This window comes from Henckelia pumila, chromosome 4 (genome assembly GCF_033568475.1).
Source record: "Henckelia pumila isolate YLH828 chromosome 4, ASM3356847v2, whole genome shotgun sequence".
Taxonomy (NCBI): Eukaryota; Viridiplantae; Streptophyta; class Magnoliopsida; order Lamiales; family Gesneriaceae; genus Henckelia; species Henckelia pumila.
This window is the reverse complement of record NC_133123.1, coordinates 132078755-132150843: the sequence shown is the minus strand read 5'-3', so window position 1 is coordinate 132150843 and position 72089 is coordinate 132078755.

Genomic DNA, 72089 nt, shown 5'->3' with positions numbered 1-72089 from the left:
CCATAACATTTCATTAACTTCATGCTTTCATGCTCTTTGAATTCTTTCGTTCTTGAAAATCATGCATGCGAAATAAAATAAAGATAATCACGTCCATAACATTTCATTAACTTCATGCTTTCACAAAGAACATAACTTTCATGAGAACATACTAGCATATAATTAAATACATAGCTTCACCGATCCACACGAGTCGTCCTTTCCGTTCTTAACTGCAAAACTTTAAAATTTTTCAATAAAACATCGTAAAAATGTTCAAAATACATTAAAAGACCATAAAAATGAATTTATTAATTAAAAATCTTTTAAAAAGAGGCACGGGGCAAAACCTTGGGCACTTCGTGGCCAAACGGGGGTTCCTGCGCCTACGCAGGTAACGATGGAGGATGCCAAAAATCAATTTTTGTTTCCTTTTTTGGTCTTTTTCGATATGTTTTCAAACCTACTCACTCACCCATTTATACTTATGTTTAAACACATGAAGAACTTCAGAAAACGCAAAAAGGATTCAACCAAAAAACAACCATTTTCAAAGGGTTTTCATCAAAGCAGTCTTCTGGATAGGTTTTTCCTGTACCCTTCATATTGAATTGTGCATGCATGGTATATGTATATTTTTACTTCTATACTGAGTGTTTTATGCTCACGTTCATAGGGTTTTGTGTTGTACTCCCTATTCTGTGGGGCAGGAATTAGGTTGGACGGATCCGGAGGTAGCGGTCGGTGAGCTGTAGTGGTCCCGTGGGTTTTATCCTTTCTTTGTATTAGGTTGATGATTGTTTGGTTTAGAACTATGATTTCTCGATAGGGTTGTATTATATTATTTTATTTTAGCCTTGCTGTTCTGCCGGTGATGTTGTAATTATGAATTTAGTTTCTGCTGCTTTTATTTATTCTTTAAGATATTAATTGCATGCTTAAGATATTGTTGGTAGTTGATTCTGGTTTTGGTCACTACATTGACTATTTTTTTCTATTCACATAGTGTTGATCAACATGCGCAACACTTGAGGGTTGTACTGAAGATTCTCCGTGAAAATTAGTTATATGCCAAGTTGAGAAAGTGAAAGTTTTGGAATGACCGAGTAGTGTTTCTTAGTCATATCATTTCTCGGGAGGCATTTTTGGTGGACCCGATCAAGACTTAAGCTATATTGAACTGGTCGCGTTGCACAACAGCTTTAGAGATTCGTAGCTTCTTGAATTTAACAGGGTACTATCGATGGTTCATCTAGAATTTCTCACAGAATACTAGGCCATTGGCGTAGTTGACAAGGAAGGATGTTCCTTTTTTCTGGTTAGCCGAGTGTGAACAGAGCTTTGACGAGCTGAGGGTACTGACTATCGCTCCTATTATAGATTTACCATCCGGATCCAGAGGCTATGTGGTTTATACAGATGCTTTTGGGTTGTGTGTTGAAACAAAACGGGCATTTGATTGCCTATTCTTCCGGACAGTTGAAGACCCATGAAGGGACTACCAAGTGCACAATCTAGATCTTGGAGCGATCATGTTTGCACTGAAGATTTGACGTCATTATCTGTATGGCGAGCATTTTGAGATCTGTTCAGACCACAAGAGCTTGAAGTATTTGTTCACGTAGGGTGAGTTGAACATGAGGTTGTGTCGTTGTATGGATCTTCCCAAAGATTATGATTGTGAGAATAAGTACCATTTGAGTTCCGAAAATCCAGTTGCAAACGCACTTAGTCGTAAGGTGAATATTTGTACTCTTCGCTCAAGCGCAGTATATACTGCAGTTTAGGAATGTTGTTCTTTGGGGTTCATGTTCAGACAAAAGGAAGGGAAGTATGGGATCCTAGTATTTTCAGTGTCAGTTGAGCCAACATTGTTTGCCTATAACAGACAAATTAAATTTTCAGATCTGAAGATGCAGAAGCTAGCCAGGTTTGGTCAAGGAGACAACACATCCAGTTTTCATTTTCAGAGAGACAGATTGTTGTGTTTTTCTAGTAAAGTGGTAGCACCTGATGATTCCACCTTGCGAGATGAGATTTTATCCCAAGCTCACCGAAGTAGATTCACCGTGTACTCAGGTGGTGCCAAGATGTATAAGGATCTACGTGGAGGGTTCTGGTGAAAAGGTATGAAGCATAGCATTTAACAGTTTGTCTCTCAATGTCTTGTTTTCAGCAGCACAAGACTGAGTTTAGAAGATCGGGTGGTTTGATGGAGATCTTAGAGATTCCAAAATGGAAGTGGGAGCATGTGACGATGAATTTTTTCACCTACTTGCCAAGGTCTTCCTAGAATTGTGATGCCATTTGGGTGGTTGTGGACATCTTGTTCAAATCTGCACACTTTCTTCCGTATAACCGCGAGTTCACTTTTGATCACATGATGAGGTTATATATCCAGGATATCGTGCAATTGTATGGAGTCTCTTTGAGCATAGTCAGTGATAGAGATTCGAGGTTCACCTCATGATTTTTGGGTAGCTTTCATCGATCCTTGGGCACTACTTTGAGTTTGAGTACAACATATCAACCAGAAACTTATGGTCATTCCAAGAAGACTATTTGGACATTAGAGGATATGGTGAGGACTTCACTGATTGATTTTGGGTTATCCTAACAAGATAACTTGCTGATGATAGAGTTCGCGTACAACAAGAGCTATCATCGTAGTATTGACATGGCATCATTTGAGTCTTTATATGGTCGCCATAGTCGGACACCCTTACTCTGGGATGAGGTGGGGGAACAAAAGGTTGAATGGTTGGAACTGATCCAACAAATCATGGAAAATTTTGAGTTGATTTTGAAAAGGATCAAGACGGCATAGGACAAGCAGGTTAGTTATGCCAACACCAAGAGCAGACCATTGAATTTTGAGGCGGAAGAACAAGTTTTCCTGTGAGTATAACCTTTTTGAAAGGTGATGAGGTTTTGTCTGAAGGGCAAGTTAGCGCCTAGATTCATTAGTCCATTCGAGATAATATAGAAGGTTGGATATGTTGCTTACTGTTTGGAGTTACCACCATATCTCTCTAACATTCACAATGTGTTCCACATATCGCTATTCGTCAATATATTATAGATGAGTCGCACATTCTACATCTGATAGAGGTTCAGCTAGAACACGATTTGTCGTACGTGGAGAAACTGCTTAGGATTCTTGACAAGAAGGACAAAGTGCTTTAGAATAAGCACATTCATCTAGTTATAATTTAGTGGCAACGTCGAGGCACTGAAGAGATGACTTGGGAGTTAGAGAGTCATATGTGCTCGGAGCACCCATAGTTGTTTTGATTGTAATTTTCTTTGTGAATTCAGTGTATTTGTAACTGATTTTATTGAGGAATTGTTACAGTGTTGGTTTGTTCTGATCGTCCTAGTGTCGTTCGAGGACAAAATCTCCTAAGTTATGGAAAATATAGTAGCCCGAGTTCTAATTAAGTTGATCAACTGCCTAAACATGATTAAATGTTCCTAAATGAGTTCAAGGAGTTGAAATATGGATTCAGAATGATCGGAAATGGTTCCAAGGACTTCAAAATTAGTGGACAGTTTGGAAGATCCGAATAGCATTTTGGAAGCACCGAACTAGTTCGGAAGCAGCGTTGCACTTTGGAGGCAGAGGGTGAGTTTGGAAGCTCCTAACACAGGATTGGAAGGTCCGATGGTCTTTAGATAAGAAAGTATAGCTTTCTGATTAGTTACTTGACTGTACATAGATCGGAAGCTCTGAACCCCAGTTTAGAAGGTCCGAAATCCATCGGCAACATTGTGTTGTCCAATTAGGAACACACGTTTGGTTGATAGAGATCGGAAGCTCCGGTTGTCCAATCGGAAGGTTCGATAGTTTTTTGAAAATAGGGGCTTGAGCTAGCCATTTTCTCACACCTTCCTCAATTTGTCTCTCGACTTCTAGCTTGATTCTTGCAGTTTTAGGCATCGGTTTGAAGGTCGGACCACACCAATGTGCTACCGAGATCGTATCGAATTTGTGCCTAGTTTTTGAGGTCATTTCATCTAAGGACTAACGACGGACGCAAGTATAAGTCTAGACTATGATTAGCTTCTTTGAGTAGCTATTATTCTTGTTAAGTTTTTTAGTAGAAGATAAGTGATATGATGATATCAGCTTATAGGATTGGACCAGAGAGCCACTGTTGCTAGATTGTTTGAGTTGCTTAATAGTGGTACGGAGGTACTATCCGAGATATCCTAGTTGAGTACGCATGTTCTATGTTTGCATGATATATATGACATTACTTATGTGAATTTATTATGCCACAGTTATTATTGCAACACACATTATCATGTTGAGTCTATACCTTGATATTATTCATAGAGGGGTTGCTCAGCCACGAGTTATTTTTGGATGGATTCCGTGGATTCGGGTCCAGTTACTTTTGTTCACAAATTCTTATGTTATGGGAGTACCTCCTGATGCGACAACCTAGGTGCTAATATCATGGCTCTTATTCTTTGAGCTAGAGTTTCTACTATGATAGGTTTTTGGTACCATTTCATTTGCATTAGCATTCATACTTTCGTGCTAGGCGTTGTTAGCTCATTTCCTCTGTTTTTTGTTTTGGACGCCCCATTCTACCGGGGAAGGCTTAGGTTCAACGGACAAGGAGATAGCGCTCGATGAGATGCGGTAGGGTTGAATTTGTACTGTACCAGGTTTTCTATTAGTAGATATTTTAGTACTGTTATTCGATGGGGTTGTATAACATTTGCTACACTTGATTTCAGTACCATTTTAGTTTTCGCTGGTTTTGAATGATTACTGCTTTATGATTTTTATTACATGCTTAAGCTTTGATTAGTTAGTAATTCTGAAATGGGTCACTAAACCAAGGATAGTCAACCAAGTATTGTGAGACTATCATGCATAAAATTAGTTCAATCAAACTATTCAAAAATCTCATGAATCAAAAAACTTAAATAAAAAATCTCTTTGAACAAAATGAAAGTAAACAGGAACGCCCAAAATCCTCTCACATACAACTCGAAGTTATAAAATATGTTTTCTCAAAATAACGTATTTAAAACATGGTTTGATCTTAAAAATTACATTCTAAAACATGATTTCAAACAAAAAACATGCATAACAGTAATATAATGCATAAAACTTTCCTGAACATTCTTGACATAAGATTCTCGGACAGAGTGCTATGAAATTTTTTCTCACCTCCTCGACTACTCAGTTCAACGATCATCTTTTAAATCATGAACTTCTTCATTCTTATCTGCACCATTCAAGTATAGTGAGTCTAATGACTCAACAAGCACACTTATGCAAAAATGTATACAATAAAATCTTAAAACATGCATAGGACGTGTCTAACAACTTAATCATTCATAGCAATTAAAATCATCTGCTTCATTTTAGGATGATGAAATATGTTTAAATGTGACAACCATTAGAACCTTTAGGTCCCGTGATCACGGTCGTTGTACAACAATCATAAAATTTTGTACAGCCCATACCAGCCTTGTGCCAATATGCGTATCATCTCCGCCTTGTGCCATTTCAAATTTCATTCTTTTGGAAAGGCCCTCCTCGGAGCTCATCCTGGGGCACCAATCTCGAATTTTTCACCATAAGTCCACAGAAGATATCAAAATATTTACATGCATACATAATATCATTCATCATCATAACTTTGTAAACTTCATCATACTTTCTCATCATAAAATTTCTCATAACATCATCATTCTCATCATAAAAAATTTCCATCATAAAACTTCAGATCGTCCATAAAACGTACATAAAAATATCATAAAATCATCATGTCATCATGAACCTTGAAAATAACTTGAAACTTGATATGTCATGCTCTTTGAATTCTTTCTTGCTTGAAAATCAAGCATGCTAAATAAAATAAATATAAGCACGTTCATAACATTTCATAAGATTCATGCTTTCATAAGGAACATAACTTTCATGACAACATACTAGCATATAATTCAATACATAGCTTAACCGATCCACACGAGTCGTCCTTTCCGTTCTTGACTTAAAAACTTGTAAATTTTTAAATATAACATCATAAAAATGTTCAAAATAAATTAACATACTATAAAAATAATTTAGGAATTCAAAATCATTAAAAGAAAAGCCAGGGGGAAAACCCAGGGCGTTGGGGCCCAAAAAGCGGCGTCCTAGCACGACCCCAAGCACAGGGGCACCCTTGACGGGCGCCCCTACTCTCGGGAGGCTGCCTGCGTACATACGCAACGGTGCAGGATGTAGAAAACTCAATTTTTTGTGTCCTTTTTTGGTATTTTTCAATCCATTTTCAAACCTACTCACTCACCCATTGAAACTTATGATTAGACACATGAACTTAAAAAATACTCGAAAAGGATTCAACCAAAAAACAACCATCTTCAAAGGATTATCATCAAAATTTACATTTAAAATACACACAAAATAATAATCGGATTCTAATATCTTTCTCAAAAATCTTTAACATCTTCCTCAAAAATATTTACACTAAAATGTCAATAACAATTCATGCTTCACAGTTCTGCATCTTTCTCTTCAAAATATCTTAAAATTAATGCAATATACAATACATACACATCAAAATAAAAGTTTTTCAAATTAAAATACATATATTCTTGAATGGTTGTTTTAAAAGCGTTTAACACTTGACTTTCTTCAATGGTAGGGAGAAATCCGGACTCCGAGACGAAATCTAGCCTTCACACGAACGATCGAACGAGAAATATCTTCTCTTGGAGTGTGTAGATTTTTTTAAATAAGGGTAGGGGAGAAGGGTGGGAGGCAGCGTGGATGAGAGAAAAAAAGGGATAGAAAACTTGACGCTTATTTTGTGGTGAACTCTTGGGTCGAAAGTAAGCCCAAGAACTTAAAATACTCACAACTCTATCTAAACTTTTAAAATTAAATGTCAAGCCCCACATTAAAATAATAGCCGCACAAATAACATATTTGAAACTTTAAAATAAAAATATGTGTAGCTTAATGCACTTGACTTAAAATTACTTAAACTTCGTTCGTAGGCTAGTCTCGACTACCTTGGTCACCGAAATTAAACCCAAACCTAAAAAATATCAAAACTAATTTTTTTTATAAAATCTCATAATCTAACATTTAATCTCGTAACTTTCCATAAAAATTTACTAAAATACCAAGTGAGTGGATTTATGAATTTTTGGACATTACAATATTCATTAGCTCCTTAAAAGAATTTCATCCTCAAAAATCGAATGACAAAATCTAACAACTATAGATCTCATCCAATCTAATATATACAATCCTCACTCACATGATTTTATACTAAATTCTAGTATTCCATCAACCCCCGCTTCCGTTGCGCGCTATGATTATATATTCATATACATTTATTTTCCTTATCTTAACCGAGCTAAGATTTTATAAACTTTTATTTGCAAACCACACATTAAATCATATCAAAGTTCATCCAAATTCATTACCCAAACTAACTCCACAATTATTCTTCTTCCAAAAAATTCAAAAACATAACACAAAACACAATTATCATCATCTTATAAATCATATACTTAAAAGTATGCAATAGAACAATAAATTATCATACTACGATCCTTATGACACATGTGCGATCTCAAAAGAAAAAAAATGATCATGACGTCATTGCCAAAGGCAAATTCTTAATAATAAATCTATGCTAACATGATATCCTTGGAACCAAACTAATATAGTTTGAAACATGTTGGCTTAAATACCAAAATAAATAAACTAGTCTCCATAAGTAACATTTTAAATTCATCCATGTAAGAAATAATACATATCTCGATTAATTCTTCTTGCATTAAATCCTACATTTCAATAAAGCAATGATTCTAACACTGCAACATAAACTAATATCCTTGATGAAATTAACCTTTAACATGATCTCTTTATCATCCTTGAATATATAAAATCCTATGTAAATACGTTACACCATACAATCATAAATCCATTAATCAATACACATCACCAACTCACGGTTTTTGTACAGAACGTAATTGTAACATTATCATTGAAACACAATGTAGTATCCCGGTCCCATTACAAGATTAATTTGGTTAAATATGTTTAGAATTAATAAAACATGGTTAAGGGATTTTAATTATATCAAACGGACCAAGAAATCGGATCCAGAATGTCCAAAATTGGTTAATGGGCTTATTTGGGCTCGGGTGGTTCGGAAGGTCCAAACCCAATTCATAGTAGAGTTTGTAGGGTTCGAAGTGATAGGAAGGGGGGAACGCATTCGGAAGCTCTAGAGAGATCGGAACGTCCGATCGTGATCGGAGCTTCCGATCATAGTTAAGCCATGCGCATTTTTGACGTGTCATTGACGTTTGAACAGGTAGCTGCATGCTAAGATCGGAACTTCCGAAGTAGGGATCGGAGCTTCCGATCGTGGCAGTTTGGAACGTGGCATGCATGTGGATATCGGAACGTCCGATCAGGAGTTCGGAGATTCCGATCTCCGTCTATAAATATGGGGTCCGAACTTCAGATTCTTGCACCAATTTCAATTCCTCTCTCTCATGTTCTGAGTGGTCTTGAGGGTTTCCATCCTTCTTTGGCAAGGGTTGGGCCTTGTCGAGGCATCTCCGGGGTCTTAGCGGAGTTGTGCCCAAGTTTTGGGGCTACCGACATCAACGGGCTGACGACGGATGCAGGTATAGTCCGAGATCCAAAATAGAATTAAGGAGTATTTAGTAGCTTAGTTAAGGCTTTTAGAGCATGTTTAGTGATGTGTGGTTAATTTGACTTGTAGTGTGGAAATGTGGATGCTGGGACATCTAGGAATATTATTGAGGTATGTAAGTACTGACTGAGATAGCAAGCGGGTTTTCATGCTTATGTGTTTTATATTATATGACATGATGCATGTTGCTGCTTTAAAATATTAAGTTTCATGTGCATATCATATTAAGAATTTATCTTTTTTGAGATAAGATAGAGTTGTAGGGAGCTCAGCCCTTGTTAGGATGCTTGACACTGAGAGTTCAAGTGACTTACAGGTCGAAGGGACTCTAGTGATCTAAGTGAAATTTTGATCCACGTCCAGTTAGGAGTGAGTGGATGTACCCAGTGGTTTGACTCCCTGATGGTACTACTCATATCCTAGGCGCCAGTTTGAGCAGATTCTGATTTGTTTACCTTGATATGGATACCCATTCATTACATTGCATGCATCATATTTGTATGTTTACCCGTACTAGCATACTGAGCTTTAGCGCTCACATACATTTATTTTTTCTGTTTTGTCTGTACACCCCATTAAATGGGACAGTTGCAGGTAGTTCTCTCGGGGATTTTGAGATTTGGTGGTGACCAAGGCAAGATTGAAGTTCTAGTCGCTAGGTTTTATTTCATTCATAATAAAGTTAATTCAGTTGGGTTGTATAATTTTTGGTTTATTTACCAGTTGTATTCTTACGTTTCAGTAATTTGAATTGTTTCCGCAGTTATTCTGATTATGTTTATTACAATTTAATTGCATGCTTAAGTTTTTGAATAGTAGGTGATCACGGTGCGGGTCACTACACATAAATTTTACGGTCACGGGGTAGAAGCATTCGAGTCCATAGCGATATTGTATGCACGAACTGTCCTTCAGAACCGATATCTCTGATACCAACTGTGACGTCCCGTATTTTTTTTCACTCATGCTTATAAAAATAAAAAATACGTAAATATACGGAATACTTTTTCATTTTTCTAAAATATGTTTTGTTTTTCTCGGTATAAATACCATGCATAAAATTAGTTCAATCAAATGATTCAAAAATATCATTACTCAAAACATGTATTAAAAATCTCATTAAACAAAATAATACTAACGTATACAGGAACGCCAAAACTTCCTCTCAAACACAACTCGAAGTAATAAAATATGATTTCTCAAAACAACATATTTAAAACATGGTTTGATCTTAAACACAACATGCTAAAGCTTGATTTCAAATAAACATGCATAACAGTAATATAATGCATAAAACTTTTGTGAACATGCTTGACATAAGATTCTCGAATAGCGTGCTATGCAATTTCTTCTTGCCTCCTCGACTACTTAGTCCCATGATCATCTTTTAAATCATGAACTTATTCTTTCTTATCTACATCATTCAAGTATAGTGAGTCTAAAGACTTAACAAGCATACTTACATAAAAACTTATACAATAAAATCTTAAAACATGCGTAGGACGTGTCTGACAACGTAATCATGCATCGAAATTAAAATCATCTGGTTCATTTTGGGATGATGAAATATGTGTAAATGTGAAAACCATTAAATCCTTTAGGTCCCATCATCACGGTCATTGTACAACAAAAATATAATTTGGTACAGCCTATATCAACCTTGTGCCAATATGCATATCATCTCGTCTTGTGCGATTTCAACTTTCATTCTTTTGGAAAGGCCCTCCTTGGAGCTTATCCCGGGGCACCAATCCCGTATTTCCCACCACAAGTCCACACAAGATATCAAAATTTTTACATGCATACATAACATCATCCATCATTATAACTTTGTAAACATCATCATGTTTTCTCATCATAAACATTCTCATACCTTCATCATTCTCATCATGAAATATTTTCATCATAAAACTTCTCATCGTTCATGAAATGTACTTAAAAATATCTTAAAATCATCATGTCATCATTAACCTTGAAAATAACTTGAAACTTGATATTTCATGGTCTTTGAATTCTTTCGTACTTGAAAATCATGCATGCTAAATAAAATAAAGATAATCACGTCCATAACATTTCATTAACTTCATGCTTTCATAAAGAACATAACTTTCATGAAAACATACTAGCATATAATTCAATACATAGCTTAACCGATCCGCACGAGTCGTCCTTTCCGTTCTTGACTACAAAACTTTAAAATTTTTCAATAAAACATCGTAAAATGTTCAAAATACATTAAAAGACCATAAAAATAAATTTTTTAATTCAAAATATTAAAAAAAGAGGCACGGAGCAAAACCTCGGGCGCTTCGTGCTCAAACGGGGGTTCCTGCACCTACGCAGGCAACTACGGAGGATGCCGAAAAATCAATTTTTGTTTCCTTTTTCGGTCTGTTTTCAAACCTACTCACTCACCCGATGATACTTATGTTCAGACACATGAAGAAATTCAGAAAACTCAAATAGGATTCAACCTATGAACAAACATCTTCAAAGGGTTTTCATCAAAGACGTGTTCTGGATAGGTTTTCCAGTACCCTTCATATTTCATTGTGTATGCATGGTATATGCATATTTGTATTTCTATACTGAACGTTTTATGCTCACGTTCATAGGGTTTTGTGTTGGACTCCCTATTCTATGGGACAAGAGTTAGGTTAAATGGACCCGGAGGTAGCTTTCGGTGAGCTGTAGTGGTCCCGTGGGTTTTATCCTTTCTTTGTATCAGGTTGATGATGGTTTGGTTTTAGAACTATGATTTCTCTATAGGGTTGTATTATATTATTTTATTTTAGCCTCGTTGTTCTGCCGGTGATGTTGTTATTATGAATTTATTTTCTTCTACTTTTATTTATGATTTAAGATATTAATTGCATGCTTAAGACTCTGTTGGTAGTTGAGTCTGATTTGGGTCACTACATTAACTATTTTTTTCTATTCGCATAGTGTTGATGAACATGCGCAGGACTTGAGGCTTGTACAGAATATTCTCAATGAAAAGTAGTTATATGCCAAGTTGAGCAAGTGAGAGTTTTGGATTGACCGAATAGTGTTTCTTAGTGATCATATCATTTATCGGGTGGCATTTTTGGTGGACCCGATCAAGACTTAAGCTATATTGAACTGGTCGCGTCCCACGACAGCTTTAGAGATTCGTAGCTTCTTGGGTTTAGCAGGGTACTATCGATGGTTCATTTAGAATTTCTCACAGAATAATAGGCCACTGACATAGTTGACAAGGAAGGACGTTCCTTTTTTCTGGTCATACGAGTTTGAACAGAGCTTCGATGAGCTGAGGAATCGACTGACTATCGCTCCTGTTATAGATTTACCATCCGTATCCAGAGGCTATGTGGTTTATACAGATGCTTCTCTTCAAGGTATGGGCTGTGTGCTGAAACAGAACGGGCATTTGATTTCCTATTCTTCCCAAAAGTTGAAGACCCATGAAGGGACTACCACGTGCACGATCTAGAGCTCAGAGGGATCATGTTTGCACTAAAGGTTTGGCGTCATTATCTCTATGGCAAGTATTTCGAGATCTTTTCAGACCACAAGAGCTTGAAGTATTTGTTCATGCAGGCTGAACTGAACTTGCGGAAGTGTCGTTGTATGGATCTTCGCAAAGATTATGATTGTGAAAATAAGTATCATTCGAGTTCCGCAAATCCAATTGCAAACGCACTTCGCCGTAAGGTGAGTATTTGTACTATTTGCACAAGCGCAGTATATACTGTAGTTCAGGAATGTTGTTCTTTGGGGTTCATGTTCAGAAAAAAGGAAGGGAAGTATGGGATCCTAGTATTTTCAGTGTCAAATGAGCCAACATTGTTTGTCTATAACAGACAAATTAAATTTTCAAATCTGAAGTCGCAGAAGCTAGCCAGGTTTGATCAAGGATACAACACATCCATTTTCATTTTCAGAGAGACATATTGTTGTGTTTTTCTAGTAAAGTGGTTGCACCTGACGATTCGACCTTGCGAGATGAGATTTTATCCCAGGCTCAATGAAGTAGATTCACCGTGTACCCAGGTGGTGCCAAGATGTATAAGGATCTACGTATAAGGTTCTGGTGGAAAGGTATGAAGCGTAGAGTTTACCAGTTTGTCTCTCGATGTCTTGTTTTCAGCAGCACATATAATTTGGTACAGCCCATACCAACCTTGTGCCAATATGCGTATCATCTCGGCCTTGTGCCATTTCAACTTTCAATCTTTTGGAAAGGCCCTCCTTGGAGCTCATCTTGGGGCACCAATCTCGAATTTTCACCATAAGTCCACACAAGATATCAAAATATTGACATGCATACATAATATCATTCATCATAACTTTGTAAACTTCATCATACTTTCTCATCATAAAATTTCTCATAACATCATCATTCTCATCATAAAAAATTTCCATCATAAAACTTCTTATCTTCCATGAAACATACATAAAAATATCATAAAATCATCATGTCATCATGAACCTTGAAAATAACATGAAACTTTATATGTCTTGCTCTTTGAATTTTTTCTTGCTTGAAAATCAAACATGCTAAATAAAATAAAGATAAGCACGTCCATAACATTTCATAAGATTCTTGCTTTGATAAAGAACATAACTTTCATGAGAACATACTAGCATATAATTCAATACATAGCTTAACCGATCCACACGAGTCGTCCTTTCCATTCTTGACTTAAAAACTAGTAAAATTTTCAATATAACATCTTAAAAATGTTCAAAATAAATTAACATACTATAAAAATAATTTAGGAATTCAAAATCATTAAAAGAAAAGCTCGGGGAAAAACCCAGGGCGTTGGGGCCCAAAAAGCGACGTCCTAGCACAACCCCAAGCACAGGGGAACCCCTGACGGGCGCCCATGCTCTCGAGAGGCTGCCTACGTATGTACGCAGCGGTGCAGGATGTAGAAAACTCAATTTTTGTGTCCTTGTTTGGTATTTTTCAATTCATTTTCAAACCTACTCACTCACTCATTGAAACTTATGATTAGACGCATGAACTTAAAAAATACTCGAAAAGGATTCAACCAAAAAACAACCATCTTCAAAGGATTTTCATCAAAACTTTACATTCAAAATACACACAAAATAATAATCAGAATCTAATATCTTTCTCAAAAATCTGTAACATCTTCCTCAAAAATATTTACACTAAAATGTCAATAACGATTCACGTTTTACAGTTCTACATCATTATCTTCAAAATATCTTAAAATTAATGCAATATACATTACATACACATCAACATAAAATTTTTTCAAATTAAAATACATATATTCTAGAATGGTGGTTTTTAAAGCGTTTAACACTTGCCTTTCTTCATTGGTAGGGAGAAATCCGGACTCTGAGACGCAAACTAGCCTTCACATGAACGATCGAACGAGAAATATCTACGCTTGGAGTGTGCATACTTTTTTTTAAATAAGGGTAGGGGAGAAGGGTGGGAGGCAGCGTGGATGAGAGGAAAAAAGGGATAGAAAACTTGACGCTTAGTTTGTGGTGAACTCTTGGGCCGAAAGTAAGCCCAAGAACTTAAAATACTCACAACTCTATCTAAAATTTTAAAATTTAATGTCAAGCCCCACATTAAAATAATAGCCGCACAAATAACTTATTTGAAACTTTAAAATAAAAATATGTGTAGTTAAACACACTTGACTTAAAATTACTTAAACTTCATATGTAGGCTAGTCTCGACTACCTTGGTCACGGAAATTAAACCTAAACCTAAAAAATATCAAAACTAATTTTTTTTCATAGAATCTCAAAATCTAAAATTTAATCTCGTAACTTTCCTTAAAAATTTACTAAAATACCAAGTGTAACACCCAGTATTTTTAATACGTAAATCCGCATGCATAATTAGGGAATTTAATTATTTAAAATTTTAGATTTATGGGTTAAATATTTATGTGAATTATTTGTGCATGATTTAATTTATTTTTAATCATTTAACCCATAATTAGTGATTTTATGATTTTTAGTATTTAAATTATTTTATCGCGTAGACGGGACCGTGGACGGACGAGATGACAACTTTCTATCCAATTTATTTCATGAGCCTTTTAAGAGCCCAAAAATATTATTTTGAGTTTTATTTCCTCAAAATTTTTAGTATTTAATTTTATATAATTTTAGGAGTCCGTTTTTATTCAAAATAAGCCAAAATAATGACTTTTTATTATCTTTAAAATTCCCAAAATTTTATATTTCGGGATTTTATTAAAGTTATCAGATTTTAAATATTATTTAGAGTTTTTTTTTAGTTATATATTATATATTTAATATACATAATAATATTTTTAATTATCCTAAAACCTATTTTAATTAAAAACTTAAACCTAGACTAATCTAACCTACCCAACCCCACACACACACGCCTCCACTCACTCAGCCGACACCTCTCTTGTTCTTCATCATCTTCTTCGGCTAGCACCAGCAAGGAAATCCATAGCCTAGTTTTGAAGCTTCAAAGTTTGTCGTCGTCGTCGTCCCGGATTCGCCACCGCCTATTCCTTCCATTGTTTTTATCGGTGAAAGGCATGTTTCCTTTCGATTTTTATGCCATATCAGTTGTTATAGTGTGTGTAATGTTATGCATCGAAAATTTGTAAGTTTGTTTCAGAAAATGGTTTGAGTTTCGATGAAGGCGCACGGTTTTGTAAGTTTGTTTCAGAAAATGGTTTGAGTTTCGATGAAGGCGCACGGTTTTGTTGGATTGTTGTTCATACTCACGTTTTTCTTAGCCATGGTTGCATCTAGCTGCTGGTCAGAGGTTCAGAGGGTTGTGAGGGTAGCCTGGACTTGAATGGCTCGAGTGGTTCGAGCCAAACAAGCCCAGGAAAATCAGAAGGTTCGATCGGCCTCCTGTAGCGCGCAGTTTAGGGTTCGCGGAGAGGGCTCGAGTTTGGCTAGGGACTGGGCTGCATGGCTCGGGTTCAGGGGTCAGGTTAGGACCGCCCAGACGTTGGCTACATCTGGGCGGTGGCGCTCCGGCCAGGGGCGGCCGGAGTAGGCCAGCCGAGAAGCATGGGGAAGGGGGCGACGGGTTTAGGTGTTAGGGTTGGTTCCGGGTCGGGTCTATGGCCTGGGTCGGGTCAGTAGTGTGGTGGGTTGGGTTAAGTTGGTTCGGGTCCAGGTTAGGTGGGCCGGACTCGAGTCTTTTTAATATTAAAGTATTTTATGATTTAATTGGTTTTGGGCCAATTAATTTGAAATAAAATGATTTGGGTTCCATTTAATTAATTGGGTTGAATTTAATTATTTTTTGGCTTATTTAATTTAACTAAGTGAGTCCACTAATTTTCATGGGCTTTAGAGCCCATGGAAGTTATTGGACCAATCTTTGGGCTTTTGGGCCCATTGGGCCAGAATAGGTTGTTATTGGGCCAGGAATGTCTTAATGGGTTTTAATTAATTAATTGGGCTTAGAATAATCATTATTGGGCTTAAGTATGTTAATGGTCCAGTCTCAGTGTTAGTGGGCCAGAATTTAAGAAAATGAGCTTGAGTGTTAGGGCCAGCAGTTCAGCACAAACCATGAGAAATTGCATGTGTCCTAAATATATATTTAATTATTTTATCCATGAATGTTAGTTTAGTATTTATATGTTAGTATAAAAATTAAATTAAATATATATGAAGGACACACATTTTATTTAAGTACATGCATTCATGAAATAATTTTTATGCATGATTTAATGTTTAAGGTTAAGCAAAAGAAAAATAATTTTTATGTTGGAAGTTGAAGTAGTGTGACAATTTGAGGGGGATTCGTCCCCATATGTGAACTATTGAAGGGCAGTTTACTGCCAATTTAAGAGGTGATTCGTCACCGCCACGTACGTTGGTTTCCACGCTGATCAGTATTTAATGTATGATTTAAGGTTACACTATGGATACAACCATGCGATGTTAGAAAATAATTTGCTCAACAATGTTTATGTATTATGTATGATTATGATATTTAAGTTAATTTAAGTTATGTTATGTCATGATATTTTTTAAGCATGCTCATTCATGTATATGTTATGTATTAGTATTAAAGTGAATTAAATTATTTTAAACTTTTGTTATGTTAGAATGTTGGGTCTCTAGGCTCACTACACTGGTATGGTGCAGGTGAGTACGTAGAGGAGGATGTGGTATCCACCGGCGGCGAGGACATATGAGCGGACATGCAGTGACCCCGTGACCGTGATAGTGGACTGAGTCATTACGCATGTTTTTGAATATTTTAGCATGATATACATTTTTAATTATTTTCAGTGGTTGAGAATTGGGATATTTTATCTAAATATTTTCAGTGCATGCAGATTTTAATTATTTTACTTATGACAGTATTTTATTATATGTTTGACTCAGATATTTAAATTTATTTAAGGTGGCATTTTATTTAATTTATTTATTTATTTTTAAATCTATTTATTCTGTGCATATATGTATGAGCATGTATGTACATATTTTTATTTAGTAAGTAAATAAAAAAAAAATTTCCGCATATTTATTTATTATTTAGAGAGTTAGGGTCGTTTCACCAAGTGAGTGGATTTGTGAGTTTTTGGACATTACATAATTCACTCCTTAAAAGAATTTCATCATCGAAAATCGAATGAATAAAATCTAACAATTGTAGATCTAATCCAATCTAATATATACAATCCTCACTCACATGATTTTATACTAAATTATAGTATTCCATCAACCCCCGCTTCCGTTGCGCGCTATGATTATATTTTTGTATACATTAATATTCTTTATCTTAACCGAGCTAAGATTTTATAAACTTTTATTTGCAAACCACACATTAAATCATATCAAAGTTCATCCAAATTCATTACCAAAACTAACTCCACAATTATTCTTCTTCCAAAAGATTCAAAAACATAACACTAAACACATTTATCATCATCTTATACATCATATACTTAAAAGTATGCAATAGAACAATAAATTATCATACTACGATCCTTATGGCACATGTGCGATCTCAAAAGAAAAAAATGATCATGACGTCATTGCCAAAGGCAAATTCTTAATAATAAATCGATGCTAAGATGAGATCCTTGGAACCAAAATAATATAGTTTAAAACATGTTGGCTTAAATACCAAAATAAATAAACTAGTCTCCATAAGTAACATTTTAAATTCATCCATGTCAGAAATAATACATATCCCGATTAATTTTTTTTACATTAAATCCTACATTTCAATCAAGCAATGATTCTAACACTGCAACATAAACTAATATCCTTGATGAAATTAACCTTTAACATGCTTTCTTTATCATCCTTGAATATATAAAATCCTAGGTAAATCAGTTACACCATACAATCATAAATCTTCTAATCAATCCACATCACCAACTCACGGTTTTTGTGCAAAACGTAATCTTAACTTTATCATTGAAACATAATGTAGTATCTTAGTCCCATTACCAGATTAATTTGGTTAAATATGTTCAAAATTAATAAAATATGATTAAGGGATTTTAATTATATCAAACAGATCAAGAAATCGGATCCAGAATGTCCAAAATTGGTTAATTGGCTTATTTGAGCTCGGGTGGTTTGGAATGTCCGAACCCAATGCATAGTAGAGTTTGGAGGGTCCGAAGTGATCGGAAGAGGCGAAGGCGTTCGGAAGCTCTGGAAAGATCGGAACTTCCGAACTTGATCGGAGCTTCTGATCGTAGTTAGGTCATGTGCATTTGTGATGTGTCACTGACGTTAGAACACGCAGCTGCATGCTAAGATCGTAACTTCTGAAGTAGGGATCGGAGCTTTCGATCGTGGCAATTCGAAACGTGGCATGCATGCAGAGATCGAAATATTTGATCGGGAGTTCGGAGTTTCCGATCTCCGTCTATAAATATGGGATCCAAAATTCAGATTCTTGAACCAATTTCACTTCCTCTCTCTCGTGTTCTGAGTGGTCTTGAGGTTTCCATCCTTTTTTGGCAAGAGGTGGGCCTTGTTGAGGAATCTCCGAGGTCCTAGCAGAGTTGTCCCCAAGTTTTGGGGCTACCAACATCAACGGGCTGACGACGGACGAAGGTATAGTTCGAGATCCAAAATAGAATTAAGGAGTATTTAGTATCTTAGTTAAGGCTTTTAGAGCATGTTTAGTGATTTGTGGTTAATTTGACTTGTAGTGTGGAACTCTAGATGCTGGGACATCTAGGAATATTATTGAGGTATGTAAGTACTTACTGAGATAGCAACCGGGTTTGCATGCTTATGTGTTGTATAATATATGACATGTTGCATGTTGCTACTTTAAAATATTATTTTGCATGAGCATATCATATTAAGTCTGTATCTCTTTCGAGATAAGATAGAGTTGTAGGGAGCTCAGCCCTTGTTAGGACGTTTGACACTGAGAGTCATAGTGACCTACAGGTCGAGGGGACTCTAGTGATCTAAGTGACATTTTGATCCACGTCTAGTTAGGAGTGAGTGGATGTACCCAGTGGTTTGACTCCCCGATGGTACTACTCAAATCCTAGGCGCCAGTTTGAGCAGATTCTGATTTTTTTTACCTAGATATGGATACCCATTCATTACATTGCATGCATCATATTTGTATGTTTACCCATACTAGCGTACTGAGCTTTAGCGCTCACATACATTTATTTTTCTGTTTTTTCTGGACACCCCATTTGACGGGACAGTTGGAGGTAGTTTTATAGGGGAATTTGAGATTTGGTGCTGACCAAGGCAAGATTCCAGTGCTAGTCGCTAGGTTTTATTTCATTCATAAAAAAGTTAATTCAATTGGGTCGTTTAATTTTTGGTTTATTTACGAGTTTTATTCTTCCGATTCAGTAATTTGAATTGTTTCCGCAGTTACTCTGATCATGTTTATTACAATTTAATTGCATGCTTAAGTTTCTGAATAGTAGGTGATCACGGTGTGGGTCACTACACATAAATTTTACGGTCACGGGGGTAGAAGCATTGGAGTCCATAGCGATATTTTATGCACGAACTGTCCTTCAGAACCGATCTCTCTGATACCAACTGTGAAGTCCCATATTTTTTTTCACTCATGCTTATGAAAATAAGAAATACGTAAATATACGGAATAATTTTTCATTTTTGTAAAATATGTTTCGAGTTCATCGGTATAAATACCATGCATAAAATTAGTTCAATCAAATGATTCAAAAATATCATTACTCAAAACATGTATTAAAAATCTCATTAAACAAAATAATACTAATGTATACAGGAACGCCAAAACTTCCTCTCAAACACAACTCGAAGTAATAAAATATGATTTCTCAAAACAATGTATTTAAAACATGTTTTGATCTTAAAAACGACATGTTAACGCTTGATTTCCAATAAACATGCATAACAGTAATATAATGCATAAAACGTTTGTGAACATGCTTGACACAAGATTCTCGGATAGCGTGCTATGAAATTTATTCTTGTCTCCTCGACTACTTAGTCCCATGATCATCTTTTAAATCATGAACTTATTCTTTCTTATCTACAACATTCAAGTAGAGTGAGTCTAAAGACTCAACAAGCATACTTACATAAAAACTTATACAATAAAATCTTAAAACATGCATAAGATGTGTCTAACAATGTAATCATGCATAGAAATTAAAATCATCTGGTTCATTTTGGGATGATGAAATATGTGTAAATGTGACAACCATTAGAGCCTTTAGGTCCCGTCATCACGGTCATTGTATAACAAGAATATAATTTGGTACAACCTATATCAACCTTGTGCCAATATGCATATTATCTCGGCTTGTGCCATTTCAACTTTCATTCTTTGGGGAAGGCCCTCCATGGAGCTCATCCCAAGGCACCAATCCCATATTTCCCACCATAAGTCCACACAAGATATCAAAATTTTTACATGCATACATAACACCATCCATCATTATAACTTTGTAAACATCATCATGTTTTGTCATCATAAACTTTCTCATACCTTCATCATTCTCATCATAAAACATTTCCATCATAAAACTTCTTATCGTTCATGAAATGTACTTAAAAATATCTTAAAATCATCATGTCATCATTAACTTTGAAAATAACTTGAAACTTGATATTTCATGCTCTTTGAATTCTTTCATGCTTGAAAATCATGCATGCTAAATAAAATATAGATAAGCACGTCCACAACATTTCATTAAATTCATGCTTTCATAAAGAACATAACTTTAATGAGAACATATTAGCATATAATTCAATACATAGCTTAACCGATCCACACGAGTCGTCCTTTCCGTTCTTGACTGCAAAACTTAAAAAATTTTCAATACAACATCGTAAAAATGTTCAAAATACATTAAAAGACCATAAAAATAAATTTATTAATTCAAAATCTTAAAAAATGAGGCACGGGGCAAAACCTCGGGTGCTTTGTGCCCAAACGGGGGTTCGTGCGCCTAAGCAGGCAATGGCGGAGGATGCCGAAAAATCAATTTTTGTTTTCTTTTTTGATCTTTTTTGATCTGTTTTCAAACCTACTCAGTCACCCAATGATACTTATGCTCAAACACATGAAGAACTTGAGAAAACGCAAAAAGAATTCAACCAAAAAACAACCATCTTCAAAGGGTTTTCATCAAAACTTTACATTAAAAATACACACACAAAAAATACTCAGATTCAAACATCTTTCTAAAAAATGTTTAACATCTTTCTCAAAAATCTTTAAAATAAAACATCAAAAACGATTCACGTTTTACAGTTCTCATCCTGCTCATAAAAAACTCTTAAAATAAATTAAATATACATTACATACACATCAACATACAAGTTTTTCATATTAAAATACATATATTCTTGAATGGTGGTTTGAAATGCATTTAAAACTTGTCTTTCTTCGTTGTTAGGGAGAGATCCGGAATCCTGGACGTGATCTAGCCTTCCCACAAACGATTGAACGAGAAATCTCTACGCTTGGAGTGTGCAAATTTTTTTTGAAATAATGGTAGGGGAGATGGGAAGGAGGCGGCGTGGTTAAGAGAAAAAAGGATAGAAAACTTGACCTCAGTGATTGGTTGCAGTATGGTTGCTTAGTGTGATATAGTTTTCGGGTTTTGATCCAGGTATTGGACATGTTATGTTTCTCATAGTCAAATTGATTACATGTAAGAGTGATTTTGCACAGTAATTAGATAGAATTTTCAGGTAAGACCAAGACCTGATTTCGAGGGCGAAATCCTTTAAGGTGGGGAGTGTATTAACCCATATCCCATTTTACGAGCTTAGATGATTAAACATGATTAAGAGATTTTAATATGATTAATCGGACCAAGAAATCGACACCAGTATGTCAGAAAATGGTTCAATAGTCAAAGTTGACTCGGGTAGTTCAGAAGGTCCAAGCATGAACCATAGGAAGATCGGTAGGTCCGAAGAGTTCGAACCAAGCGATGCAGTTCGGAAGCTGAGGTTGTAGATCGGAACCACCGAACATGAGATCGGAGCTTCCAAAGGTTGGGACATGTGCACTAGTGATGTGTCGCCAGCATTTTGACACCTAATCGCATGCATGAGTTTGGAACGTCGCATACATGTAGAGATCGGAGCTTCCGATCAAGGGCTATAAATAGGGGCCAAAATCCTCACAATTAGTTTGTTTTTGGGGGTGTTTGAGAGTGTATTATTATATATTCTTAGGTTTTTAGCCTTATGCTCGAGGGCCGGATGATAACAAGGTTCTACGGGACTTGTAGTGGAGCTGTGCTAGAGTCAGTACCTTCGACATAACTAGGCTGATGACGGACCCCGATAAATTCCAAGAAACCTATTAGTATTAGAGAGTATCTAATAGCTAAGTTAAGCCTACTAGACCAGTATTAGTGATATGATATTTTCTTGGCTTGTAAGCTTGCACTGTAGATGCTTGTACATCTAGGCCAGTTGTTGAGGCACGTAAGTACTGGCTGAGATACCTAGAGAGTATGCATGCTTATGTGTTGCATACTATGTGTCATGATACATGTTTTACTGCTTTGATATATTATGTTGCACATGCATATTCATGTTGATCCGAGTCTCCTTAGAGATAGCCTTTGTAGTAGGGTTGCTCAGCCCTGTATTCCTTGTTATTGTCTAACACCGAGAGAGATCGTGTTGACTGGGACTGACACTACGGTGGTTCGGATGTGTGTGTAGATGTACCCAATGGAGTTGACCCTAGATGATACTACATACTCATTGGCGCATAGACATAGCAGATATTGTGAACACCAGGACCCAGTCATTTGCATGCATCATAGATGTATATTCGTGCTTTACGTTCTGAGCGTAGACTCTCACATCCATGTTGTTGTGTTTCTTGGGTACCTCCTTCGACGGCACAGGTATGCAGGTGTACTTGTTCTTGGTGATCAAGGCTTGGCAGCAGGGGTCGCCAGAGCTTTCTAGATTAAGCTTTTATTCGGTGTATCTTTTTATTCCGGTTGTTTTTTGCTAAGTTGTTAGTTTTCGTAGTAACTATTATTAAGTTTTATAATTATTATATTCCATGATTAAAGATTCTGGTTAGTAGGTGATCATGGTTGGGTCACTACAGTCAGGTAATAAGAACAAACATTTGCTGACACGGGGACTGAACGCAAATAAAAGTTTGCTAATAGGGATTTACCGATCATTTTCCCAAGAGAGAATAAGAGGGTAAAATGAAAACAAAATTCAGATGTTAGAGGAAAGAATCTATCCTTAAAAAATAACCTTTTACAACCAAGATTATTTGACCAGATGTAGCAAAGGCTGGGTTCGAACCTATTGAATGTGAGATCAAATCGACCGAAGGATTAGATCATGCTCACTAATGATGTAATGGTCTGTGTGCGTCTCATCTCTCTCGGGGGCCCGAAACCATTTTTGCTACTCATTGCCTTCTCCCCACCTAGCTAGGGGTGTTTTTGCCCTGCCCAGGAATCGAACTTTGTATCTCAAGGCTTAAGTACAATGTTTTCTGATTCCTGGTACCATTGAGCTAGACTAGCTCAATGATACCAGGGATGATAAGTACTTGTACTTGACTTGGAGGTACAAGGTTCTATCCCTGGAGAGGGCATGAAACTCTCTGCCAGGGGGGAGGAGATCATGAGTATGGTCGCGGGCCCCCGAGAGAGATGTGACGCACCCGGACCATCACATAAAAGGGCGCCTTTCTATGTGACGGTCTGGGTGCGTCCCATCTCTCTCGGGGCCCGCGACCGTACTCATGATCTTCTCCCCCCTGGCAGGGAGTTTCATGCCCTCCCCAGGGATAGAACATTTTACCTCCAGGTCAAGTACAAGTTCTTATCATCCCTAGTACCATTGATCTAGTCTAGCTCAATGGTACCAGGGATGATAAGAACTTGTACTTGACCTGGAGGTACAAGGTTCTATCCCTGGGGAGGGCATGAAACTCCCTGCCAGGGGGGAGAAGATCATGAGTATGGTCGCGAGCCCCAGAGAGAGATGGAACGCACCCGAACCGTCACAAATGAGGTGTCAAGTGTGTACAAACACGTGGAAATCCATGAGAGATCGGAACGTCCGAACTAGGGATCGGACCTTATGAAGATGTTTATACCTACCAAACTTGAGACCAGAGCTTCCGAAGACAGGTGTCCAGAGACGTGGCATGCATGTAGGTTTGAACCTTTCGAACCTAGGATCGGAGCTTTTGAACGTGCTCTATAAATAGGGTCTAATACTTATAATAGTGTTGTGTGTTTAAAGATGAAGTTGTTTCATTCAATATATATTTCTTAGTGTTTTAGTCTTATTTCGGAGGGATGGGCAATATCAAGGTGCTACGGGACTTGTAACAGAGCTGTGTTTGGTTCAGGGTCTTCGACATCAACAGGCCGACGACGGATGCAGGTAAAAATCTAGACTCTTATTAGCTATTGTGAGTAGTTATTAGTCTATAAGCGGATTTTAGATAAGTTATAGTGATATGTCATTGTCTTGACTTCTAGGCTTTGACTGTAGACAATTGTACTACTAGGCCAGTTAGTTGAGGTACGTAAGTACAGACTAAGATAGCCAGTTGATTATGCATGTTTAAGTGTTGCATTATTATCTGAAATTTGATGCATGATTATATTGTTCATGATTGTGTACGATGAATTAGAATACCATGTTGAGTCTGTTATCCTTTTGAGATAACCTGTTATTCTAGGTTCGCTCACTTTAGTGTTTTCTTGTACGATCGGGTACCATGTGACACCCAGTAGACCGATGGGGCAGCGTGTGCGGTTTAAACATGACGGTCATAGTCCAAGATCGAGTTCAATATGTTTGACACCCATTGGATTTTCGGAGCAGCATGCGCATATTGGAGGAACCTATATTTTAAGGTCCAGTAGTCCACTAATTCACTCACAAATGTTTTTTATGACTTTATGGTTTTATGTATTTTATTTATGATATTTAAAAGTTATATTATGAATGTGCCTGATGCTATGATGTTGTGAGTTACTTTTAATATTTTCAGGTTTGGGACTAATTCTATACTGAGGGAAACGAGGCTAGCCTACGAACAGGGTTTAGCTAAATTTTATGTTTATCTTAAGTTTATTGTTGGTGTAGTTTTATTTTAATAACCGAGAAGAGAAAATTTTGAAATTCAGGTTTTATGACTAATGGACCGAATTTCAAGCCCATTAATCATATAGAGGGTGGGCCTTCAATCCTTTCTATTTTTTTTCTTCACGCCGCCAACTCCATTCCCTCTCCCCTCTCTTTAAAAATCTGCACCAAGGTCGAGGAACAACTCGCAATCTCGTTTGTGCAAGGCTAGATCGCTACCAAGGTACATATTATACCCAATCCACGACGATCAGGAAGGTTTTAATCTCTTTTGAAACCACTGTTCAATAATATATGTAATTTTATATAAAAACATGCATCTTTGAGGTTTATGTAAGGTATATTGCATTTTTTTAAGAAATTTTGAAGATTTTGATGTAGATATGTGAAGCATGAATCGTTCTTGTGGTTTTGTTTAACATTTTGAGATTCAAAGCACATGATGTTTAAATCATAAAATTTTGGTGTGTGTATTGGTTATGCGAGGTTTGAATAAAATCATTTGAAGGTGCAAGTTTTTGAGAAAATTATTTTTGAGTTTCAAAGTTTTTTTTATTTCTCAATGTTTTTCAACGAATAATTGTTTTCATGTGAATAAGGATCGAAAAGGGCCAAAAGGGCTGAGGAACAAGATGCAGCACCCCGTGCGGCGCTTTCTGTATCTCCAGGTACCGACCTACATGCTCCAGCGCACGTTTCTGCATGCTCAAGCATGCAAGGTCGTACTGGGGCACTCAAAAATATGCGCCCCAGCGGGCAGACTTATACCCACAAAATTTAAAACTAGATTTTTAAGTCCTGAATTAACTTTCATGGTCTTTAATGTATTTTGAACATTTTTAAGATATTGTATTTAAAACATTTTGGGTTTCGATGTCTAGAATGGAAAGAACGACTCACGTAGATCGGTTTAACTATGTATTCCATCTATATGATATTATTCCTTCATGAAATCTATGTTCTTATGAAAGATATTCAAATTCTATGAAATGATTAGAGGCGTGCTTATCTTTCTTTCATTTAGCATGCATGATTCGAGCATGAATAGTTTTAAGAATTTGGCACGAAAGGGAATTTTACAATGACAAATTTTATGAATGTATTAATTCTTTCAATGATGTTTTGATGCTTGCAAGAAAGTTATGAAACATTAGGATGATGATGTTATGATGATACATGATAAATTTTTTTGATGTTATATGTGTCCTTGTGGTAGCTGTGGGACCCCGTTTCTAATCTTCTATACTCGGGTTTTAAACAATCAAAGCAAAAGAAAAAGCATGCCAATTTTTTTTTTTTTTATAAAAGCCTCGCGCCCGCGCGAGCCATCGTCTCGCGCGCGCGTAGGCAACGCGATCAGAGGCCTCGCAGGAGGCTCGCGCCCGCGCGAGGTGATGTGCTCGCGTGCACGCGGGCAAGATAACCCGAGCCCTCCAGGAATGCTCGCGTGCGTGCGAGGTCAAGCCTCGCTCGCGCGCAGGACAAGCCTCGCTCGTGCGCAGGACAATCGGACAGAAAAGTGCAGGACCCTGGAAAATCATTCCAAAAGCAACTCCAATCATTTAAAACCCAAACGCACATACAAATCAACATTTAAACATACAATATTCTAGGTTCTGTCCAAAAGTACAACATATCAAGTTCGACGATAGGGTTTGATCGACTAATCAAAAATAATACAAGTTCAAAAGACACAACCCTACGACATGGTGTCTCACTTATATCATTCTCACCCCAAGCTAACCCAGACGACTCGATCCAGCTCCTGATCCTCCTGTTGTCAAGTACACATACAAACAAAAACAACAGCCGGATAATCCGGTTAGAAATATAATTTCCAAGTAAAAGAGACAGGCATACAATATCAATTAAACAACTCATATTGAAATATATCAATCATCAATAAATCCAAATGAGAGTGGATTTATGCATGACTTCAAAACTCGGGATTATCAAGTCAAATAATCGAAATATCAATCGGTAGTCAGTTGGGATCCCAGAGTCAAGTCATTACGAACAACCCACCGACACTCCCATTCGGGGTGGATGTCACACAACTCAACCCCTAGACTTCAGAGCAACTATAAGAAGTATTCTAGAACTTGGAAAAACTCAAAATCTAAGGCCACTTCAATATAGCTCCCTAAATCGTCTAATTTCAAAACGAATCAAATATTCGGCTCAATATGAATGCAAGTGCAAACAAAGTAAATCAATCAAGTTCACACCAACAAATTAACATACATTATGTGATTTGTGGGACTAGAGAATCAATCGAACTCGAGTACTCAACCCCATTCAATTCAATGTCGTCTTTTACCTTTCCAAGTTCGTTGGGGATTCAAATCTGAAAATGACAACGAACTCAATCAATATCGAATCAAATCAAAACAAACCATTACAAGAAGTTCAATACTATACCGTCTTCAACTCTCGAATCGGTTCAAACTCCCAACTTCATTCCAAACCCGAATCTTTCAACCAAACTCTGAAAATATAGAACATTTGGATTCGATATCAATCTACCAACTCAAACAAACCCGGAAATCAAACCGAATAATATAATCGATAATCCAAAACTCGATTTTGACAGCATAACGGCTATAAATGGTCAAACCAAAAATCTCAAACCAATTATCATCATTAATACAAATCAAACCCATCTTCCAATCCAACAAAACAACCAAATCTAACCAAAATCACCAAACCCATTTTCGAAAATATGCTCCAAAAATCATATAAAATCCAAACTTCATTCTTTTTCCAAACCGACTTCGAATACATGGTCTATGCTAGCTCAAGAATAACATACTCGAAAATTATCAAATTCTGACAACCCGACAAAAATCAAAGTTCATGGATCGTAGCAAAACTTACGGCATAACGAAGCCCTCGTTGTGATGATCGTGAATCTCAACTCGAAACAAAAATATGACGGTCGGATCGTGCGAATCAGAGGTAGAAGAGGCTTGGAGAATCGTTGGCCATGGCTTCCTCTCTCTCTCGGTCGACGTGGAAGGGGAAAAGAAGAGGATGGAGTGATGGTGATAGATGATAGATGATAATAATATAAGTCAAGGCTTTGACTTGGTCCACCCCACAATTGCAACTCGGTCCCTGAATTTTCAATTTAAATAGATTCAATCCCGGCTCAATTAATCTCCATTAATTCCAAAAATAAATAATAATCAACTCTGCTAATCACAAAATAATTAATTTCAGGGCCTTAAAATTCTCCCCCTCTAAGATTCAATTTCGTCCTCGAAATCTGACAGATCACACACTGAAAACAAGAAAGAATCATACTGAAGAAGGACTCACATCAATTAAATAACTCTGGAAATCGCTGCCTCATAACAGATTCGGTTTCCCAAGTTTCTTCTTCAACTCCGTGACGACTCCACTGAATCTTCACTAACGGAATTGACTTGTTTCTGAGCTGCTTCTCTTTGCGGTCAAGAATCTAAATCGGTCTCTCGAAGTAACTCAGAGTCTCATCGAGTTCGGCCTCATCTGGCTGAAGAACATGGGAAGGATCTGGATGATATTTCTGCAACATCGAAACGTGAAACACATCGTGGATGCCTGAAAGAGACGGAGGAAGAGCAATCCTATAGGCAAGATCGCCTATATTTTCCAAAATCTTGTACGGACCAATGAATCTCGGCGACAACTTCCCTCTCTTCCCGAATCTGATAGTGCCTCTGAACGGAGAAATCTTCCAAAACACTCGGTCTCCCTGGTCAAAACACAGTGGTCTGCGTCTGATATTAGCGTACTTGGCCTGTCTGTCTTGGGCTGTCTTGATTTTGATTCGAATCAACTTCACCTGCTCTCCCATATTGCAAATCATATCTGGACTCAACTCAGGTGATTCTGAAATCTCATCCCAAAATAACGGAGATCTGCACTTCTTCCCGTACAAAGCTTCAAAAGGTGCCATCTCGATACTCACTTGGAAGCTGTTATTGTACGAAATCTCCACTAGAGGCAAAGAATCCTGCCAACCTGAGCCAAAATCAAGCACTACTGCTCGAAGCATATCCTCCAAAGTCTGGATCGTACGCTCGGGTTGACCGTCGGTCTGAGGGTGATACGCTGTGATCATGTGCAAACGAGTACCCAATGCCTCCTGTAAGGTGTGCCAAAAGTGAGAAGTGAATCTTGGGTCTCTGTCTGATACTATCGACTTCGGCACGCCGTGCAATCTCACAACGTCTCTGATATATAACTCGTACATCTGATCGTGACGATATGTCATTCGGTATGGGATGGAACAAGCAGATTTTGTCAGCCGGTCAATCACTACCCAAATCGCATCACAACCTCTGACTGAACGCGGTAGCTTCGTGATGAAATCCATAGAGATGTGATCCCACATCCATTCCGGGATAGGCAAACTGTGCAATAATCCACCTGGTTTCTTCGTCTCGGCTTTCATCTGTTGACAATTCAGACAACGGAACAAACCTCGTGACATCTCCCTTCAACTGCTTCCACAAGAATTGAGTCTTCAAGTCATTATACATCTTCCGGCCTCCGGGATGAACACTGAACCAACTACAATGCACCTCTCGAAGAATACGTTGTCTTAATTCAAAAACATCGGGCACAAAAATACGGCTATTCACGAACAAAAACATCATCCCTGACCTGAAACTCTGACTGGTGACCTGATCTGACCCTTTCTATCGAACTCTGACTGTTAGGATCAGATCTCTGTGCCTCTCTGATCAACTGAAACAACTCTGGTTTGGCCTGAATCGCAAAAACTCTGATGGATCTCCTATCAGTATCAAACTCCAAACCAGCAGTACAACAGTCTTCAATCAATTGAGAGACACCAATCGTAGCGAGAAATAAGGAACAAAGTTTCCGACTAAGAGCGTTTGCAGCTGCATTCGACTTTCCAGGATAATACTTGATCTCACAGTCGAAGTCCTCAAGCAAATCCATCCATCTCCTCTGTCTCATGTTCAGCTCGGACTGGGAAAATAAGTATTTCAGGCTCTTGTGGTCAGAAAATATTTCAAAAGACTCACCATAAAGGTAATGGCGCCAGGTCTTCAAAGCAAAAACGATCGCAGCAAGCTCAAGATCATGGATTGGATAACGAGTCTCGTGCAGCTTCAGCTGCCTCGATGCATAAGCTATGACGTGCTTCCTCTGCATAAGAATGCATCCAAGACCACGGTGAGAAACATCGCAGTAAACAGAAAAATCTCCCGTACCTCATGGAATAGATAAGATCGGAGTGCTGGTCAATCTTTTCTTCAACTCAATAAAACTGGCCTTGCACTCCTCGGACCAAACAAACGGTGCATTCTTCTGAGTCAACTGGGTAATCGGCTTTGCAATGGAAGAGAAACCCTCGATAAATCGGCGATAATATCCCGCTAAACCCATAAAGTTTTGGATTTCTGGCACTGATGTCGGTCTCGGCCAATTCATGACTGCCTTGATCTTACCGGGGTCCACAACAATTCCATCTCCCGATATAATGTGGCCTAGAAAAACCACTTGGTCCAACCAGAACTCGCACTTTGATAGATTAGCATACAACTGTTCGGCTCGCAAAATATGCAATACAATCCTCAAATGCTCTACATGATCTGAATGGTTCTTCGAATAGATCAGAATATTGTCAATTAAGATGATGACGAACTCACCTAAATACCGCTGAAAGATATGATTCATCAGATCCATAAAAACTGTCGGAGCATTGGTCAAACCGAACATCATGTGTAAGGCCCTGAAAGTAATTATTTTGGGATTAGTGGAATTTATTAATTTTTTTTTAGAATTGAATTGATGGGAATTAATTGAGCCGGAATTGAATCGATTTAATTTGGAGCTTTTAGGGGCCGATTTGCAATTAGATGGTTGGACTTGGTCAAAGCAAGACTATTATTTTTATTATCATCTCATCACCATCCCTCCCTCATTTCTTCCTCCCTCCTTCACGTCGACCGAGAGAGAAGCCATGGCCAATGACATTTCGAGCTTTTCTTCCGTTCGATTCGCGCGATCCGACTGTTAGATTTTATTTCCGAGTTGAGTTTCATGATCACCGCATCGAGGGCTTCATTCTGACATTTGGATTGAAGTTTCAGATTTGGATCGAACTTGGGAGTTGAATCGATTGAGAATCGAAGATGATTTGAATCCTCGACGAACTTGAAAGGTAAGAAGACGACAATTGAATGAACAGGACGATTATCTCGAATTTGAATTAATTCTAGTGCCCAAAAGAAATCACATACTTGTATGCTATTCGAATTATTTGATTTTAACTTGAATGAGTTTTATTTCACTTGCATACATCTTGAGCCGAAGATTCGATTCGTTTTGAACTTAGACGATTTAGGGAGCTATAATGAAGTGGCTTTGGATTTCGAATTTTTCCAATTCCCAGAATACTTCTTATAGTTGCTCTGAAGTCTAGGGGTTGAGTTGAGCGACATCTGCCCCGAATGGGTGTGTCGGTGAGTTGTTTGTGAAAACTTGACCCGGGATCCCAACCGAGTACCGATTGATATTCGTTTATCCGATTAGATAATCCCGAGTTTTGAAGTCATGCATTGCATTTTAATGCATTTCGAGTTGAGTGCTGATATTCCTTTTTGAATTGATTGACTCGTTGTTTTATATAACATGATTTGTTATATTATTTGAGATTGCTTTATTTGTCTCTTTTACTTGGAATTATATTCTCACCGGATTATCCGGCTGTCATTTTGTTTGTATGTGTACTTGACGGCAGGTGGGGCAGGATCGAGTCAGAAGCTGCATGACTAGGTCGAGTTGGAAGTGATAGAAGTGAGACACCGTGAGTCATAGGGTTGTGAATTTGGATTTGTAATATTTCGATTAGTCGAACGAACCCTATTGTCGAACTTGTTATTGTATTTTGGGCAGAACATAGAATATTGCATGTTCTAAATTTTGATATGTAGGAGTTCTTGAGTTTAGAATCGATTGGAATTGTTTTGGAATGATTTTTCATAGCCCTGCACCGTTCTGTCCATTTAGCCTATGCGCGGGCGCGCCGTATCTCGCGCGCGCGCGCGAGGAGCCTGAAGGGCTCTGTTTGTTTGGCTCGCGCATGTGCGAGCAATCCTCTCACGCGGGCGTGAGTGCCCCGCGAGGCTTCTAGCCTCTTAGCCTACGCGTGCGCGAGGCGTTGGCCCGCGCAGGCGCGAGGCTCTCTTTTAAAAAAAAAAAATTTGATTCGTTTTTCCGCGGCTCTTTGTGTTCGATTGTATTTATTTTTTTGAGATTAGAAGATTTGAAACGGGGTCTTACATTAAGTGGTATCAGAGCGATAAGATTCTTAGATTTGAAATAGAGTGAGCGGGGTAGATCGAGTCCGCATGAATTGAATTCTCGCTTGTGATTGATTTATTTAATGATTTATTTAAGATACATGCGATCATGCTTTATTGATTGAGAATTACTTGAATTACATGAGTTGCGATTTAATTTTTGAAGCACGATTATTTGATTTGATTGAAAGCATGCTTTATTATTTATGAGTTACTTGGAATTACATGATTATGTGATTTAAATTTTAAAGCATAAATTACTTGAAATATGAACTGTACTTTAATTTTGGATCCGAGTTCCACCGTCTGCTTGAGCTAGCAGATCAGAGATTGTTGGCGATGTGAATTAGAATCTGTTTGAGATCCAAAATTCAGTGAATTGTAGTTGAATGAAATTATCAAACAGATATGTGGAACACTTAATTTTTAGATGGAGATTTGGTATCCTTGTCATACTGAATATCAGAATTGTCTCCTGAAGAATTTTAGCAGACGACAACCAGCAGTAACTCCTTCGACTGATCTAGATCGTACCACCACTGCTCTGATAGATGTCACTCTGACACCAATGGGAGTACTACTGAGGAGGTTTTAGTCGCTTAGATTATCAATTCTGAAGAGTACCGAGAATGCTGTGGACGCAGAAGTTGAATGGAAGAGATCGATCAGTTGGATGATTCTCTGAACTACACAGATGATCGGAGAGTTCGGTTAGTGAGGTACCAACTTAGAGGATCGATAAAAGTTGGTAGAACTTGAAGAAGAGAGCATTAGAGAATCAAGGTTCGATCATTTTAGAATCCGATTCCACCCGAATTTCTTCGACAGATTCCTTTTCACCGTTTGAACAGAGTTAGAGGGACGTAAAGACCATCTTTAATCGAAGAGAAAATAGTTTATGGAATCAGTGAGCAGTGCCTTGAGATCAGAAGACGTTGTCAGGTCTGTCATCAGCCCGGACACTCTTCCAGAGTTCGTCATCATGATATTATCGAATATCTCCGAAGGGAATTGCCTTATGTCTTTAACTCCGACTAGATTCTAGCCGTACTCTTATCGAGGATCAGACTCAGATTTTACCGATGATGACCGCAGGAAACAATAGAATATGGTTTCTATTCTTATTCTGATATGATCGGTTACACACCATATCTTTATTCTTATCGATATTTATTGATTCATCTCATTTTGTTGAATTTTGATTATCAGTAGTTGCAATTCTTTGAATTGATGAGATAAGTTGGAACCGAACAGTATTGTACTTCAGATTCTGATTTGATTGAGATTTTGATTTGATTGTAACTGAGTAGTATCGTACTCCAGTTATCAGATTTTGATTTGATTGTCTGTTAGCTGCTTTATCCAGTTCAGAACTACTGAGGATTGTTTCAGGGAATTTACAGATTCAGATCCGAGTCAATAGACGAACAGAAAAGATTTCCGATTTCAGGATTCTTTATTAGTTGATCCGCCGAATGACCTTCTGATTTCAGAATTTCGTGGAGAAATTGTCTTGTTCGTAGTTGATGTCCTAGAATCTAGCCTAAATTGGTTGATAAACCAGTGGTTAGAGAATTGTTGTTATCATCCGGGTGAGATTTTTGGATTACCTCTGAGTCATGAGGTTAGATTCAGCAATGACTTGAGATCAAACATCATCAGTTGAGAGTTTGATAGAAAGAAGAATTGAAGACTGGACATGGATCGAGGTATGACTGCTTTGGAGTATAGTCGTACCGTTTGAAGTGAAACTCGTCTACAGTATTGTTGATCTTTTGAACTGAATCTATCAGAGGTATTTAAGAGAAATTAGAAATTCTTATCGATCTTTTTGGTTCTGTTCAAAGAATAGTACTGATCATACAGAGTATTGGAGAATGGTTTTACAGAATTGCATGTAGAGACGTTGCATGCTATGCTATTGAAGTCTGAATTTGATTGTACCGAGATGTCCTTTCCTCGATCATATTAATTCTAGAGCTGGAATTTCTGTGATCATTGCAAGACCGAAGCTGTTTTGACTGAAGCCAACTGACATCTGTACCTGAGAATTGAAGATTTTGAGTTCTATAACAGATTTTCGAGAGATTCTTATCGTCTTGGGGCCGATTTATCATTTAACTCCAGAGAACGCACTTGTACCTAAACCGAATTTTATGAGATCAGTTTGTTTGACATGAAGAAGAGATCGATCCGAACTCCAGTATTTCTTATTTCCTCTGTACTGATAATCTTCAGTGCATTGCATCTTCTTATCCAGATTCTGGAGGTATTCTTATTCAGAGAAAGTCTGTGATAGCTCAGTCATAGTAGCAGCTGGAGCAGTACGAGACTCAACATCCGATTCACGATATTTAACTGACAGTGATCTTATTGCTTGTAAGATCGGACATCACTATCTCCAGTGAATTTTCGAAGTCCTTTCTGAACTGAGAAGTCAAAGTATGAGTTTTACAACCGAACTGATTTTGATATTGAGGAAAAGAATTGATATAATGAAGAAGCTGATGGTGAATTTCAGTATGATCCGAAGTATTACGATGCAGCAATTGAGGTTTGAACAGAATGATCAATTATTATTTTATCTACTACCGTTAGTCTCTTTGAGCCGATGGATCTATTCTTATTTTATCTACTATCCTTGACTTCGTCGACCGATGAGTGTTGCACTTCTGATTTAGAGTCTGAAACAGATAGGAAGTCTATCAGAATTCTTTTATCCGAACTGAGCCAGAATTGATTTAGAAAATGGAGATAACACATAAAACATATTCGAATTGGAGAATTTATGGAAGAAGAGTCAGAAACTGGGCACAGTCTGAGTTTCAGGACAGTGACGATACCTCAGTTATGAGTAATTGCTTTGTCGTGCCAGAAATTTTGATTGAGGCAGAGTATCTTGAGATTGGCACTTTGCAGTTATTCATTATTCTTTCAGACAACCGAAAGATATTCAGAGGATTGAGGAATCGACTTTTATAGGAACAGATAAAGAATGAGGTTCGAAGTATGATTTAGTAATTGCTAGTCTGTCCACAATTGATAGCTGATAGAGAGGGAACCGACTATCTGTGGTACAGTTAAATTGTCGGAACGAAAAGAAGATTATTTTGTGACGAATACCTTTCTGAAGCTATCGATCAGTCTGGAAATTAGAAGTCATCTGAGCTATTGTTAGACCGATTGCAGAATCTGCTACTGTATTCCGTATGGAATGAACTCCAGACTCGACCCAATGTTGATAAGTTAGTCAGAAAGAGTTTCAGATTGTTTTGCTCTGTTGCAGTTTTATCCGTGCAGAATAGAATTGGGAGCGTTCGGCATGTGGTCACGGAGGTATAGAACTATTTTATTTGGAGATGCTATCTGACTATAATCGAGGTATGGCTGTAGTCTGCTTCTGTTTCAATACAGAATGAATTTCAGACACGACAATATGAATGAGATTGTTGTCAGGAAAATTTTTAGATAGTTGATTTGTCAAATTTTGTCCTTTCAAAGAGGTCTTGAGTTAATCCTCACCTTGAACTCAGTCTTTGAGAAACTTTTGTTATTGGATTATAATTGAGCTCAGTTTATTATCTTCAGAATGACGGACAGCCAAGAATAAGCGATATAGACTTTAAGAGGATATGCTGAGCTGTAGTGCTTGATTTTGGCACTAGCTGGATGGATTTCTCATCTTTTGCAAAGTTTTTGTACAGCACCTATCAGACGAGTATCTTAATATCAATCTTTGTCAATGAATTGTACGAGAAGAAATGAGAATCCCAATAGGATTGGGATTATTTTCTGAGTTCCCTGACTGGGATCAGATTTGATTCGAGGTTCGATAGACGGATGGAGATTTCCTATCTAGGATGAAGCCGACTTGAGAAGAAGGATGAATGAAGTATTCGGTTTACGACGCAGATCTCTGTACTTATGTTCAGGGAGGCCGAGTAATTCAGAAGATTCCTCCTTTTGGGGGTTGTGGCAGTTATGATAAGAGAGAGAACAGTCTCGATGAACTCATGGGTTCCTTTGAGATTCTAGAGGAGATAGGCGATCTCGTCTATCGACTTTTACTCTTTCAGTTCTCCTTATTTTTCCACTAATTTGTTCTTCCGTATTCTTCGGGTATTCTCGACGTGCTTCACGTCTTTTGTTGCTAAATTCACAGATTTTCTTTGAAGTTGAGACGGAAATTTATGAGTCGCCAGTTTTGTTTAAGAAGACCGATTCAGAGTTGACCGAACATAGTAACGGCTATTTAGCGAGATCGATCAGATGCGTTTGAGCAGTTGATCCGATACAAATTTGAAGAAACGATACTAGTAGCGGAGTTTGATTAGAACCGAATTTTCAGAGTTAATTGAAAGAAGAATTATTATAGCAGTCCTCGAACTGTATCTTGTTTTCTGAGATGGAACTGCATTGATTTCGAGGACGAAATAGATTCTTAGAGGGGGAGAATTGTAAGGCCCTGAAAGTAATTATTTTGGGATTAGTGGAATTTATTAATTTTTTTTAGAATTGAATTGATGGGAATTAATTGAGCCGAAATTGAATCGATTTAATTTGGAGCTTTCAGGGGCCGATTTGCAATTAGATGGTTGGACTTGGTCAAAGCAAGACTATTATTTTTATTATCATCTCATCACCATCCCTCCCTCATTTCTTCCTCCCTCCTTCACGTCGAATGAGAGAGAAGCCATGGCCAACTACATTTCAAGCTTTTCTTCCGTTCGATTCGCACGATCCGACCGTTAGATTTTATTTTCGAGTTGAGTTTCACGATCACCGCATCGAGGGCTTCATTCTGACATTTGGATTGAAGTTTCAGATTTGGATCGAACTTGGGAGTTGAATCGATTGAGAATCGAAGACGATTTGAATCCTCGACGAACTTGAAAGGTAAGAAGACGACAATTGAATGAACGAGACGATTATCTCGAATTTGAATTAATTCGAGTGCCCAAAAGAAATCACATACTTGTATGCTATTCGAATTATTTGATTTTAACTTGAATGAGTTTTATTCCACTTGCATACATCTTGAGCCGAAGATTCGATTCGTTTTGAACTTAGACGATTTAGGGAGCTATAATGAAGTGGCTTTGGATTTCGAGTTTTTCCAATTCCCAGAATACTTCTTATATTTGCTCTAAAGTCTAGGGGTTGAGTTGAGCGGCATCCACCCCGAATGGGTGTGTAGGTGAGTTGTTCATGAAAACTTGACCCCGGGATTCCAACCGAGTACCGATTGATATTCGATTATCCGATTAGATAATCCCGAGTTTTGAAGTCATGCATTGCATTTTAATGCATTTCGAGTTGAGTGCTGATATGCCTTTTTGAATTGATTGACTCGTTGTTTTATATAACATGATTTGTTATATTATTTGAGATTGCTTTATTTGTCTCTGTTACTGGGAATTATATTTTCACCGGATTATCCTTCTGTCGTTTTGTTTGTATGTGTACTTGACGGCAGGTGGGGCAGGATCGAGTCAGAAGCTGCATGAATAGGTCGAGTTGGAAGTGATAGAAGTGAGACACCGTGAGTCGTAGGGTTGTGCATTTGGATTTGTAATATTTCGATTAGTCGAACGAACCCTATTTTCGAACTTGTTATTGTATTTTGGGCAGAACATAGAATATTGCATTTTCTAAATTTTGATATGTAGGTGTTCTTGAGTTTAGAATCGATTGGAATTGTTTTGGAATGATTTTTCATAGCCCTGCACCGTTCTGTCCATTTAGCATACGCGCAGGCACGCCGTATCTCGCGCGCGCACGAGCACTCCTCTCGCGCGGGTGCGAGCGCCCCGGGCGCGAGGCTTTTGGCCTCTTAGCCTGCGCGCGTGCAAGGCGCTCTTTAAAAAAAAAAAAATTGATTCGTTTTTCCGCGGCTCCTTGTGTTCGATTGTAGTTATTTTTTTGAGATTAGAAGATTTGATACGGGGTCTCACAGCATGACTATAAACTCGAAATGCCCATATCTGGTCCTGAAGGCTGTCTTAGGCACATCCTCGTCGCGAACTCTCAGCTGATGATAACCTGATCTCAGATCTATGTTCGAATACACTGAATAACCCTGCAGTTGATCAAAAAGGTCATCAATCCTAGGTTGAGGATATTTGTTCTTGACCGTCGCTTTATTCAACTGGCGGTAGTCGATGCAGAGTCGCATAGATCTTCTTTCTTCCTCACAAAAAGCACTAGAGCACCCCAAGGCGATACACTAGGTCGGATGTATCCCTTGGCAATCAAATCTTCTAACTGCTTCTTGAACTCTTTCAGCTCTAATGGAGCCATTCGATAAGGCGCTTTCGAAATAGGCTGAGTACCTGGTGCAAGTTCAATGTTAAATTCGATCTCTTGAATAGGCCGCAAATCAGGAATCTCATCTGGAAATACATCTGAAAACTCGCTAACCACTGGTATCTCAGTCAACTCTGGACTAGACCTCTGAACATCCACTGCATAAATCAGAAATCCTTCTGCCCCTCTCTATAGCAAACGAGACATGGATAACACAGAAATCAAAGGAATTCTTGATCGAGAACCCTTACTGAAAAACTTTCATTCGTCTGCCATCTCAGGTCTGAATCGGACCACTTTCTGAAAGCAATCTACTGTCGCCCTATACTTGGTCAAAGCATCAATCCCGATAATATAGTCAAAATCAGATAGTCCAAGTACAATGCAGTTTATCTCAATCGAATTCCCCTCGGACTCTAACACACAATTTCGGACCAATCTCACCGAAATAGTTTCCCCACCCAAAGGCGAAGTAATAGAAACAACATCCGATAAAGGCTCAGCAAATAAATCATGCATCACGACAAATCTTTCAGAAATAAAACAGTAAGAAGAACCCGTATCAATCAAAACATAAGCAGGATAACCAAAAATCAATCAGTTACCTGCTATCACATCATTCAGAGCTGCATTGGCCTGATCCTCTGTCAAAGCAAACACCCTCGCCTGTTCTCGGGGAGGTTGGTTCTGAGTCTGATTACTGCCCTGACGAGACTGTTGCTGGGGCTGAAAAGAATGGACTGCAGAAGCTGATCTCTCGGGCTGAGCTCGCAATCGAGAAGTACTGCCTCTCTGAGCTCTATCGGATCCCCGTTGAGGACAGACTCTAGCAAAGTGACCCGGCTGCTGGCAGATATTACAACTACCAAACACGCCTCGACACTGATCACTTGGGTGACGGTCTCCACACTTACTGCACGATGCTCCTGAAAACCCTGAATTTTGTCCAGAACTGAACTGTCTAGAGCCACTGGAACTCGATGAACTGCTCCCAGAATTCTTAAATTGCTTCCCCTTCGGTCTATACTAATCTCACCTATTTTTGCCACTGCTACCTCCCTCAACCCTCTGAGACTGATTCGACTGTTGAGAATGTTGGTACTGATATTGAGACTACTGAGTCTGAAACTAAACAGGCTGATTCTGAAATGATATCTGCTGCTGCTGGGGAGCTAACTGATTTCCTCGCTGCATCAATAGTCCAGCTTTGGCTCCATTTGCCTGATCCATAGCATCTGCGAAGTTATTGGGTCTCCCGGTATTGACCAAGATGAAAATCTCAGGATTCAAGCCGTTGATGAAATGATTGGCCTTGGCTTCTTCTTTGTCTGCGATGTGAGGTGCGAACCTCAAGAGACTGTCAAATTTGCTCATGTAATCCTCGATGCTCAAGTTCCCTTGCTTCAAATTCGCAAATTCGGCACCCTTTTCCTTTCGGTACGACACAGGGAAGAATCGCTTATAAAACTCAGTCTTGAATAAACTCCAAGTGACAGCGGTGCCTCGATTCTCATTTGCTCTCTTGGTTGTAGTCCACCAATTCTTAGCAACACCCTATAGCTGGTGAATGACTAACCTAATTTTGCGGTCATTGGTATATTCGAGGGAATCAAAGAGTTGATCAATGTCCTCTAGCCAACTTTCACAATCGACGGAGTTCTCGGTACCCGTCAAGGTAGGCAGTCGGAACGATCGAATTCTCTTCAATAGAGTTTCCATAGGGGTCGCGGTAACATCAATATGATCCACTCCAGTACTACCCTGATCTTTCGGAGGAGTTACTACTGGCTGCGAATTCTCATTAGAAGGAGGTGTTGGAACAGGCGTTCTCTGATCACACGGATGTGATACCCGGAGTAGCGGAAGTTTAAAAATTTTATTTTTTGATATGGAACGATTCCATATCGTGGGTATCAAATCCTAACGATTAAAATTGTTGCAAGTAAAATAATAAACACAGTTAAATATTTTACCTATTCAAGCAAAGGCTTGATTATGGACTCCAACAGAATTTAATCTGCTCTTCTTGTAAATTCCGGGAACCGATGACTATCACGATCAACCTCCGGAATTAAGTCCACGAATAAAAAACTAAAACCCTCTGATTGATTGCACTAGAAATCAATCAGATGTTTATCGAAGAGAATAAACAGATTTGATCTGTCAATTCAGAATGTAATTTTTCACAAAAATTACAGACTGAATTATCTCAAAAAGGAGCAGAGGATTTTCGAAAATTCCTCTTGAAAATATATGTGTGTAATTCAAAAATTGCAAGACTGAAAACTTATGATTTTCGAACAATACACATGTATTTATAGATAATTTCTAGACTAGATTAAGTTATAATTGTATTAGAACTCTAACTCCTTAGGGCCCACAATCCATAACTTAAGCCCAACAAACCAAGCCTGCTATTATAGAAATTAATATAAAATTCATCGTGACTCCGATTGATAAACTGATTTTACCAATGTGCACAGAAACCATTTCTGCATCTTTTAAAGTCAAGATAATTTTTCTTAATCCGAATTCAGTGATTTCCAAAAATTCTCATCCCTATGTCATTTTAGGAAATTCCACTCTCTTTTAGTTAAGAAATCCAACTTCTCTTTCATTAAATTTAACTCTTTAAATTTAATTATCTCAACTGGGTTTAGTAATTCATTACTTGTGTGACCCTCAATGGTTCAGGGATACAGCTAGCCGTGGGCTCATAACTCCTTGTGACTCGGAACAACAATTTCCGACTTACCCATCGAATCATGGTAAGAGCGCCTAGCAACATCGCCCCATGATTCCCCAAGTATCACTGATAGTGCCTGCAAGAACCAGTAAATTTTTGTTAGCGTACAGTACGATCCCTTCAACCATATATCCCGATCAAATCAACAACCATTGGTGCATCGAGAGTCGTTCGAGATTCGATAACTATGCATTACATCTTGGAGATCAAATAGTGACATCGCATGTGTTACTAGGAAAACCGAGTAACCTAAAACACATCATGTACTCTGGCCAGAGATTCGTCATACTAATATCTCCTCAGATCGCATAGGATATCCACACTCGCAAGTATGTGGTGAATCTTTGACAACAAAACATCGACTCCTATATGTGTCGTAACTGTACCCAATCCCGACACCTAATGACCCCAATAGAGTCGGTAAACGATTCAAAGTACAGTACTAGCATATAGAGTCTCAATGATGTTTCAAGTAGTAAGGACTAATGGTGTACAACCAAAACCGCGAACTTATCTACTCAAATAATAATAACCACTTGGAAAGTCCGAATAGGGTAGTTCGATCATTCATCATATGAATATCCATTTGCATGCTTTGAACATCTCCATGTTCATTACCAATGAAACGTGGTACTTGGAATCACAAATGCTAGTCTCAATCTCGAGCGATCTTTATCCTTATTTGCGGACGGCTCAATTGACTAGGAACTATTTAGAATATACAGTGACTATAAGATGTGTTTCATAATAGTGATCTCTCTTTATTCACTATCTCATCTTACTTACACTATAGTATATTCAAGGTCTTTATCAAAACAACAATAGTATATCACAATATAACAATATGAAGAAAGACAAAGAAAATGCCATTAATGAATGTAAATTATATTAAACAAAGATTGTTTATACATAGAGTCATAAAAGCCCTTAGCCTCAAGTTGGTTAACCGGGCACCCACTCTTTCAATCTCCCACTTGCCCTAAAGCCAACTAGTCATACTACATAATCCCATTGCTTTGCGATGTTTGTCAAACAATGGTCCTGGCAAGGGCTTAGTAAGTGGATCAGCGATATTTTCTGTAGAGGTCACTCTCTCGACAGTGATGTCTCCTCTTTCCACAATCTCTCGGATGATGTGGTATTTCCTCAGTACGTGTTTGGATCTTTGATGAGACTTTGGTTCCTTTTCCTGATCAATGGCACCAGTGTTGTCTCAGTACACCGGAACTGGACCAATAGCTTCAGGAATTACGCCCAACTCTTGGACGAAATTCCTCATCCAAACGGCCTCTTTAGCAGCAGCTGATGCTGCAATGTATTCTGCCTCAGTGGTGGAATCCGCTGTGGTGTCCTGCTTGGAACTCTTCCAAGAGACAGCACCGCCATTGAGCATGAATACAAATCCAGAGGTTGACTTCGAGTCATCCACGTCGCTTTGGAATCTTGAGTCGGTATAGCCTTCCAATTTCAATTCTCTTCCTCCATAAACCATGAATATATTCTTAGTCCTTCTCAAGTACTTAAGAATATCCTTCACGGCTTTCCAATGCATTTGACCGGGGTTGGCCCGATATCTGCTCGTGACACTCAGAGAAAAAGCTACATCCGGTCTGGTAGATATCATCCCATACATAATACTACCTATGGCTGATGCATATGGTATGTGTGTCATTTTCTCTATCTCTTCATCAGTCTTGGGACACATAGACTTGGATAAAGAAACTCCATGACACATAGGTAGATGTCCTCTCTTGGACTCATCCATAGAAAATCTTTTCAATATGGTGTCGATGTAGGTTGTTTGAGTGAGTCCTATCATTCTCTTAGATCTATCTCTATAGATCTGTATCCCTAGAATATAGGAGGTCTCACCCAAATCCTTCATCGAGAATCTACCTGATAACCATATCTTTGTTGACTGCAACATCCCTACGTCATTCCCAATGAGTAGGATGTCATCAACATAAAGTACTAAGAACGTCACCGCATCCTTAACTACTTTCTTGTACACGCACGGTTCCTTCGGGTTTTTGATGAAACCAAAGTCCTTTATTGTTTCATCAAATTTTTGGTTTCAACTTCTTGATGCTTGTTTGAGACCATAAATTGATCTCTGAAGCTTGCATACCTTATGGATGTGAATCCCTCGGGCTGCATCATATAGATTTCTTGTAGTGACCCTGCATGGTATCACCTACTAACTGAAAACTAATAGCATGCATTAAACTTAATACAGCAAAATAACTTAACAGAGTAAGACATGCAGAAACAAAACCATAATTTACATATCAGCTTAGTAACATAATCCAGGCTTAAATCTGTAGTGATACAACCAAATTGAAATCTTAAACAGTAAACATTATACAGCTATATCGAATCCTGCTGTATAATAAAATCCTCAAGGCTCCTGCTCCCTAGTCCTGCCTTTAACTACCAGCTCTGTCCATTCTGCGACCTGCCCCATGGAATAGGGTGTCCAAGATAACAACTGGGACGTGAGCGCTAACGCCCAGTACATAGACATGAGTACACGTAAATATATGATGCATGCAACATGATGACTGGTAACGGGTCATCCAAAAATCATGCTCAGAACCGGCGCCACATGAGTGCTGCCACCTCACGGATCAACCTCTGGGTGCAACCACACTCGTCCAGTATACCAGAGTAGACAGACATAAATGCCCCCGCCGTCGCGGTACTCTCAGTGACAGACTATCGAGTATAGAGCTGAGCGGCTCTATAGTCAGGTATAACAAGGTATAGGCTCAACGTGTATATGCACATGACATATGAATATGGAAAGCGGTAAATCATATATCATGTCATATAATAATGCCAAATAAATGCAACATATAAACATGTATACTCGCTGGCAATCTCAGTCAATGTGTACGTACCTCTAGGCTAGTTCAAGTATAGTAGATCCTAGGTTCCAAGCCTATATTCAAAAGTTCACCGTATCACTACATAAATTCTACAAGCCTTAACTAAGCTAATAATTACTCCCAAAACTTAAATAGATTCCCGGACCATACCTTCGTCCGTAGTTAGCCCTTTGGAGTCGCTAGTCCCGGATGACTATAACCACACCTTGGTTATTCTAGAACCTCTATTATAACCGATAGGGACCTCAAGTGTATATCTCACACTATATAACTGAAGAAAGAAACTCGGGAATTCGTATTTCAAAATGAAATCGAACGAGCCCTATTTATAGGCAAAATTCCCGGCTAAGATCGGAGCTTCCGATCCAGCTCATTGAGTGCATGCAGGACACGCCAGGATCGGAACTTTCGATCCGACGATCGGAGCTTCTGATCTCACCCCGATCAACACTTGTCAAAACTCGCGGCTGAGTCATCGGGCAAAGCTGGCAGCCGGAGATCGGAACTTCCATTCCTGGATCGGAGCTTCCGATCTCGTGCTTCCGCTGAGCTTCCGAAGTGGCTAGGATCGGAGCTTCCGATCTGGGTTCAGTGCTTCCGATCTGGCCCAAAGTCAAAAGCCCAAATTCTCTTCCGAAGTCCAATAACACTCCGAAATTACTAACCCTTAATCATATTTAACATATTATTATTTTAAAATGGAACTTGGGTTACTACATTCTCCCCACCTTTAGATATTTCGTCCGCGAAATAACATCTAAAGACAAAATCAAGATAACAATATGAAACATCAAACCATGTTTTATTACAACAACTGTAATTACATCTTACATGGTAAATCAAAAGTACAAAGCAAACAACTCAGGATATTCCGCTTGCATACGACTCTCAGTTTCCCAAGTTGCTTCTTCAACGCCTCGGCGTTGCCACTGTACCATCACAAGTGGTATAGTCTTGTTCCAAAGAACTTTCTCCTTCCTGTCTAGGATACAGATTGTTCGTTCAACAAAAGACAGATCTGGCTCTAGCTGAATATCAGTAGACTGAATCACATGAGATTCATCAGCTATATACTGTCGAAGCAACGACACATGAAAAACATTATGTATACTGGAAAGATTTGGCGGTAAAGCCAAACGATATGCAACATCTCCGATCTTTTCCAGTATCTGGAAAGGCCCAATAAAACAAGGAGACAACTTGCCTTTCACGCCGAACCTCATCACCTTCCTGAAAGGTGATACTCGAAGAAACACATATTCACCAGGCTCAAACTGAAGTGGCCTGCGACAAATATTAGCATAACTGGCTTGTCTATCTTGAGCAACTTTGATCCTATGCTTGATCAAATCTACCTTGTCTACAATTTTTTGCACCAATTCAGGACCCTCGACTTGTTGTTCCCCGACTTTATTCCAGAATAACGGAGTACGACACCGTCGACCGTACAATGCCTCGAAAGGTGCCATATAAATACTACGATGATAACTGTTATTGTAGGCAAATTCGATCAAAGGTAACTGATCCTGCCAAGATAAGCCAAAATCCATGACAGAAGAACGTAGCATATCCTCCAGCGTACGAATCGTCTGTTCTGACTGCCCGTCAGTCTCCGGATGATATGCAGTGCTCAAACTCAGAGTGGTACCCAACGCCTCCTGAAAACTACCCCAAAAACGTGAGGTAAATCGCGGGTCTCTATCACTGACTATGCTCACTGGAATCCCATGTAATCGCACTATCTCCTAGATGTATAAACGTGCCATGCAATCATAAGAATACTCCTAGTTGTAAGGAATAAAGTATGCTGATTTTGTCAAACGGTCAACGACAACCCAGATAGCATCACACTGACGTGTAGTCATAGGAAATTGGGTAACAAAGTCCATAGTCACGTGCTCCCACTTCCATTCGGGAATCTCAAGATTCTGCAATAATCCACCTGGTCTTTGATGTTCAGCCTTGACCTGTTGACAAACCAAACATCTCGAAACAAATTGATACACACTCCTCTTCATCCCTTTCCACCAAAATCTAGTTCGCAAATCTTTATAAATTTTCATGCTACCAGGATGAACTGATAATCGACTCCTGTGAGCTTGAGATAGAATATCATTCCTGAGCTCCGCATCATTAGGTACAACCACTCGATTAGATAGGCACAATAAACCATTTTCCTGAAAATGGAATCCAGATGTATTAACTACATTGGCCAGACGTGCCAAACGCTGAGTCTTAACATCAGATATCTGAGCATCTCTAATCCGAGAATACAATGCTGGCTCAGACAAAATAGTATACAATCGAATCCCATTTCTCCCTTTCTTATGCTTGAGCGTAAAACTCAATGAACAGCACTCTTGAATCATATGAGATATTTCATTAGTCTGAAGTGCAGAAAGTCTCACCTGCCGACTCAAGGCATCAGCAGTAAGATTGGCAGAACCTGGATGATATTTGATTTCACAATCATAATCCTTCAGAAGATCCATCCAGCGTCTCTGTCGCATATTCAACTCTTCCTGAGTGAATAAATACTTCAAACTCTTGTGATCCGTGAATATCTCAATTTTCTCGCCATAAAGATAATGCCTCCAGATCTTGAGCGCAAATACAATGGCGGCCAACTCGAGATCATGCACTGGATAGTTAGTCTCATGCGTCTTCAACTGTTGAGAAGCATAGGCAATAACATGTCCATGCTGTGTCAGAACACATCCTAACCCCTGACCAGAGGCATCAGTATAGATAACATAACCTCCTGATCCAGCAGGTAGAGCTAGCACAGGTGCAGTAGTAAGACGTCCACGCAGCTCGTGAAATGACTCCTCATAATCCGAGGACCATATGAAGGCAACATCTTTCCATGTAAGCTGTGTCAAAGGCCTGGCCAACTGTGAAAAATTCTCGATGAACCGACGGTAATATCCAGCTAGACCCAAGAAACTATGAATCTCAGCAACCGTCGTCGAACGAAACCAGTTCAGCACTGCCTCTATCTTACTAGGATCAACAGATATCCCTTCATTAGAAATCACATGTGAAACGACCCTAACTACTAGGCTAAAAATAATTTAAAGGAAAAATTATGGATTTTTTTTAAAAATTTTGTCATGACTTGTTTGCAAAGCAAACAAGCCATCTTAACCCAGTCAACAATTCAAATAAGGAAAGAAAAACTGACTTAAAAACTCAAGTGCGCTAATCATAAACATGCAATCCTAGTAACCACCTCCCGGTTACAGCATAAAGTAAACTAAGGCATTTAAAAGTTCGCAATAATCATAAACATGCATAGGTGTAGACATACTACAAATTCATCAACTGTAGCACAGGGAATGCACATCCTGGCTATAAATACTGAAAGTACTCAAATAACTCTTCATTATTACATAACAGAGTAATGTGCGGAAAAACGTAAACATAAAGAAGCAACGGTCACTGGGCCTTGCACCGCCGATGGCCTCATCCCAGTAGATCATGCCCCTCCATCTCAACAACAGTCTCCTCACCTGCAAACATTCAAGCATAGTGAGTCTAAAGACTCAACAAGTATAAACAGTGTAATAACAAGGATTTAAAATACGTGATGCAATAGCTCAACTTTAACTGTAATATGCATGAAACTAGAAGGTATAGAAAACATGCACTGATGAACTCACGCTATAAAAGACTTTCAACTTTCTTAACATCAACCTCATACTTTACTTAACCTCATGCATGACTGACTGACATCAACGTAAGACGAGTCAACTGAAATAATGAAACTTTAACTTTTAAACTTTTCTTTTCCTTTTCTTTTTCCTCATAGAAATCAGTTCCTTGATTTGTGACCCTCTGTTTCGATCATGATCATGGCTGCAGTGCAGTGCACTATGCCGGCAAGACGACGAGATTTCTCCCAACGAACTTAACCCCTCTGTGGCAAGGAGACCGAGATAACTCCCGATCCCACATTGCCCCTCTGTGGCAAGGAGACCGAGATTACTCCCGATCCCACATTGCCCTCTGTGGCAAGGATAAACAAGATGTCTCTTGCTCCCTACCTAAACCTCTATAACCTCTTGGTGAGTAGACCGAGGCATCCCCCAGCCTAGCAACACCCCTCTTTGTCACAAACAAATCACTTCATTCAAAAACATTTACTTTCTTTTCCTTTTCATTCATTAAGACTCGACTCACACCTCTTTATAGCATGCAAAACAAGAAAACTTCCTTTCACTTTATGAAACTCAAGAACATGTCATATGCACACGAATAGGCAACCTTTAAGACATGAGACTCAACTCAAAAATGTGGGTGTAAGGTGGATGAGTGGCTGCCCCTAAGACCAAAAAAACACTTCACTCAACAATTTCCCTCAAACTTGACTTAGCCCGAGCAAGAGAACCGTAAGACCCTAAACTTTGTCATGCCTTAACCAAAACCCGTCCCGCTTGAACCGACACTTAACAAACACTTCAAATTACCCCTAGGAATAGGTGGTAACATCAAATGATCAAACGAGCTAATTGACAAGACAAGAAAATTGGACAGCCCCTTTTTACAAAGAAAAATCTGCACCTACACCTCCAACTTAAAAGACTCATAACTTGGTCCAAACTTATCCGAAATAAGCCCATTTTATACCGATACGACCACAACATCATGAAATTTACTATGGTACAGCCCTAACACTGCCCAGACCTCAGCCAAGACCTGCCTTGCCTCGTAAACAGTACTGCCCTGCACACTCAACAACACCCAACTTACCTCTAACTCAAAAATTCAACTCCATAACCCTCTTTCCTCAACTTTTCTCCATACCAAACATCAATACACCTCAAATAACATCACTTAGGACTTTTCCCAACCACTTGGACAACACCCAACCACACTTTCACCTCACATTTCGAAAACTTCAAATTTTAAGCATCAAAAGCCTCAAAATATTGGGTAATCAATCAAGACTCATGCAAATCAATTAAATGCCTCAACATCATTTCAATTCCAGCCCTTACACATGCAAAACTTCAAAATTTAGGGCACCTCACTTCTGAATTTTCGAAATTATGCAAACCCAATCATAAAAATCCATGCCATAGCTTCTAAATTCATCATTTAATCACATAAACACAACTCAAATGCAATACTTAAAAAAAACAGCCCTACCTCCACTAAATCATGCAAAAACCGAACCCTACATACATATACATCATGCATTTCGAAATTTTGCAAAAGAAACTTAAGGGTGGGGATAGATATTGCTTGAATGAAAGCCCAAGAACAATTTATACTTGCCTTCCAACCTTTACCAACAAGAAAATCGAAAAAAAGGGGGAGGAAAGGGCTGGACACTAGCCAAACACCAAGCTATGCTTCTTGTGGAGTTCCTCCGGCGGTAGGGACGGCGGTGGTTGGCGGCGGCGGCAGCTAGGAGGCGAGGGAGAGGAGTCGGCCGAAGTGAAACCTCAAGGGGAAGGGGGGGCGGCGGCTCTTGAGTCAAAAAGGGGCTAGGGTTTTGATTTAGGTTGTAAAATGTGTATTTTAGAGGGAAATAAATGAGAGTGTATTGTGTGTAGTGTTTTAAAGTTACTATTGTACTTGTAAAAGTGCTACTAGCACTATTACAACTCTTTACCTCAAAACTTTTGCACCTTTAAAACTTCTAAGTTTAAAATTTCAACTCTCAATATTTTAATTGAAATTACACTAGTCCGGATTTAATAAAATCCTATTTTATGAAAAGTTTAGGAAATAATCCAAGAAAATGATAAAATTGCTTTTTGACCCCTTAAAAGTTCAAAATTCACATTTTTGGCCAAAATCCCCTTTTTCCTCTAACTTAAATCTTAAAAACGAAAGTCTTGAAAATATACCACCGAAGCCCACCATCGTCGCCTGCCGGGATAGAAACTCACTAACTAAACAATTCAAGGCATTTAATTCAAATAAGTCAAGCAATGCTATATTTAACTGAAACTTAAATAATTAACTTCAAGAAATTAAAAATATAAATACTGAAAATAATTTTAGGCATGATATTCAAATTTTAAAAGTTCTTGGTGTTACAATTCCTCCCTCCCTAATAAGGAATTTTGTCCTCAAAATTAAAACTCACCAAAAAGCTCCGGATAGCGATCTCTGAAATTTGCTTCTGCTTCCCAAGTGGCCTCTTCATCCGAATGGTTCTGCCATCTCACCTTGATCATTGGAATTGACTTGTTACGGAGTCTTCTCTCCTGTCTATCCAAAATCCGGATGGGCGTCTCCTCATAGGACAGGTGAGGAGATAGTTGAAACGGTTCCGAACTGAGCACATGGGATGGGTTCGAGATGTACTTCCTCAACATCGACACATGGAAGACACTATGGATCTTATCAAGGTTAGGCGGCAGGGCCACTCTATAAGCCAGTGCCCCTACCCTATCCAAAATCTCGAAGGGTCCTATAAACCTCGGTGCCAACTTTCCTTTCTTCCCAAACCTCAAAACTCCCTTCAGCGGCGCTACACGGATGAATACATGATCACCCACCGAGAACTCCAAGTCTCTCCTCCGGTGATCAGCATAACTCTTCTGCCTACTCTGGGCAGTCCTCATCCTATCACGGATCTTAGCCACTACCTCGGTGGTCAACTGAACAATCTTCGGACCAAAGTCTGATCTCTCACCTATCTCATCCCACAACACTGGAGATCTACACTTCCTCCCATAAAGTGCCTCGTAGGGAGCCATGCCAATAGTGGACTGAAAACTGTTATTATACGCGAATTCCACTAGTGGTAGTCTCGACTCCCAACTACCTTGAAAATCAATAGCACATGCCCTCAAAAGATCCTCCAAAATCTGAATCACCCTCTCTGACTGGCCATCAGTCTGCGGGTGGAAGGCGGTGCTAAAAAGTAGCTTCGTACCCATAGCGGAATGAAGACTCTTCCAAAAAGATGAAGTAAACCGTGGATCTCTATCAGACACTATGGAGACTGGAATACCATGTAATCTGACTATCTCCCGGATATACAACTCCGCAAACTGAGTCATCGTGAAAGTCATCTTCACCGGTAAAAAGTGAGCCGACTTAGTGAGACGGTCTACAATAACCCAAATAGCATTTGAACCTCTCACTGTCTTCGGCAATCCCACAACAAAGTCCATGGTGATATTCTCCCATTTCCACTCAGGAATAGGGAGAGGCTTAAGCAATCCGGCCGGTCTCTGATGCTCCGCCTTGACCTGCTGGCATGTCAGGCATTCTGACACGAATCGGGCAATGTCACTTTTCATGCCTGGCCACCAATAAAGCTGCTGAAGATCCCGATACATCTTCGTATTACCAGGGTGGATTGAGTACGGCGATGTATGTGCCTCTGCCATGATAGTAACTCGCAGAGAATCACCTGCGGGAACCCAAAATCTACCTCTGTACCTCACAATCCCATCTACCACAGCATACAAACTGCTGCCTTTCTCTTCGTCCCTCTGTCTCCACTTCCTGATCTGCTCATCAACTGACTGCGCTGCACGGATACGGTCAAAAAGTGTAGTCTGCACACTTAGGGAAGACAATCTGGGAGCTCTACCACTTGCATAAAACTCTAGACCATACCTCTGAATCTCAACCTGCAACGGTCTAGACACTGACAAGGAGGTAATCACTGCAGTCTTCCTGCTCAAAGCATCTGCAACCACATTAGCTTTACCAGGGTGGTAGCTAATATTGCAGTCATAGTCCTTCACCAACTCTAACCACCTACGCTGCCTCATATTCAACTCCTTCTGGGTGAAGAAGTACTTGAGGCTTTTGTGGTCTGTGAAGATCTGACTCTTCTCTCCGTAAAGATAGTGTCTCCAAATCTTAAGAGCAAACACTACCGCTGCCAACTCTAAGTCATGAGTAGGGTAGTTCTTCTCGTGCTCCTTCAATTGCCTAGAAGCATAGGCAATAACTCTGTCTCGTTGCATCAGAACTGCTCCCAATCCCAACTTGGAAGCATCAGTATACACCACAAAATCACCTTGCCCGGATGGCATGGTCAACACTGGTGCTGTCATAAGAGCTTCCTTCAAACTATCAAAGCTCTTTTGACACTCGGCACTCCAAAAAAACTTGGCGTTCTTCTTGGTCAACGCTGTCATAGGCACAACAATGGAGGAAAAACCCTTGATAAATTTTCGGTAATATCCGGCTAATCCAAGAAAACTGCGAATCTCAGACGCGCTCCTTGGTATAGACCACTCCTTCACTGCTTGAACCTTTGAAGGGTCTACTTCCACACCGCTCTTAGAAATAATATGACCCAAGAAAGCAACTTTCTCCAACCAGAATTCACACTTATCAAACTTGGCCAACAACTTGTGCTCTCGAAGCACCTCAAGAACGGTCCTCAAATGCTGTTCATGCTCCACTCTATCCTTCGAATAAATGAGGATGTCATCGATGAAAACAATGACAAAGCGGTCCAAGTAAGGCTGAAACACGCGGTTCATAAGATCCATGAAAACCGCGGGCGCGTTCGTCATCCCAAACGGCATCACAAGGAACTCGTAATGACCGTAACGAGTCCTAAAAGCTGTCTTCGACACATCTGACTCCTTCACCTTCAACTGGTGATAACCTGAATGAAGATCAATCTTCGAAAAGACGGATGCACCTTGCAATTGATCGAAGAGGTCCTCGATCCTAGGTAATGGGTACTTGTTCTTCACAGTCACTCCGTTCAAACCTCGGTAGTCTATGCACAATCTTAGACTACCGTCCTTCTTCTTAACAAAGAGAACTGGTGCGCCCCATGGGGAGAAACTAGGGCGTATGAATCTCTTGTCAAGCAACTCTTGAATCTGCTCTTTTAACTCCTTCATTTCGGTAGGAGCCAATCTTTACGGTGCCTTGGAGATAGGCACAGTACCGGGAATCAAATCTATAGAGAACTCCACTTCTCTATCAGGCGGAATTCCCACAACATCGCTAGGGAACACATCCTCAAACTCCCTGACGACAGCCACATCATAAATATCTGGTCGCTCTGGCAGCTCTGTCAAAGATAAACTGGCTAGAAATGACTCGCACCCACTAAGTACAAGCCTCTGAGCTTGCATGGTAGAAATGACTTGAGTCTTCCTCAAGCTCTTAGCAGCCTCGAACCAAAATGGTTCCTCGCCCTCAGGCCTGACTAGCACTGATCTCTGCTGGAAGTCTATCATCACCGCATTCTTCGTCATCCAATCCATCCCAAGAATCAGGTCAAACTCTGGCAAAGGTAGCACTATGAGGTCTGCTACCACTGACTGACCCTGCAAAAGCAATACAAGATCTCTCACCAAGCTCCTGGTGGATAGCTCTTCCCCTGAGGGGATAGTAACTGAGAATCCAACCTCCAATTCCTCGCTCTGAATGCCCCTCTCAAGGGCAAAAGACTCCGATATAAAGGAATGGGTAGCCCCTGAGTCTAATAAGGCTCTCGTCGCTACTCCTGCCACAACAATCCTACCTGCAAAGCAGCAGTTACAACGATGAGAAGGTTGAAGTTAATAAAACCACGAGTTCTACTTAGGCTCATTCTAATTCAACAATTCCCAAACAAGATACTATTCATGCTAAACAGTCAAAGGTCCTAAGACATGCAACAAGTTACTAGAGTAAAACCTCAAACAAGCAAAGACTTAGAGTCGCATGCATCAACAAATCTTTAACTGCTCTAACCCAAAAGTTAAGATATTACCTGTGAGAAGAGTAGTGTCTGGGTCGGCCTGCTCGGCCTCCATCACGAACACTCTGCCCTGCACGGGCCTCCTCAGCTCTGGACAATGGGTAGAAATATGGCCTAGCTTCTTGCACTTGAAGCAAACTCCAGCGTCCTTCAAACATCTCCCAAAGTGCGGGCGGTGGCAAACCTGGCAAATGGGCTTCTCCCCAGCCTTGGGAGGATCCTGCCTATGGGCCTGACGCCCCTGCTGTCCCTGCTGTCTCGGTGGTCCATGATACGGCTTCTTGCCGTGCTGCTGCTGCTGAGAGTGGCCCTGATGACGGAAGGGCCTCTTGCCATGCGCCTCCGCGCTAATATCTCTCAGTGTCTGCTCGGACCTCAAGGCACGCCTCAGCGCTGAAGCATAATCAGCTGGCTCCTCCATAAGTACATCCCTACGGATGGCGGGTCGAAGCCCCACAAGAAAGTGCTCCAGCTTCTCCTTCTCGTCATCTCCAATCAAAGGCACAAAATGGCAGCCCCTCTCGAACTTCACCACAAACTGTGCCACCGAAAAATCTCCCTGTCTCAAGCTCATAAACTCCGTCTTCAAACGGGCTCTCACATCAGTAGTAAAATACTTCTCAAAGAACAGCTTCTTGAACTCAGTCCAAGGTAGAGTAGCTGGGTTCACAATCTTCTCCATTCCCTCCCACCAGAGGGCGACATCATCCTGGAGGAGAAACACAGCACACCTCACTCTATCTGGATCTCCCAGCTGCATATAGCGAAAGATCACCTCAAGAGAACGGATCCAACCCTCCGCTATCAACGGATCAGTGGTGCCAGCGAAGTCCTTCGGATTCATCTTTCGGAACTGCTCGTAAACAGTCCCCACTCCAGCTCTAGGAGCATCCACATGACGCTCGAGAATGCGGGCCAATCCCGCTAGCACCTGTCCTCCTACATCCACCTGCGGCGGCGGTGAAGGCGGCGGCGGTGGAGGAGGCGGCGGTGGAGGCGTAACTGCATGCTGATCACAACGACGAGCCATCTAAACGCATTGAGAAAATCCAACATTCAAATTTCATGCCTTAGAAAATATTTTTACTTCAAATTTAAATTTCTCAATAACTCAAGAAACTAATACATCAAAACTTAAACAGGTAGAGACATTAAACTTAAATCTTACAGACTTTGAGGCGAGATCCCCTGAGTTTCAGCAACCGGCAGTAAGCTCAGCCCAAACCAAGACCGTGCTCTGATACCAACTGAAACGACCCTAACTACTAGACTAAAAATAATTAAAAGGAAAAATTACGGATTTTTTTTAAAAATTTTGTCATGACTTGTTTGCAAAGCAAACAAGCCATCTTAACCCAGTAAACAATTCAAATAAGGAAAGAAAAACTGACTTAAAAACTCAAGTGCGCTAATCATAAACATGTAATCCTAGTAACCACCTCCCGGTTACAGCATAAAGTAAACTAAGGCATTTAAAAGTTCGCAATAATCATAAACATGCATAGGTGTAGACATACTACAAATTCATCAACTGTAGCACAGGGAATGCACATCCTGGCTATAAATACTGAAAGTACTCAAATAACTCTTCATTATTACATAACAGAGTAATGTGCGAAAAAACGTAAACATAAAGAAGCAACGGTCACTGGGCCTTGCACCGCCGATGGCCTCATCCCAGTAGATCATGTCCCTCCATCTCAACAACAGTCTCCTCACCTGCAAACATTCAAGCATAGTGAGTCTAAAGACTCAACAAGTATAAACAGTGTAATAATAAGGGTTTAAAATACGTGATGCAATAGCTCAACTTTAACTGTAATATGCATGAAACTAGAAGGTATAGAAAACATGCACTGATGAACTCACGCTATAAAAGACTTTCAACTTTCTTAACATCAACCTCATACTTTACTTAACCTCATGCATGACTGACTGACATCAACGTAAGACGAGTCAACTGAAATAATGAAACTTTAACTTTTAAACTTTTCTTTTCCTTTTCTTTTTCCTCATAGAAATCAGTTCCTTGATTTGTGACCCTCTGTTTCGATCATGATCATGGCTGCAGTGCACTATGCCGGCAAGACGACGAGATTTCTCCCGACGAACTTAACCCCTCTGTGGCAAGGAGACCGAGATAACTCCCGATCCCACATTGCCCCTCTGTGGCAAGGAGACCGAGATTACTCCCGATCCCACATTACCCTCTGTGGCAAGGATAAACAAGATGTCTCTTTCTCCCTACCTAAACCTCTATAACCTCTTGGTGAGTAGATCGAGGCATCCCCCGGCCTAGCAACACCCCTCTTTGTCACAAACAAATCACTTCATTCAAAAACATTTACTTTCTTTTCCTTTTCATTCATTAAGACTCGACTCACACCTCTTTATAGCATGCAAAACAAGAAAACTTCCTTTCACTTTATGAAACTCAAGAACATGTCATATGCACACGAATAGGCAACCTTTAAGACATGAGACTCAACTCAAAAATGTGGGTGTAAGGTGGATGAGTGGCTGCCCCTAAGACAAAAGAAACACTTCACTCAACAATTTCCCTCAAACTTGACTTAGCCCGAGCAAGAGAACCGTAAGACCCTAAACTTTGTCATGCCTTAACCAAAACCCGTCCCGCTTGAACCAACACTTAACAAACACTTCAAATTACCCCTAGGAATAGGTGGTAACATCAAATGATCAAACGAGCTAATTGACAAGACAAGAAAATTGGACAGCCCCTTTTTACAAAGAAAAATCTGCACCTACACCTCCAACTTAAAAGACTCATAACTTGGTCCAAACTTATCCGAAATAAGCCCATTTTATACCGACACGACCACAACATCATGAAATTTACTATGGTACAGCCCTAACACTGCCCAGACCTCAGCCAAGACCTGCCCTGCCTCGTGAACAGTACTGCCCTGCACACTCAACAACACCCAACTTACCTCTAACTCAAAAATTCAACTCCATAACCCTCTTTCCTCAACTTTTCTCCATACCAAACATCAATACACCTCAAATAACATCACTTAGGACTTTTCCCAAGCACTTGGACAACACCCAACCACACTTTCACCTCACATTTCGAAAACTTCAAATTTTAAGCATCAAAAGCCTCAAAATATTGGGTAATCAATCAAGACTCATGCAAATCAATTAAATGCCTCAACATCATTTCAATTCCAGCCCTTACACATGCAAAACTTCAAAATTTAGGGCACCTCACTTCTGAATTTTCGAAATTATGCAAACCCAATCATAAAAATCCATGTCATAGCTTCTAAATTCATCATTTAATCACATAAACACAACTCAAATGCAATACTTAAAAAAAACAGCCCTACCTCCACTAAATCATGCAAAAACCGAACCCTACATACATATGCATCATGCATTTCGAAATTTTGCAAAAGAAACTTAAGGGTGGGGATAGATATTGCTTGAATGAAAGCCCAAGAACAATTTATACTTGCCTTCCAACCTTTACCAACAAGAAAATCGAAAACAAGGGGGAGGAAAGGGCTGGACACTAGCCAAACACCAAGCTATGCTTCTTGTGGAGTTCCTTCGGCGGTGGGGACGGCGGTGGTTGGCGGCGGCGGCAGCTAGGAGGCGAGGGAGAGGAGTCGGCCGAAGTGAAACCTCAAGGGGAAGGGGGGGTGGCGGCTCTTGAGTCAAAAAGGGGCTAGGGTTTTGATTTAGGTTGTAAATGTGTATTTTAGAGGGAAATAAATGAGAGTGTATTGTGTGTAGTGTTTTAAAGTTACTATTGTACTTGTAAAAGTGCTACTAGCACTATTACAACTCTTTACCTCAAAACTTTTGCACCTTTAAAACTTCTAAGTTTAAAATTTCAACTCTCAATATTTTAATTGAAATTACACTAGCCCAGATTTAATAAAATCCTATTTTATGAAAAGTTTAGGAAATAATCCAAGAAAATGATAAAATTGCTTTTTGACCCCTTAAAAGTTCAAAATTCACATTTTTGGCCAAAATCCCCTTTTTCCTCTAACTTAAAATCTTAAAAACGAAAGTCTTGAAAATATACCACCGAAGCCCACCATCGTCGCCTGCCGGGATAGAAACTCACTAACTAAACAATTCAAGGCATTTAATTCAAATAAGTCAAGCAATGCTATCTTTAACTGAAACTTAAACAATTAACTTCAAGAAATTAAAAATATAAATACTGAAAATAATTTTAGGCATGATATTCAAATTTTAAAAGTTCTTGGTGTTACAACATGACCGAGAAACACTACCCGATCAAGCCAGAATTCACACTTGCTCAATTTCGCATAGAGCTGCTTATCTCTTAACGTCTGTAAAACAATCCTTAGATGTTGTGCATGCTCATCCTTTTCATGAGAATAGACAAGAATATCATCAATGAAGACGATGACAAATCTATCCAGATATTCTCAAAATATCTGATTCATCATATTCATAAAGACTGCCGGTGCATTCGTCAAACCAAATGGCATTACCAGAAATTCATAATGCCCGTATCTGGTCCTGAATGCAGTCGTAGATATATCTGAGTCTCGTACCCAGATCTGGTGGTATCCAGATCTCAGATCTATCTTCGAGTAAACAGAAGTACCTTGTAGTTGATCGAACAGATCATCAATCCGCGGCAAATGATACTTATTCTTGATGGTGACACGATTCAACTGCCTTTAATCAATACATAATCGCATCGATCCATCTTTTTTCTTGACGAACAAAACAGGTGCTCCCCACGGAGAAACACTCGGACGAATATATCCCTTATCAAGCAGATCCTGTAACTGCTGTTTCAATTCCCTCATCTCTGACGGTGCCAGACGATAAGGCGCTCAGAATATAGGCGTAGTTCCTGGTACTAAATCAATACCAAATTCAACCTCTCGCACCGGAGGAAAACCAGGAATCTCATCAGGGAATACATCAGGAAACTCGCTGACAACCGGTAACTGATCAATACTCGTACTACTCGTGGACATATCAACTGCATAGATGAGGTAGCCCTCCCCACCTGACTCCAAGACATGACATGCCTTCAGAGCCGAAACAAGTGGCATCGGAGGTCGCGCACCCTCACCATAAAAATACCAGCTATCACCCTCATCCGGATAAAACTGTTTCAGATGCTGATAACAATCCACAGTAGCGTGATACAAAGTCAGCATATCTATTCCCAAGATACAGTCAAAATCTGCCATCGCTAATATCATCAAATTAGCCGCTAACACATTACCCTTAAACTCTAGAAGGCAACCCATCACTAGACGCTTATTTACTATCTCTTGCTCCAATGGAGTAGATACAACTAAATCCATATCTAATGATACATAAGGTAATCTATGTCTCTTAACAAAGCGATTAGAAATAAAGGAATGCGATGCTCCAATATCAATTAATACAAGTGCAGGAATACCACATAACAGAAAGGTACCTGCCAACATGCGATCGCTTCCCTCTGTAGCCTGCTCCTGAGACAGAGCAAACACCTGCCCTTGAGTCTGGGGACGATAACCAGAAGAACTCTGTGCTGCTGGCTGCTGACGTGGAACAATAGAAGCCTGAGATCCAACCTGTGATCCCGATCCACTAGCAGAACCCATGCGCTGAGGACAATCTCTCCGCAGATGTCCCTGCTGACCGCAAATATAACAAATACTAGTAGCTCTCCGACATGAAGCTGCAGGATGCTTCCCTCCACAATGACTACAAAACTCCTCCTTCTTCTTTTTCTTCCCAAAACGGAACATACCTCGTGAACCACGAGATCCATATGAAGTAGTAGGAGTAGAAGAAGACGTAGGTACAGATTTCATAACAGATTGAGCTCGAGGCTCAAAAGATCCACTAGGCTGTCTTGGCATCATCAACTGTGCCCGTCTGTTGCTAGTCTCCACAAGACGGCAACGGTTCACTAAAGTCTCAAAAGATATCGGGTCATCACAGACGACAACCTGAGAGTAGATATCTTGGTTCAAACCTTGTAGAAAGATATCATACTTCGACGCATCACTCTCATTGATATGAGGACTGAAAGGTAGCAGATCAAGAAATCGTTGCTGATATTGATCAATAGTCATTGATCCTTGCCTCAGAGTAAGCAACTCCATCGATCGTGCTTGGCAAACAGCCGGAGGAAAATACAATTTTTGGAACTCCCGACAGAAATCCCCCCAAGTCACCTGTCCTCTCTCAGTACGTGCCTGAGCCGCCTTGGCATCCCACAAAAAATGTGCTCGATCTTCTAGAACAAATTCTAGAACTTTCAATTTCTGATCCTCAGAACAATCGAAAGCACGAAAAGTACTCTCGAGTTTAGACATCCAACTCCTCGCCTGTTTAGGATTCTCGCCTCCCACCAAAGGTTTTGGTCCTACTTGCATGAACTTATTGATAGAGTAGCGACGTCTACCCTCATGATGACGATGTTGATCATCATGATGGCGATGACGATGATGATGACCACCTCCCGGCCAACACTACCGTGACTCTCGTCAGCCATATCCTGAAAATAATTGCACATTAAAATCCCAAATGCGCAAGAATTACTCAAGACTAAACTAAATCCCAAGTACTAATCCCAAATCCTAAGCATGCTCTGATACCAAAAATGTAGTGACCCTGCATGGTATCACCTACTAACTGGCAACTAATAGCATGCATTAAACTTAATACAGCAAAATAACTTAACAGAGTAAGACATGCGGAAACAAAACCATAATTTACATATCAGCTTAGTAACATAATTCAGGATTAAATCTGTAGTGATACAACCAAATCAAAATCTTAAACAGTAAACATTATACAGCTATATCGAATCCTGCTGTATAATAAAATCCTCAAGGCTTCTGCTCCCTAGTCCTGCCTTGAACTACCAGCTCCGTCCATTCTGCGACCTGCCCCATGGAATAGGGTGTCCAAGATAACAACTGGGACGTAAGCGCTAACGCCCAGTAAATAGACATGAGTACACGTAAATATATGATGCATGCAACATGATGACTGGTAACGGGTCATCCGAAAATCGTGCTCAGAACCGGCGCCACATGAGTGCTGCCACCGCACGAATCAACCTCTGGGTGAAACCACACTCGTCCAGTATACCAGAGTAGACAGACATAAATGCCCCCGCCGTCGCGGTACTCTCAGTGACAGACTATCGAGTATAGAGCTGAGCGGCTCTATAGTCAGGTATAACAAGGTATAGGCTTAACGTGTATATGCACATGACATATGAATATGGAAAGCGGTAAATCATATATCATGTCATATAATAATGCCAAATAAATGCAACATATAAACATGTATACTCGCTGGCAATCTCAGTCAATGTGTACGTACCTCTAGGTTAGTTCAAGTATAGTAGATCCTAGGTTCCAAGCCTATACTCAAAAGTTCACCGTATCACTACATAAATTCTACAAGCCTTAACTAAGCTAATAAGTACTCCTAAAACTTAAATAGATTTCCGGACCATACCTTCGTCCATAGTTAGCCCTTTGGAGTCGCTAGTCCTGGATGACTATAACCACACCTTGGTTATTCTAGAACCTCTATTATAACCGATAGGGCCCTCAAGTGTATATCTCACACTATATAACTGAAGAAAGAAACTCGGGAATTCGTATTTCAAAATGAAATCGAACGAGCCCTATTTATAGGCAAAATTCCCGGCCAGGATCGGAACTTCCGATTTCAGGATCGGAGCTTCCGATCCAGCTCATTGCGTGCATGCAGGACACGCCAGGATCGGAACTTCTGATCCGACGATCGGAGCTTCCGATCTCACCCCCGATCAACACTTGTCAAAACTCGCGGCTGAGTCATCGGGCAAAGCTGGCAGCCGGAGATCGGAACTTTCATTCCTGGATCGGAGCTTCCGATCTCGTGCTTCCGCTGAGCTTCCGAAGTGGCTAGGATCGGAGCTTCCGATCTAGGTTCGGAGCTTCCGATCCGGCCCAAAGTCAAAAGCCCAAATTCTCTTCCGAAGTCCAATAACACTCCGAAATTACTAACCCTTAATCATATTTAACATATTATTATCTTAAAATGGAACCTGGGTTACTACATTTCTTCCTTAATGTTTCCATTAAGAAATGCAGTCTTCACATCCATTTGCCATATCTCATAGTCATACCATGCTGCTATGGCAATAAAGATTCTTATGGACTTGAACATTGCGACTGGTGAAAAGGTTTCATCATAGTTAACTCCTTGTCTTTGAGTATAAACTTTTGCTACCAATCGTGCCTTGTAGGTTAGTACCTTGCCATCAGGCCCAAGTTTTCTCTTGTAGATCCATTTACACCCTATTGGAACAATTCCATCGGGAGGATCTACTAAAGGCCAAACTTGGTTTGTATGCATCGAGTCTATTTCCGACTGCATAGCGTCAAGCCATAAATTCGAATCCGCATCAGAAATTGCTTCCTTGAAGTTTTTTGGATCACATCCAATGTCGGGTTCACTTTGATCCCCTTCAAGAAGAAGACCATATCGAATAGGAGGTCTAGAAGTCCTCTCGGATCTCCTAGGTGTAGGCATGTCCACTTAAGGTTCTTGAGGTGTGGGATCGTTATTTTGTATCTCGGGTTCTTCTCGAATTTCTTCGAGTTCCATCATCTTGCCTTTATTATCTAATAAGAACTCCTTCTCTATGAAGGTGGCATTCCTTGAAACAAACACTTTTGTTTCAGTAGGATGATAGAAATAATATCCGATTGAATTCTTCGGATATCCTACAAAATAACACAAGGTGGATCGACTATCCAACTTATCTCCCACTGTCTGCTTCACGTAAGCAGGACATCCCCAAATCCTCAAGTACGAATACTTAGGAGCTTTGCCATTCCATAACTCATATTGAGTTTTATCTACTGCTTTAGTGTGGACATTGTTCAACAACAATACCGCTGTTTCAAGCGCATAGCCCCAAAACGAAGGTAGGAGCTTAGTGAAGCTCATCATAGATCGAACCATGTCCAACAAAGTTCGATTGCGATGCTCCGAGACACCATTCAGCTGAGGTGTCATAGGAGGAGTCCACTAAGAGAGAATCTCATTCTCTTTTAGATAGCTCAAAAACTCGGTACTTAAGTATTCTCCACCTCGATCCGATCGAAGTGCTTTAATACTTCTACCTTGTTTGTTTTCTACTTCAGCCTTGAATTCTTTGAACTTTTCAAATGATTCAGACTTATATTTCATTAAATATAAATACCCATACCTAGAATAATTATCAGTAAAGGTAATGAAGTAGGTGTGACCAAATTTTGTACCAATACTAAATGGTCCACAAACATCTGTATGGATCAAATCCAACAGGTTTTGACTACGCTCAGGATTCCCTTTGAAAGAAGATTTAGTCATTTTTTCTTTCAGGCAGGACTCACAAGTAGGTAGAGAGTTAATATCAGACATATCAAACATGCCCTCTCCCACTAGCTTGTTCATCCTCCTTGAGGAAATATGACCTAGCCTAGCATGCCAAAGGGTTGCCGGGTTTTGACTATCATTTTTCCTTTTATTTGTTGTTGCCGGTTTATCAACATAATTAATTGGAATGTCTTTTAATTTTAAGTTATATAGATTGTTTTCAAGTTGTCCATTTCCAATTAAACATTCATTCTTATAAATATTGCAAATCTCATTCACAAAATTGCAAGAAAAATCATCTCTATCAAGCATAGAAACAGAAATAATGTTTTTAATCAAATCTGGCACAAATAAAACATCTCTTAAAAGTAACTTAAAATCGTTCTGCAAAACTAAATAAACGTCTCCCATATATTTGGCTTCAACTCTGGAACCATTTCCGAGCCTCAGCTGGGTCTCACCCATCCTAAGCTTACGACTTCTTGTCATCACCTGCAAATCATTGCAAATGTGAGATCCACATCTGGTATCCAATACCCAAGAAGTAGTATTAAGTGAAACATTTATTTCAATGTAAAACATACCCTTTGCAGTTCGCAACTGCTCGAGGTATTCCTTGCAGTTACGTTTCCAATGACCGGGTTTCTTGCAGTGATGGCAAACATCTCCAGATATGTTCACGTTTGAAGCTTTTGTCTTGCCCTTCTTTTGTGGTACAATTTTATTGGGTGGGGCAGAACGTTTCTTACCATTTCCACTTGGCCCCTTCTTGGAGTAAGAAGAGGAGCCAACCAAGAGTACCGGTTTATCCTTCTTTAATGTGGCCTCATAAGACACAAGCATATTGACCATCTCTTCAAGGGTGGCCTCTATCTTGTTCATATTGAAGTTCACCACAAATCCGTCAAACGACGAAGGAAGTGAAAGAAGTAACAAGTCCGCGTTTAGTTCATGCTCCAATGTCAAATCGAGTGTTACCAACTTTTCAATGAGCCCAATCATGTGTATCCCATGCTCACGGACCGAAGTCCCATCTCGCATGCGGCATGTCATGAGCTCTTTGACGGTGGCATACCTCTCCGACCTTGACTGAGCTCCAAAAAGTTCCTTGAGGTGCATGTGTATGTCAGCAGCATTCACGACATCATCAAATCGCCTCTGGAGTTCATCAGACATTGAAGCTTGCATATAGCATTTAGCCTTGATATCATGGTCCCACCATTGATCAAGTTTTGCCAATTCTTCCGGACTTATATTAGCCGGTGCTTCCTTTGGAGGATTCTTTTCTAACACGTAGAAAATTTTCTCCGAGTTTAGAACAATCTTTAATTTACGGAACCATTCCGTATAGTTTGCGCCAGTTAATTTTTTTTGTTCAAGAATTGAGTATAGTGGATTGCGCGAATTCATTGTAATGAAATACTGAAAAGAAACAGACAATAATCAGTGATTGTTTAATTAATATACTAAGACATAAAATATGGCGAAATTTAATTTTATGAATTTCACTCCCACTATTTTAACGATTTCACTATCCTCTAGTGAAAACAGAAAACTTGTTTCCTTAGTGGGAACATGGAGTCCAATTGACAAACTATAGTCCCGAATAATATCAGCCAACCATAATTTTCAAAAGGTAGAGCTCAATTGCTTCCAAAGCAACCCCCATGTATTTACCTCATGTCCAATAAAGGCCCAATAATATGACGCCGTTTAATGTGACATGTCAAGATGACCCATCAATAGTCACTATCCTCTAGTGAAAATAGAAAACTTGTTTCCTTAGTGGGAACATGGAGTCCAATTGACAAACTATAGTCCCGAATAATATCAGCCAATCATAATTTTCAAAAGGTAGAGCTCAATTGCTTCCAAAGCAACCCCCATGTATTTACCTCATGTCCAATAAAGGCCCAATAATATGACGCCGTTTAATGTGACATGTCAAGATGACCCATCAATATTAAGTTGTGATGGACGGTCGCCATGTGGATCCCCAATAATATGAGCCAATCCCATGGGAGTTCCACCCAACTTACAACATGTGTCGATCTAATGTATAGCTTTTCGACGAACGGGCCCCCCCAATAATATGAGCCGGACCGTGCCCGCGGGTAGCATCTCATACATTGATCGTTGATGAAAGGTAGAACATTTAAACAATATTTAAATTCTCTTTTATTTATCTTGATATCAATTTTAAATCATATTTAAAATGAGGGATTTTTAATTTTGAAAATTTTCTCATCATGCAATATTTGTATGCTTGCGGGATTCATAAAATTTAGTCTAAACATGCATACAACAATAATATCATATATTATTTAAAGGATGATCGATCTCAATCACTAATCGACCCGTGGTTGCCAATCACGAGTCTAAGTCCAATCCTAGGTGATATGCAAGTATGAAATGCAATCCTATTACATTGAGCTTCCAATTTACATTTCTTCGGTCTTTATTGTCTGCTGGGCCCACCTTTGTCTTCAAATCTTTATCTCCCACTAAGTCTAATAAATTTACAATAAATTTCGATGACAAGTAGGGGATACATATTTAAGGGTGGGAACGGGCCATAAACCAGGCCCACTTTTTATTACAAATGACAATTCAAATTGGGCTATAAACCAAGCCTATTAATAAAACCCAACAATAATAAAATCAAATGTAAATAACCTAACATACACCTACCAAATTGGTCATGGCAATCGATCATCCTTTTATCCAATAATTAATTCAATAATTAAATAATTGGATAACATGCAATGGCATCATAATTAAAAAGATAAAATCAAATTTTATCTTATCCTTTCATAAGATCATATCTTATCATCAATTGTACCAAAATAATTAATTTTATAAAATCTAATTTAAAGGATAAAATTTATAAATTTTCCAAAAATTCAAATTTATCCAAAATCAATTTTAAAAATTTCGGACTCAAACAATTTGATCCGATGCCTCGTGGACCAATCAAAAACAATTTTCGATCGGACCAAAAACTAAAATTTCAAAAATTTCAAAAAATCCAAAAAATCAAATTTTTAAATTTCCGGACTGCCTGGGACATTCCCGGGCAGCCCCGCCTCCACGTGGGACAGGGCTGCCCACGTGGAGGTGGGCAGCTCGTCGCTGCCCGATTGCCTTGTTTCCTTTCAAATTTAATTTTAAAAATTTTCGTTTTGTTTCAAAAATCGAGGCTAAAACTTTTGTACAATCGATTAATTTTAATCGTTTGATCAAAGTACAACCTGTCTCTGATACCACTGTTGGAACAGGCGTTCTCTGATCACACTGATGTGATACCCGGAGCAACGGAAGTTTAAAAATTTTATTTTTCGATATGGAACGATTCCATATCGTGGGTATCAAATCCTAACGATTAAAATTGTTGCAAGTAAAATAATAAACACAATTAAATATTTTACCTATTCAAGCAAAGACTTGATTATGGACTCCAACAGAATTTAATCTGCTCTTCTTGTAAATCTCGGGAACCGATGACTGTCACGATCAACCTCCAGAATTAAGTCCAAGAATAGAAAACTAAAACTCTCTGATTGATTGCACTAGAAATCAATCAGATGTTTATCGAAGAGAATAAACAGATTTGATCTGTCAATTCAGAATGTAATTTTTCACAAAAATTACAGACTGAATTATCTCAAAAAAGAGCAGAGGATTTTCGAAAATTCCTCTTGAAAATATATGTGTGTAATTCGAAAATTGCAAGACTGAAAACTTATGATTTTCGAACACTACACATGTATTTTAAGATTATTTCTAGACTAGATTAAGTTATAATTGTATTGGGACTCTAACTCCTTAGGGGCCACAATCCATAACTTAAGCCCAACAAGCCAAGCCTGCTTTTATAGAAATTAATATAAAATTCATCGTGACTCCGATTGATAAACTGATTTTACCAATGTGCACAGAAACCATTTCTGCATCTTTTAAAGTCAAGATAATTTTTCTGAATCCGAATTCAGTGATTTCCAAAAATGCCCATCCCTATCTCATTTTAGAAAATTTCACTCCCTTTTAGTTAAGAAGTCCAACTTATCTTTCATTAAATTTAACTCTTTAAATTTAACTATCTCAACGGGGTTTAGTAATCCATTACTTGTGTGACCCTCAATGGTTCAGGGATACAGCTAGCCGTGGGCTCACAACTCCTTGTGACTCGGAACAACAATTTCCGAATTACCCATCGAATCATGGTAAGAGCGCCTAGCAATATCGCCCCATGATTCCCCAGGTATCACTGATAGTGCCTGCAAGAACCAATAGATTTTTGTTAGCGTACAGTACGGTCCCTTCAACCATATATCCCGATCGAATCAACAACCATTGGTGCATCGAGAGTCGTTCGAGATTCGATAACTATGCATTACATCTTGGAGATCAAATAGTGACATCGTATGTGTTACTAGAAAAACCGAGTAACCTAAAACACATCATGTACTCTGGCCAGAGATTCGTCACACTAATATCTCCTCAGATCGCATAGAATATCCACACTCGCAAGTATGTGGTGAATCCTTGACAACAAAACATCGACTCCTATATGTGTCGTAACTGTATCCAATCCCGACACCTGATGACCCCAATAGAGTCGGTAAATGAGTCAAAGTACAGTACTAGCATATAGAGTCTCAATGATATTTCAAGTAGTAAGGACTAATGGTGTACAACCAAAACCGCGGACTTATCCACTCAAATAATAATAACCATTTGGAAATTCCGAATAGGGTAGTTTGATCATTCATCATATGAATATCCATTTGCATGCTTTGAACATCTCCATGTTCATTACCAATGAAACGTGGTACTTGGCATCACAAATTCTAGTCTCAATCTCGAGCGATCCTTATCCTTATTTGCGAACGGCTCAATTGACTAGGAACTGTTTAGAATATACAGTGACTATAAGATGTGTTTCATAATAGTGATCTCTCTTTATTCACTATCTCATCTTACTTACACTATAGTATATTCAAGGTCTTTATCAAAACAACAATAGTATATCACAATATAACAATATGAAGAAAGACAAAGAAAATGCCATTAATGAATGTAAATTATATTAAACAAATATTGTTTATACATAGAGTCATAAAAGCCCTTTGCCTCAAGTTGGCTAACCGGGCACCCACTCTTTCAGGAGGAACCATGTGAGGTTGATTTTTTCACACAGATCGTCGAGGTACCATCTGATATAAAAGGTTTAGGACACAACATCTCAATCACAATCTCATAACTTCGGTGTCCAAAACTCTACTCTGAGTACTCATAAATCTCAAGGATATTAGAGGACAGATGATAGCACAAATACAATTATATATCACGTAATTCATGCTTTATAAATTAAATTACAATTCATGTAATTTAATTAATTCAAGGATCAATAAAGCATGCTTGCACGTATTTAAAATAATCATTTAAATAAATCAATCACATGCGAGAATTCAATTCATGCGAACTCGATCTACCCCGCTCACTCTAGTTCAATTCCAAGAATCTTATCGCTTTGATACCACTTAATGTGGGACCCGGTTTCTAATCTTCTATACTCAGGTTTTAAACAATCAAAGCAAAAGAAAAAGCATGCCAATAATTATTTTTTTTATAAAAGCCTTGTGCCCACGCGAGCCATCGTCTCGCGCGCGCGCAGGCAATGCGGCCAGAGGCCTCGCGGAAGGCATGCTCTCGCTTGCGCAGGTCAATCGGACAGAAAAGTGCAGGATCCTGGAAAATCATTCCAAAAGCAACTCCAATCAATTAAAACCCAAACACACATACAAATCAACATTTAAACATACAATATTCTAGGTTCTGCCCAAAAGTACAACATATCAAGTTCGAGGATAGGGTTTGATCGACTAATAAAAAATAATACAAGTTCAAAAGACACAACCCTACGACATGGTGTCTCACTTCTATCATTCTCACTCCAAGCTAACCCAGACGACTCGGTCCAACTCCTGATCCTCCTGTTGTCAAGTACACATACAAACAAAAACAACAGCCGGATAACCCGGTTAGAAATATAATTTCCAAGTAAAAGAGACATGCATATAATATCAATTAAACAACTCATATTGAAATATATCAATCATCAATAAATCCAAATGAGAGTGGATGTATGCATGACTTCAATACTCGGGATTATCAAGTCAGATAATTGAAATATCAATCGGTAGTCAGTTGGGATCCCGGATTCAAGTCATTACGAACAACCCACCGACACTCCCATTCGGGGTGGATGTCGCACAACTCAACCCCTAGACTTCAGAGCAACTATAAGAAGTATTCTAGCACTTGGAAAAACTCTAAATCCAAGGCCACTTCAATATAGCTCCCTAAATCATCTAATTTCAAAACGAATCAAATATTCGGCTCAATATGAATGCAAGTGCAAACAAAGTAAATCAATCAAGTTCACACCAGCAAATTAACATGCAGTATGTGATTTGTGGGACTCGAGAATCAATCAAACTCGAGTATTCAACCCCATTCAATTCAATGTCGTCTTTTATATTTCCAAGTTCGTCGGGGATTCAAATCTGAAAATGACAACGAACTCAATCAATATCGAATAAAATCAAAACAAACCATTACAAGAAGTTTAGTACTATACCGTCTTCAACTCTCAAATCGGTTCAAACTCCAAAGTTCGTTCCAAACCCGAATCTTTCAACCAAACTCTGAAAATATAGAACATACGGATTCGATATCAATCTACCAACTCAAACAAACCCGGAAATCAAACCGAATAATATAACCGATAATCCAAAACTCGATTTCAACGGCATAACGATTATAAACGGTCAAACCAAAAATCTCAAACCAATTATCGTCATCAATACAACTCAAACCCATCTTCCAATCCAACAAAACAACCAAATCCAACCAAAATCACCAAACCCATTTTCGAAAATATGCTCCAAAAATCATATAAAATCCAAACTTCATTCTTTTTTCCGAACCAACTTCGAATACACGGTCTATGCTAGCTCAAGAATGACATACTCGAAAATTATCAAATTCTGAGAACCCGACAAAAATCAAAGTTCATGGATCGTAGCAAAACTTACGGCATAACGAAGCCCTCGTTGCGGTGATCATGAATCTCAACTTGAAACAAAAATCTGACGGTCGGATCGTGCGAATCAGAGGAAGAAGAGGCTTGAATGAGACAACCTGTAAATAATGAACTCACGCCAACTCACGCTATGAGACTTTTGATCTTTTCTAACTTAACATGAAACTGAACTTGAAACTGAAACACGATACTTTCAAAAACTTTCCTTAAACTTTACTTTCTTTTCTGAGAACTTAGTTCATTGATTGTGACACTTTCTTTAATATTTTGATCGATCATGGTTGCATTGCACTATGCCGGCAAGACGCCGAGATTTCTCCCGAAGCGATTTTCCCCTTTACTTTCATTTGGTAGGGATACCGAGATTTCTCCCGTTAAACACCGTACTACACGTCTGATTGGTAGGGATGCCGAGATTTATCCCGTTAAACACCGTACTACACGTCTGGTTGGTAGGGATGCCGAGATTTCTCCCGTTAAACACCGTACTACACGTCTGGTTGTCACAAATCAACTCACTTCGTTCAAACTTTAACTCTTCTTGACTTGAAACTTTTAACTTTCTGAAGATGCACAAGAAATGCAACAACTTTCTTAAACTTTGCTCAACTCGAATACGAGACTCACGCACACGAATATGCGACTTTAGGAAATGAAAACCCAACTCAAAAAAGTGGATATTAGGTGAGTGAGTGGCTTCCCCTAAGTTAGATACCTCACTTATACTTTAATTCTCCTAGAACATGTCTTAACCCGAGCGATCAAACCGTAAAATCCTTAACTCTATCTTACCTTAACCGAATTCGACCCCGCTCGAACCGACACTCTCCATACACTACAAACAACCCTTAGAACCAGATTGTATCCTCATTTGACAGCCTATGCAACCTGAACACAAGCCCAATCCGGACAGCCCACTTTTGCTCACAAAATTCTGCACCGACACCTAAACTTCAAAAATCCATAACTTATTGAAATCTTATCCGAAACAAGCTCATTTTATACCGACAAGACCACAACATCCTGAAATTTACCAAGGACTAGCCATAATCCTGCCCAGACCTCGGCCAAAACCTCCCCTGCCCCGAAATCATACTGCTCTGCCCAAGACAAATTTCACCCTACACACCTCTACCTTGAGAGAACACCCCCAAGACTTATTATCTTACTTTCCCTTGCTTCCAAACCACCAACCTACTCAAAACCAACCTAATGACCTCTCTTGGGACTTAAAACAAACACATAGGCAGCCCTTCACCACACTTCAACACCACAATTCAAAAATATCAAGATTATGCATCAAAAAGCCTCCAATTCATGAGTAATCGATCAAGACCAATTGTCAAACAATAAAT